This window comes from Ochlerotatus camptorhynchus, unplaced genomic scaffold, assembly GCF_037179485.1.
Source record: "Ochlerotatus camptorhynchus isolate MF236.1 unplaced genomic scaffold, CSIRO-AGI_Acam_v1.1 ptg000284l, whole genome shotgun sequence".
NCBI classification, from domain to species: domain Eukaryota; kingdom Metazoa; phylum Arthropoda; class Insecta; order Diptera; family Culicidae; genus Ochlerotatus; species Ochlerotatus camptorhynchus.
This window is the reverse complement of record NW_027040773.1, coordinates 8713331-8785419: the sequence shown is the minus strand read 5'-3', so window position 1 is coordinate 8785419 and position 72089 is coordinate 8713331. Positions and strand designations below refer to the sequence as shown.

Below are 72089 nucleotides of genomic sequence, written 5' to 3'. Positions count from 1 at the left end.
CTTGTATATAAGTCCGTCGTGCCAGACATTGTCAAACGCCTTTTCGACGTCTAACAAGGCCATGGCTGTGGACTTGGATACAGCTTTGTTACTCCGGATGTTATTCATCACCCGCACTAGCTGATGATTGGTGGAATACCCCTTACGGAACCCGAACTGTTCCGGAAGAAGAATGTCATGTTCCTCCACAAACTTGTTTAGTCGGCTGAGGATCAATTTTTCGAACAGCTTGCTCAGCGCTGAGAGCAGGCTAATCGGTCTGTAGCTTGACGGTAGTGAAGGGTCTTTCCCAGGTTTGCGGATCGGGATGATTTTTGCCACCTTCCAGATGCTTGGAAAGTAGTGCAGCTCCAAGCATCTGTTGAGGATGGCAGCCAGCAGCGAGTGCACCCTCGCGCTGAGATTTTTCAACTCTAGGTTGAATATTCCGTCAAACCCGGGAGTTTCAGCGCTGAGCAAATTTGTTCCTCTGTAATCCGTTCTTCTGGAGGGACGGCACAAGGGGAGGCATCTAACGTCTGGACGCACTGCACAACCTGGTTCTCGAGTGGACTTGGGATTGTAGAGCCAAGCAAATGCGACTGGGCAATGTGCTCCCCAATTGCATTGGCCTTCTCTTCGTTGGTGATAAGCCGTTCGTCATTGACTCTAAGTGGTGGAATGGGCTTGGGGTGAGACTTCAGCACCTTGGCAACCTTCCAGAATGGTCTCGAACGGTCGTCCAGGTTCTGAACGAGCCGCCCGAAACTCTCGTTCCGGATTGAGACCATTCTGGAAGCGATCTGCCGATTCAGATCGACCATTTCGTATTTACGCTGCAGATCCCCAGTCCGCTGAAACTGGCGTCTACGAACATTTCTGAGCCGAATCAAGAGTTTGGTGTGGGAATCAATTGCTTGAAACTTACCCCTCACAGGAACTCGTCGAACGCACTCTTCGTCAGCCACGGATATGGCTTGATGGAGACCCTCCAGGGCCCGGTCGATGTCATTCACTGTGTCGAGCGGTGGGTTGTCGTCGATGTGGCGGTCGACCACGCGTCGAAACTGGACCCAGTTGACTCGATGGTAGTCCTTCCGCTGGCACGGTGCAGGGGCCACGTTGTAGCCCAGCTCGGTCAGCACCGGTTGGTGGTCCGAACTCAGGTCGTTGACGGCAACCGGCTTGGCTAATCTGGTGTTTGCCAAGAACAGGTCCAGCGTCGATGGGTTGCCCGTCGGTGATGTGAAGGTTGGTTCGTCCGGAAACCAGACGGAATAGAGACCATGCTGGGAATGGTCGAATAGCAGGCGGCCGTTCTGGTTCTGCTGGTAGTTCCGCCAGGCCTCGTGCCGGGCGTTCAGGTCCCCTCCGATTACAAAGCGGGCATTGGTGTGGGTTATGATGGCAAGGTCGTTCTTGAACTGCTGTGCTGTACCATTGCTAACGGTACATTGCCGGGGGCAGTAGGCGGCGATGAACCGGACGTTTCCGGTCGATGTTTCCACCTCTACGCCAACGGCCTCGATGATGGAAGTGCGGTAGTGGGTGCGGTAGGGTGCAGTACTTGATGCCTTTCTTGATGATGACCGCGACACCACCCCCCCTGGAGCTGGTGCGATCAAGCCGGACAATGCTGTGGTCGGGCAGCCAGAAGCTGTCACCGGTCTTGAGGTGGGTCTCGGTGAGAAGGCCCACGTCGATGTCGTGCTTGCGGAGGAAGTCTGCAAGCTCAATGTTTTTCGCCCCTACGGAGCGAGCGTTCCAGTTGGCGATCTTTATGGGTTCACGGTCCATAATTAGCGACGAAGGAGATGATAGCTTGGAGCTGTTGTGTTCTTGTTGCGCAGGTGCGCTTGATGATGATGGCCTGGGCCAACAGTGTGACGATCTCATCCGTTGACAGCGGAGAATCGTCTGTAGCTTCACCGGTTGTACCGGCCAATCCCGGAGCAGGGGGATCCGTCGATGGCCCGGAGGCTTGACCGGGTACTGCAGCGGCAGCCAACTGGGCAGCAGCCAACTGTTGGTTGAGCGGGAGCGGCGGCAACACTGGAATTGGCCGTGATTGGACCGGTGATAACGGAGGAAAGTTCTGCGCGTTGTTTTCTGGAACCTTCTTGCGACCGGGCTGGCTGTTGGACGAGGCTTTCTTCCGGATCTCGGCGTATTCGGCCCGCTTCGGACAGGCCTTACTCGTGGCCTTGTGGGCGGCACCGCAGTTGGCGCATGTGGGAGTGGCTTCCTCGATGCTGTCGCAGTTGTCGATCTTGTGGTTTTTGCCGCATTTGATGCAGCGGCTGGCCATGCGGCAATTCCTGGTGCCGTGCCCGAACAATAGGCAGTTCGAGCACTGAGTGACGCCACGGTGGGTCGGCTTATACCGCTCCCACTTCACTACGATGTGGAACAGTGTGCGTGTCGTCTGGAGATCCTTCACGGTTGTGGAGTTCTTCTCCAAATGGACCAGGTAGAGCTGGTCACGATACTTGATGGCCTTGCTGCGGGTCATCTTGTGGACTTCGACCGGCTTGAGGCCGTTCGCCTTAATCGCGTCCATTAAGGTGGTGGTGTCCATGTCGTGGAGCCCGCGCAGCACCACTTTCAGCGGCTTGGTGGCCTCGATGTCGTGGGAGAAGTACTCCAGCTTCATCCTGTCCAAGAGGGCCTGAACTGCGTTGAAGTGTTTTTCGGCCGGGACCATCAGTTTGTAGCCTTCCGTGCACCGTTGAATGGTGCAGCGAAGGCCCTGCTTAATGTAGAAATCCAGCTGCTCCCATAGCCCGGGAGGGAAGCCCTTCACATAGAAGGGTGGCAACTTAACTTTTTTCGGCACCGTCTCAGGGTCCGACTGCGGCTGGGCTCCGTTCTGCAGGGCCGAGAACGGATTGTTGCTCAGCAGCTTTTTTGCTGCTGATGCGGTGGCGCTGCTGTCTTCAGGTCTGGGTCGTTTAGTTCCTGGAGGCCCCGGCTGCGGGTCCGCAACGCCTGTCGGGATGGGCAATGGGGTTTTCTTCTGCTTCTTCTGGGCTGGCTCGGTGGTCGCGCCGTCTCCTGGGAGAGTCTGTTTTCCCGGTAAACCGGCACTCGCGTTACCGCGCGATTTCTTACCCATGGCTGGGTCAGCGAGAGCGTCACTACACAACGCGGAGCTAATTCGACTTGCGAACGAACGAACGAAACTAGAGAGAATTCAAATCGACTGAACTGCTCAACAGTCTGGCAGCGAAATGTGTGCGCGAGTAACAACAACTTTAGTGTGACTAATAGACGGTCTAAATTATGGACAACGTACCGCATATAAAACTTCATTGTACCTTAAAAAGCGCAGAAGGTGGAGTCTCTTTGTAACTTATGTTTGTGGCATAAGGTGTTGCAAATAAGGTATATGTAACATGATATTTGAATGACACGAGTTGTAAATGAGGTTTTAACTGACTTAACTGCAATGTTTCACTGAAATATTTAAAACAGTACTGTGATGTTTTAGAATACATGTAAATGACATTCAAGTTAACCACATAAATGTATTGGACATTTTTGTGAGGTGATGTGGAAAAAGCATACTGATGATTTTATTTAGACTGCAAAATCAGAGATGACAATCGTAAATGAAATAAAAACAAATTGAAATAGCCTGTAAACCAATTGGAATTTATGACTTTAACTCGCAAAACCCCCACAGTCTATTACTGAAAAAATGCTAAAACTATCATAATTTCGTCATTTTTGAACAGAATATTTTTATCTATCCATTGCAATAAAACCGCAAACTTCTCAAGTTTTGATGAGAATTGTAGCATTTTTTTTTCCGTGTTGGGTATTTTGATCACTGCGACCAGTACTTAGATCTATTGTGATATATTCCCCGTTTTAATAATGCTTTATCAGCATGTCATAACACCACTTTATGAAGCATTTTCCCAGTCAGGTATTACATTTCGAATGAATTGCACTACTTGGCTGGGAACTGAATTCCAAATATCAAAGGGTTCTGTCATCCCCTTATCCAGAAAAATACGCCTTTATTGAAGATTGCTGTACATAGATTGCAGTATTTAAAAAATCTTTTGATCTTGAAAATATTATGAACTGAAATACTGTAAATTTTTGACATTGAAAATCAAACGAAAGTCTACCGGTTCGATTTTTTTTTCGATGCGTTTTGATTTTTCTAATAGGAAGTCACTCACAAATTATGTAAGGGATTTTGAATGATCATTCAATCCCCCTCCCGTCCTTGTAAGACTCTGTAAAATTTGCAGTTCGCAACCCTTCCCCCGAAAGTCTTTATAAGATTTTAAAATTTTCAGAAGATCGTTAGATATCGATTTGGGTAAATGTTTACATGCATTTGCGCACTTAATGTATCTGGAGGCATTGGCATTGAATTGCTTAAGATAAAATTATGTTTTTCGCCTACTTAATTTTGTGAATAAAAATGTCAACCTCCCTCTCCCCCCCATTCCGTTACTAAATTTGTGGATGATCCCAAATGTTGGAGATGATTTCATAGAAAATTAGCATGTAACAATACGCTTTCAATCTCATCGAAGAAAGTTGGACTCCCAACCAAACCGAAAGGTTGATTTTCTGCGGCTTTGGAGTCCATCTTTGTGCGTTGATGTCTGAAAAAAAAATATATTTACCCGTCAATATTCTCTATAAAAAATGAAAAAACTTGAGCGGTTACGGATTCCGAAGACGGTCGTTGGAGATCAGTTGTGGGACTCGTATGACTCCCGGAAACAAGAAACAAAAATTAAACTCTGAATAAATATACCAGTTAGCTGCTGCGTATCATCAATTTCTGGTCAATACATTTATCCTTGCTTTTTAACCCCTTTGTCGATCACAATATTACTATCCAATAACTAGTGAATGGGATTGATATTTCAACGCTTAGAGTTCATACTTCAAACCCTAAGGATTCAAACTCCCAGTTTATTGGGTGAGAATTAAAGCAATTTCACTACGTCCATTACGCAAACCGTTAGACTTCATTTCATAATGCTCTAGTCATCAATCACTGATCTTTTAAAAAATAGTTTAGATATCTATCAAAGTTTTGACAAAATACAAATCAAAGCCTTCACCTGAACAACATTACACCATAAGAAAATAGAGTCAACCAAAATGGAGAACTTAATATAGTTCTTTAATGTCCTGCACCGATAACGCATCAAAACGTCCTCTCATAAACATTAACAAGTGTAAAATTCTGAATTGAATTAATTTTTTAATGTTTGGAATATTTGTGAACATTCTCCATTATAGCAACATAATTTCGGCCGGAAGTGTACGGTTCATTCAGATATAATCCAGCTCACTGAACTGTTGCAAACATGTTAAATAGTACGTTACAATAATGTAGTTATTTTTCAAGACATCATGAAAAGTTTACAACAAGTATTTTTTACGTTGCAGATGAGTGGATATTAAAATTAATGATTCATATTGAACTGCAACAACACCGCAACAATTTGTCAACATAACTGCACCATTACGTATTATTAATGGTATTCATGTTTCAGTTATGTTGAAAATAAGTAGCAAATGCGTAGTTTGAACAATCATAGAATTTGTTGAGTATGTGCGTGCTTTAACCGTCACTTGCCAGTAGCAATGTGACATCGAGTGGTAGCGACATTGGTGCAGCTCCTCCGCCAGCAGTCATCAGGTTTCGGCATTATGAGCCACTAGTTCTGGCAATCCACCCGCTATTTGGTGCCGTTTCCAGTTCGCCAGCAGTTCCGGCAAATACGAGCTCCGTCTCTAACGGATCCTCAACAGCCACATCTCCGTTCGGCGGTATCATCATATTTGCTTACTCTTCTCCGATTTCGGCAATTCAGTGAATATTGATTTATCTATGACGCAGGAAATCCGCGGAATTCCAGAGCATCATCGTCCTATGATTGCTCCGTCATTATACGCTGCAAAGTTTGGCCATGTTGATTCTGCAAGAACGTTTTTCACAGATGGATCTCTAATAGAGGAGTCCGCTGGTTTTGGTGTATTTAATGAATTTCATAGCGCCTCTCGAAAACTTGAAGCTCCTTGTTCTGTGTATGTGGCTGAACTGGCAGCAATTCACTACACTATGGAAACTATTGCTTCACTTCTTGCACACCACTACTTTATTTTTACGGATAGTCTCAGTTCTGTCGAGGCTATCCGTTCCATTAGGCCGGTAAAGCACTTCTCGTATTTTCTCTTGAAAATACGAGAACTGCTTAGTGCTTTATCCGAGCGCTCTTTCATCATCACCTTCGCGTGGGTCCCTTCGCATTGCTCAATTTTGGGCAATGAGAAGGCGGATTCACTTGCGAAGGTGGGCGCTATGGAAGGCGACATTTATGATCGACAAATCGCCTATAGTGAATTTTTCTCTATTTATCGTCAGCAGTCGCTCGTTAGTTGGCAACATCAATGGAGTGAAGGGAGCTTGGGACGATGGTTACATTCAATTATCCCTAAGGTGTCGAAGTTTGCATGGTTCAAAGGGTTGGACTTGGGTCGAGACTTCATACGCGTGATGTCTCGTCTCATGTCCAATCACTATTGTCTAAACGCTCACTTGTTCCGTGTGGGGTTGGGAGACAGCAATCTCTGTGAATGTGGACAAGGTTACCAGGATGCTGATCACATCCTTTGGTCTTGTGCGGAGTATCGTGGAGTTAGATCACATTTTTATGATTCCCTTCGGGCTCGAGGTAGACAACCTAATGTTCCAGTTCGGGATATTTTGGCTAGACGCGATCTGGAGTTTATGCAACTCATATATGTTTACTTTAAGGATATTAACCTTAGATTGTAAGTTTGATTAACCTTGTGTTTAGTTTGTATTTTGTACGTGTGGGTTTTTTTTTTCAATGTTTGTTTTCAAGATGAATAGAAATAATTCTCAGTAAATAGTTGTACCGTAAACCACATTTCAAACCGCCTTCTTCCCTTTTCCTATCCAAAAAATTGTAAATCTCCATTAACCTCGAGACAACCGCGAGTACTCGGTCCAGTTCCTTTAACTTTAAATTTAAGACAGTAATAATGTATAACGCAAAGGATAACTCGGCTCTGTAAAGTTTATTCGATTGAGCCTGTACAAATAAAGTAATTATAAAAAAAAATTATATTTGCTGCCCCCAGCTCATGCAACAACCAATCCATCGTCACATCAGGCTTCTCCCCGTTCTATTTAGCCCTTTGGAACATTCGGTTGGCTGAGAGACTACGGCCACGCCAGCCGCTGTTGGCATCGTCTTTAGTCACTATCGTCGCCCGCCATCCGTAATCCTATCGTCCTCGTCGAGGTCTTCCATTTCCTATGCAGATGTTATCACATGCATTACGTTTTCTCCACTTTTGCTAATGTTGTCCAAAAATATTTTACAACATCAAAGTGACAAGACATAATTGAGCCATGGTAGATACTAGATGGTTACAACAAACCATTACAGTGACAACTTGATTCAGTTGGTTGCAAAACGAAGTTTGAAAACTTATAGATTCATACGCTTAATTGGAACAAGATTGCAAATAGGTTCTTCAAAATATCTTGGTTCGCCAACCTTTTAGTAACATTTCGAAACAGTTGCTCAATAGGTACAAAAAACATATAGTTCACACTCTGTTGCACTAAATGTTTTAAGAAACATAATGTTTTATGGAACTCTCATTCAACAAACATAACACAAGTTAGATTTGTTGCTCAAGTGTTTCATACAATATCACGTAGCATATAACTTCATACCAATTTGAGTGTAACATGTTTGCTCCTCCCATTTGAGGCATGATTTGACAGGTCATCCAAGCAGTACATTGAAACAGTTGAGTTTCATTATTGTGACCTAAAGTAAATGAAGCAACAAAGCTGAAACTTTGTCGTATCAAGATGTATTTCCTGTACCATTTAAGGGATTTTTGGGCAACTTAAATAAAAAATAAAAGAATTGAGATGTTTTCTGTGTTGCTTGGGCGCGCAGTTGAAGATCCTGAGGCGTTGTTAAAAGTGTTCTCTAACTTTCTTTATGAAGTATAGCTAATGAAATTAATTATTAGACCATGGTTCTTACTTATACAGCAACGGATATGCATCATTGTTGCGTTAATTTTACAGAAACCGGTTAATATGCTTCCATTTTTTTTAAGGAGGGCATATTATACCTGCTTACCCTAAACCATAACAGTAATACCGAACAGTTCTTTAACTTGCTAGTCTTCATCTCGAATACGTCCATAAACGAAAATTGTCCACAATACCTCTAACACAATACGTGTACTAATTCCATTCATTTGATTAATGTGTTTTTCTAGCCAGATTGCCTATTGAAGGCCTGTGAAAGCAGATCGAATAATTTCGTCAACAAAATCAACCGTCATCGTCGTAGCAGTTCCTGATAGGTTGATTTCTATGTTTCATAACTACATTCAGATCTCCACCGGCAATCGGAACGGAAAGGGGTTGGTTTGTGATGTTTCCTCCCACAAAGGCAAAACTCAACTGGAATCGGAAAGCAAACCTTACGGGGATAACCATTTCAAAACAGTTCTTTCAATTAGTAATCGTTCTGTTTTTTGCCACCACCTCCACCGGCTTTTGCATCTGCTGGCAATATAGGCAAGCTAGTGACAGACGATGACGATGACGGAGCGACAGAACACATGTGTACTAGGTATTGGGGCTATGAGCTAGCCAATTCGTCTCCAAAGGACCAACACGACAACGGCGACGACGACGCCGACGACAGACGGTATCGTGTTATTGATTGAGATGTGAATGCGTCGGCTTCGAGGAAAATATGTTGTTTATTTTCATCTCATCGACTGAATAAGCTTCGCTTTATGATGAGGTGGAGAAGGGGGACTTGCGGAAACGGAACGCTCCCAGCAGGTGAAGTGGTGAAATCCTCCCAAATCCGGCAAGCTTATTGGAAGTCTTTTCCCGGGAAAAGAAATCGAAGAAGGGAAGCAAAAGAAGAAGGTAGGTATTTTTTTTTTATTTCAACGGAGACAAATTTGCCTACATTCGGGGGATGAGCGAAAACGAGGATTGGCACGAAAGTGAGCGATCGGATGTTTCGGTAGCAGCCAGCAGTGCTTGTTAACGCAAGACGGAAAGTGGATAAGACGAATATAGCCAAAGCTAAGGTGACATAAGGCTTCGTCTTGTTGCGTGTCCTTTGCTGCCGTCGTCGATGGGATCGAAGCGGATGAGGGCACGGAAGAATCCTTATGCTCGACTCAATTGCTCGTAAGGATCTGTCGTGTCGTCGTCCTCGTCGCAGAGCTGCTATGACGGGTGCTATGACAGAAGATGTTTACGATTTTGCTTTCCGATAATCGGGATTATCTTTATTGAAATTTATCGTTATTTGTACACGACATAATTTAGTCAGCTGTGCATTATGCTTCCGTTCACCACGTAGGTGGACAATCGTCGGGTAGGGCAGAATGTTGGAGATTTTTTTTTTGCGTCTAGATGCGAAAGAAGGTGAAACCATAGCAATCGCCTTGAAGGGTTTCGTTGAATGTTGACGTTGTGGTGCTGAGAAAATTGGTGGAAAGTGCCATAGCCTGGGGTGGTTGGGAAATAGGCTTTTCATAATGTTGGTTCATGCAAATTGTATTTAATGGCCACGTGATATGCAGGAGAAGAATAAGTGGAATCTGTTTTTTTTTTGTTAGGATTAAGCATGGCCCAACAAACTGCCTGCGGGGTGGAAAATTTGTCTGAGAGTCAACCATTCAACGATACCTTGAACGACCTTTGCTGAAGGTAGTTACGGGTGATTTTGACCAAATGCAACGGTAAATTGATGTTACAAAGCTTGTTTATAAGTCCGTCTCAAGTATACAATAAAAAGTTTGGGCTAGTTGAGACTAGTTGTCGATTGAATCAAGAGGTTTCATCCAGTAATTTGGCTACTGTTCGTATTAATTAAAAATTAAATCTAAATAGGCTTAAACATCCAAATGTGATTTAAAGTAAGCTATGTGAATTGGATCTGTTTTGCGTCGAATTTGAGAGCTCACGAAATCCATTACCGACCCGATTACCGAAATTATCGAATTCCGAAATGATCGATCATCGTAAACTGAACGACAAAACAATTATTGAAAAGTGTCCAATATCCGATATAACAAATACATTGGACAAAGTGGGTAGTGCTTGCTACTTCTCGACAGCTGATCAGGTTTCTGGATTCCACCAGATTCAACCTGCCAGGGAGGATACTGAAAAGACCGCATGGCCTCTACTCAAGAACATCTTTGGGATGTTAACGAAGATTCTGCTATGAATATTCGATAATATCCCAAGGTCTCCAAGAACTGTATAACCTTCCTTTGCTAAATTATTGAAAGCTTTGACGGGTCTGCTAAGAAAAGGTACAGGATTTAGGATCACTCCAGAAATAGACGAATGATTTTAAAAAATGTAAGCAAATATTCGAGTATAACAACAAGACAAGTGATTACGCAATATGAGCGGTACTTTCTCAGGACACACATGTTAAAGATCCATGACAACAAATAAATTGGGAGAGATATACAGCGCCACTGAGAATGAAATATAAGCTACTGTATGGTTGGTCGAACATTAAAGTTGGGAGCTGATCATTGACCATAAACTTTTAATCTAGCCTCGTACAATCACAAATGACATAGCTTAGCTTAGCTAAGAATGACTACACATCGGGAGAACTTTGAGATTTGGGCGTAATTGCTTTTGTAACCAAACAAGTCAATCGCCGATTTCTCGTGAATAATAGAACTATTTCGCAAAAAAAAAACTATACCAAATGATAGAGGAATCATTTCTATAACTGTTTGTGTGGTTAGTTTTTTAGATTGAGCTTTAATTCGCGAGAAATTGGCAAATGACGTGTTTGTTTACAAAAGCAATCACGCCCTAATCTCGAAGTTCCCCGGACATGTCAATGATTGCTATAATGCAATAATGCATCAACAGAATGACTGACTGGGAATGGCCGTTCATTCTCACTGTTCAATTTTCAGTGATTCATATGTAGTACGTTTGGAAGGCTCAATCACGTTAGCTTTACGAAGCCGATAATTAATTGCTCATTTTTTGTAACGAAATTCACTTAATTCTAGTAGGAGTTGGGTCGTATACTCGCGCCTTACCCGAGGTTAGAGAGGTACATTGTCGAAGGATAGGATAAGGGGCCTCCCTTAGCTCAACCGGTAAAAGCGCCCCAACAAACATTGAAGGCAGAATAAGAGTTTATTCAGACAAAATTATGCTTCTTCAGCTAAAAAATAGCTTATTCACACTTTAACCAGCACAAATTGTTTGTTGGGGCAGCTGCAAAGCAAGACCATGCTCGAGGTGGCTGGGTTCAATTCCCGGTCCGGTCTTGGAATTTTTCGTGTTGGAAAATTTCTCGACTTCCCTGGGCATAGAAGTATGATTGGACTTGCCACACAATTATACCAATGCAAAATGGTACAGGCATCGAAAGCTCTCAATTAATAACTGTGGAAGTGCATCTAGAACACTAAGTTGAGAGCACGCAATAAGCTAATATGCGATATGCAATAAGCTTGAAATGCGAAGAAGAAGAAGAAGGGGCGAAACTTGTCGAACACATGCCTCGTCAGCCTGTTGGAGTCCTTCCAACGCCCGATTGATGTCATCTACGGTGTCAATCGGCGGATCTTCGTCGATGCCTCTGTCAACCACACGTCGAAACTGCACCCAGTTGACGTGGTGGTAGTCTTTGCGCAGGCTATTAGCAGGAGCCACGTTGATGCCGACTTCAGCCACCACCGGTTGGTGGTCGGAACTGAGATCTTTGTGCACCTCTGGCTTGGATAGACCGATGTTCGACAGGAAAAAGTTCAGGGTGGAGCGATTCCCCGCCGGAGAGATGAATGTTGGTTCGAATAGAAGACATCCGTTCCGGTTCCACTGGTTGTTCCACCAAGCTTCATAGCTTCATTCATCAGTACCACAAAAGTTCAAATAATGGACTTAGTGGTTCAACACCCACCAAAAAAAAAAAAAAAAAAAGCTTCATAGCAGGCATTCAGGTCGCTCCCAACGATGAATCGGGAGCTAGTACGAGTTATTACGGTCAGGTCGTTCTTGAATTTGCTTGCTAATCCGTTTTTTTTTTCCTTTGGTTTGTTTTTTCCGTCGATCTTGTTTTCCGTGCTAAGCACCAATGCTACCGACGTGCCAGGAAGGCAGCTCCCACACCTGGACCCTACCTATCGACCCATCAACTCATGAACCGGGGACCAACGGCTTTACTTTCCATCCGAAGGAAGGCGTGATCAGAGATGTTATGCATCAGAACATCCCGGCGGCGCCGACTGGGATTGTACCCAGGCCTGCTGGGGTGAGAGGTAATTACGCTTACCACTACACCACCGGCGCCGTTTCTTGCTAATCCGTTGTCGGCGACACATTGCCGAGGGCAGTAAACAACGATGAACCGGACATTTCTACTTGACGATTTCACCTCCACCCTAAGATGCTCGATGATAAAAGTGTGGATGTGAGGCAGGGTGTAGAACTTGATTCCTTTCTTGACGACAACCGCAACACCACCATCCCAGGAGCTGGTGCAATCATGCCGGATAATGTTATGGTCAGGCAACCAGAAGCTGTCGCCGGACTTTAGGTGGGTCTCGGTTTGAAGGCCCACGTCGATGCTGTGCTTGCGGAGGAAGTCGGCAAGCTCAATCTTTTTTGCTCTTACAGAGCAAGCGCTCCAGGTGACGATAGTTAGCGGCTTAGACCCCATCCTGGATTATTAACTTACCGAGCACTTGGATCTGTTCGGACTTGTTATGGCACTTATGACGAGCACCGGTCATGTTGACGGATGTTGGGGGCGAACTACGACACTCTCGTCCGGCTTCATCCATCCTGCGCATCGGAACAGCGTCATTTCTTGTCAGACCCTTTGACAACCATTGACAGTGCGCTGTCACTATAATTTCAATGTGTCACTCCTCTCAAACACATTCCTTGCTAACCCCAAAAGAGGAATAATTCAGACGCTAGAGCTAATTAAATTATTTTTTGTGAAATATTGTCATCCTGTTATGCTTTGCTGAACTACTGAACTAGGAGACCAAATGTAAGCATTATATACTGTCATAAATCTATAAACTAATAATTTCTCCCTTAATAAATCTAGCTTTGAGCTCGTTTTACAAATAAAACCTTGCGTGCTACAAAGAGTTTCCGAAATCGTCCCAACACAAAGATTTGTCGATTATTTGGTCGGAATCAGTATAGCAGGATGCCGGAAACGAATGAATTCGATTGCCCATTGTGCGACAAGGCCAACAACGCGGATGACATGGTTGAGTGTGGCGGATGCAGTAAGTGGTTCCACTACGGATGCGTGCAATTCGACGAAACGAAGAAGGATGATAGCTGGCAATGCTGCGTGTGTGCGTCCAACGGTGATGGCAAAAGGTCACCTGAGGCGAATACCAGCGAAAATCATGAAAACACAGCTGGTGGAAGTAACCCGATCAGCGAACGCACTCGACTTAACCTCAGACTTATCGAGAAGCAGAAGGAATGCCTGTTGAGGGGTATCGAATTGGAGCACTCGGCACAGTTGGAAAAGAGGAAACTATTATTGGAGAAGGAAGCATGGAAGGCTCAATACGACATCCTGAACGCGTCTTGTGAAGGTGTCAATACATCCAGCGGTGAAGTTGAAAGCATTGAACGTATTGGGGAGTGGACAAGATTCTTGAATCCGGTCCCTGAGTGCACGAAGCGGAATGTTCCTGTTGCATCCAGCACAACGACGGTTTCTACGACCAGCTCCGAAACGGTCCCACAGTTCCCTACCGCCGGAAGTTCAACGAATGTTCTGACTACACCGTCATTTCCAACTGCTTCATTCGCTCCCGGACCAAGTGTTTCCAACCATCCTCCGATGCCATACAGTATCAGTACGACGCAAGTGTACCACAACCATCCAGTACCAGCAGTTCCAACCTCAAGCTACGTCCTCCCGTCCGGAGGAATAGTTCGATTGGATTCATCGACACCTGTAACGACAGCCAACTGGATCAATCCAATATCAGGCTACACCAATCCAACGCAGTGCTTGCCGGCAACAATCAGCTCAGCGGGTCAGCCTGGAGGATACCCGATCCAAAGAGGAAACGTAAGCCAACCGTATCAGGTAACAAGTAGCGCCGGAAATTTAGTATCATTAGGTCAAACTCCCTACCCACAATATACAAACAGTAGTGTAGGTCCGTTCAATCTGCTACGGAACCCAATGAATGTAGATCAATCCTATGTACCCCTACTACTCTCTAAAAATCTTCCCCAACAATACCCGCAAGTGTACGCTGGTAGTCATTCGGTACCAATGATGAATTCAAGCGTCGGGCAAGTGCCTTTCCCGAATCAGCAAGGGCCTCTTCCGAATCAGCAGCAAGTGCCCCTTCTAAATCAGCAAGTGCCTTTTCTGAATCAGCAGCAAATGCCTTTTATGAATCAGCAAGTGCTCTTCCCGAATCAGCAGCAAGTTCCGGTAGCAAACTGTGAAGCATATCCTCCCACATCTCGTCAATTGGCGGCAAGACATGTTATGCCTAAGGAGCTAAAGGGTGTCCACGATGAAATTGCCACACACAAAATTGATTCGCAAAATTCGAGTTTTCATCCGATTGCCATCAAATTTTCAGGGATTGAGAAATAACTATTAAACTTCATTTTACCATTTTACTCGTATTTTATTTACAGTCCATACGCAAATGCCCGCACCTTGGCCTTAACCCCGGCCATAAGATTCTGCACAACCTGTGAATCAACCGTTTTTTGCATGTAAACCCATACTTTCTTCAGTTCCTCGACTGTCTTCACTACCTTAGGTCGTTTAAGAAGGTGCTGCTTCATAATCGCCCAGTACTTCTCGATGGGGCGGAGCTCCGGAGTGTTGGGAGGGTTGAACATTTTCGGCACGAAATTGACCTTATTGTCCGCATACCACTTCAGCACGTCCTTGGAGTAGTGGCATGAGGTCAAATCCGGCCAGAAGATTGTTGGGACGTTGTGGGCCTTCAGGAGAGGAAGCAGCCGCTTCTGGAGGCACTCTTTTATGTACACCTGTCCGTTCATCGTGTCCTGGGTCACGAAAGGTGCACTCCGCTTCCCGCACGTGCAGATGGCTTGCCAAACCAGGAATTTCTTCGCAAATTTGGACATCTTCTGAGTGCGGACATGCTCCGGAACGCTGAATTTATCCTTGGCCGTGAAAAACAGGTTGCCGGAGATCTGTTTGAAGTCGGCCTTCACATATGTTTCGTCGTCCATGATGCAGCATTCAACTTTCGTCAGCATGTTGAGGTACAACTTCCTGGCACGGGTTTTGGCGGACAATCTCGTCGCGATTAGGTGCCTTTTGTACCTTGAACGTTCGAAGCCCAGCCTTAGTTTTGGCCTTCTGGACAAAACTTCGGCTTAGGTGCAGCTTCTTAGCCACATCCCTAACGGAGGCGTTCGGATTTCGGTTGAAGGCCCCAACTACGCGGTTGTGATTTTTGGTGTTGTACGGAATACTTTTTCCTTCACTTCTGGGCTTCCGATCGGTGGTCAACCGTTCCTCGAACCGCTTAATCACTCGCGACACCGTGGAATTCGCGATTCCCAACGTTTTAGCGATGGAACGATGCGAGAGATCCTTGTTCTCGTGATGAATGCGCAAGATTTTATCACGCACGAGCTGTTCTTTCGACTCCATTTCCGCGAGTTTTGATCACAGGACTTTAAAACTTGCAGGATGTAAATAATGCACTATGAACTAAATCCACCCAAATTTTCATTAAATTCTACCCAACGGTTAGAAAGTTAGAGCAATTTCATAGTGTGGCAATTTCATCGTGGACGCCCTTTACCAGTATTCAGCGGCATCCCGGAGGAGTGGCCAATGTTTTTTAGTGCCTTCAATACATCCACAGAAGCCTGTGGGTATAGTAATGTGGAGAATCTTGGTCGTCTTCAACGGTGCCTGAAGGGTGGCGCTTTGGAAGCGGTTCGCAGTCGACTCTTACTTCCTGCATCGGTTCCGCAGGTGATGCAGACGTTGCAGCTTCTGTACGGGCGACCAGAGCAGATAATCTACGCGCTGCTCTCGAAGGTTCGGGATGTTCCTGCACCGAAGGCGGAAAACCTGCAAACGCTTATAGCCTTTGGAACGACAGTGCAAAATTTCTGCGATCATTTGGAAGCAGCAGGTCAAGTTGCACATCTGTCAAACCCAGTACTGCTGCAAGAGCTAGTAGACAAGTTACCGGCTCATCTAAAACTGGAGTGGGTTACATTCAAACGCCAGTTCCAGGTGGTTGACTTACGCGTGTTTGGCAGATACATGTCGAATCTGGTGTCAGCAGCGGCGGAGGTAACCCTGGATATCAAGGGTACGAAGCTTAAGAAAGAGGAGAAGGTGAAAAGTTTCGTCAATGCTCACCTTGCATCGTCAAGCGCGACGGAGTCACTGGAAGCAAAATCGGAATCATCAAAAGTTATCGTGCCTACCCAACTAACATTTTCAGCTTTGTAAGCCAACTTTTCCAGCGTTGTGCTGTAAAGTAGCTGAAAAGAAGCTGCAGATACAGCTACAAGCAAAAGCTAGCAAAATAGTTTTGGAGAGCGTTTACTCAAGTTTCTCACAACCATTATTCAATTTGTCAGTCGCACTGAATAACATCAGCCAATAAACGCTAATGTCGCTTCTATACACACACTAATCAACTTTCAACTTGTAGCTGCAAAACAAAGCTAACAAAGTGAATATATTACTCATTTGATGGCTTCTAAACAACCAACCACTCTTGCTGAATAACATAAACATCAAAAGTGCTTTTTCAACAACTAAACAACCTGTACTCAGCTTATAAACTGTGTTAGAGCAACTTCGGAAGCATTTTCACAGTCAACTAGGTTTATTTTTAGACGTGTGCAGTTTTACAGCTTTTACTCTGCTCTTTTATAACTAGTCGAGAAAAGTGATTCGTGTGCTCTATTATAAAGCCTCTACTCAGCAATTTTGTTGTAGAAGGGAATGTTGATTTGTTTACATAAGTTCAAAGTGTTGGCGTAGCGCAGTTGGTAGTGTCAAGGTTTGCCAATGAGGTCGTCTCGAGTTCGATTCCAGGTTCCGGTGCAGGGTAAATAATTTGGTGATGATTTGTAACTAATTTCGATTAATTTTGATTCACAGCAAAATAAACTCAATAAATTCCTTCATAAAAAAGCGTAAACAGTATTTAACCCGGCTTCAAGAGAAAGCTAAGTAAGTGATTATTGGATAACCGGGAAAAGATTGAATAAGCGCCTTTCAAGTTCACACACAACTAAACAGCAGGATAACAGCTGTATAGAAGCGTTAATGGATATGCAATAAGAGCTTCTCCCGACCGTTCCAACAGCCATAAGTAGCTGACTAAGTTCGCCAGATTTGCTTGTATAGAGGTTGAGTAAAGGTTTCCTCATATCGTACAACGTTTGAATACAGCTTGAGGCTGTATAAATGAAATGAGTAAAGCGTTTACATTGTAAAAATTGTTAGTTGGGTATTACCTGCTGGATCTGCGGGAATCCGGATCATAGAGTGAAGGAGTGTGAAGACTTTAAAAATATGAATCGGGAAGAACGCTGGAAATCTGTGCACACCCATTACCTTTGCCGGACGTGTCTTGGGAAGCACGGAAGGAAACCCTGTCGGTCCCAAGTTCGTTGCAATGTGCAAGGGTGTCAAATGCGTCATCACCCGCTCTTGCACGGTAGTCCCGCCAACCTTACGTCCGTAACAAGTCAACCACAACAACGAGCCGGTGCATCGCAGCCAGAAAACCAAAATGAAGGTGTAAATGCTCATCGTACTCCGAGCTCCACTCTATTTCGCATCCTACCGGTTAAGCTTTTCAACAAGGGGCAAACTATCAACACGCTGGCATTCATCGATGAGGGATCGTCCGTTACGCTAATGGAGAAGAGTCTCGCTGATTTGCTAAAAGTTACAGGAGCGAAGAAACGTCTATGCCTGACCTGGACGGGCAACATCACTCGCGATGAAGAAGACTCCATGCAAGTTGAAATCGAGATTGCTGGAACTGGAGGGAAGAAGCGATATGTACTTGATGACGTCAGGACTGTTGAATCACTGGCATTACCAAAGCAGACACTGCGATACAAAGAGCTCGCGGAACGCTATGAGCATCTGAGGAAGCTGCCAATAAAGGATTTCGGATCCGAAGCACCAGGTATCCTGATCGGTGCGAAGCATACTCACCTCACCGCTACCCAGCAAATAAGAGAGGGACAACAGGGTGAACCAATTGCTGCCAAAACTCGCCTCGGCTGGGCAATCTACGGGGCGGTGCCAAAGGGAGCCGTCTATCCCAGCTACAACCTTCACATTTGTGGCTGCGACAAGGAGAGTGACCTGCACGATCTTGTAAAGCAGTATTTCACGGTTGAGAATACGGGTGTATCAGTGGACCGAAGCCCCGAGTCCGAGGACGACAAGCGGGCTAGAGCTATACTCGACAAGACAACAAAACGGATCGAAATCGGGTTTGAAACCGGACTGTTATGGCGCTACGATTATGTAGAGTTTCCTGAGAGCTACGCGATGGCGGTTCGACGGTTGCAGTGCTTGGAACGACGATTGAAGGGAAGTCCAGAAGTGATGAAAACGTAAAACAACAGATAGTGGAATACCAGGAGAAAGGCTACATTCACGAAGCGACGGAGGATGAACTAAGATCAGCTGATCCACGCCGGATGTGGTACCTTCCGGTAGGCGTCGTACGAAACCCGAAGAAACCAGGCAAGATTCGCATAGTGTGGGATGCAGCAGCTTCTGTGGATGGAGTCTCGCTTAACAGTATGCTGCTTAAAGGACCGGATCTAGTAGTACCCTTACCAGAAGTTCTATGCGGCTTTCGGGAACGGAGAGTTGCAGTTGTGGGTGACATAAAGGAAATGTTCCACCAACTTAAGATGCGACGAGAGGATCGTTATAGTCAGCTGTTTGTTTGGTTTGGAGAATCGGGGCAGCAGATTAAGACTTTCGTGGTCGACGTGGCAACCTTCGGATCGACGTGTTCACCCTGCTCTGCACAATTTGTAAAAAATATTAATGCTGCTGAGCATGCGGAGCAGTACCCGAGAGCAGCAGAAGTGATTCAGCGTCGCCACTACGTAGACGATTACCTGCAAAGCTTCGACAGTGAAGACGAGGCGTGCCAGGTCGTAGATGAGGTCAAACTTGTCCATAGACAAGGCGGTTTCATCATTCGAAACTGGTTGTCCAACTCATCCATGGTTCTCAAACGGGTCGGGGCAGCTGATTTATCTCCAGCGAAGATCGTCGGAGCGACCGGAAATCAAATAGAGCGAGTGCTGGGAATGCAGTGGAATGCCGAAGGGGACATTTTCGTGTTTTCCAGCGATGTCGACGTGGAAGCAGTCACTCCAACGAAGCGGAGCATCTTGCGCTGCGTAATGAGCCAGTTCAACCCATTAGGTCTCCTCTCTCACTTCCTGATCCATGGACGGATAATTATTCAGGACATATGGCGTACGAAGGCTGGATGGGACGATGCAGTGGAGGGCGCAATTCTGGAACGATGGCGTGTTTGGGCTGGCATGTTCAAAGAGCAAGGAGTTATTCAAGTACCACGCGTCTATTTCCCGGGCATATCGTCAGTAAACATCGAAGATCTGCAGCTACACATCTTTGTGGATGGCAGTGAAACAGCATATGCCTGCGTCGCTTACTTTCGAGCAGTAGTCTATGGTGAATACCACTGTGCCCTAGTAGCCGCAAAAGCCAAGATGGCACCGTTGAAAGCGCTCTCCATCCCGAGGCTAGAGCTTCAAGCAGCACTGATCGGGTGCCGGCTCATGAAAACGTTATGCAGCAGTCACAGTCTTCCAATCAGGCGAAGAGTATTCTGGACAGATTCTAAGACCGTCTTATCATGGATACATTCTGATCATCGACGTTACCGACAGTTCGTAGCTTGTAGAATTGGAGAGATACTGTCGAAGTCTAATCCCGAGGAGTGGAGATACGTACCATCGGGGCTCAACACTGCAGATGACGGTACAAAATGGCAAAATAAACCAAACTTGAAGCCAGACGGTCGTTGGTTCAGAGGACCGGAGTTCTTAAGATGTTCGGAGGAACTGTGGCCTCAACAAGCAGATCCAGAACTTACCGAAGAGGAACTTAGACCATGCCTCATCCACTTGAATGATCTGCAAGAGGAGATCATAGATTTGAGCCGATTTTCCAAGTTCGAGAGACTCTGGCAGACAGTTGCTTACCTTTTTCGCTTTGTGGATAACTGTCGTCGAAAGCGACTGAAACAACAGCTGCTGACCTCCCATTTTAGCAGCGAAGAACTTACTCGGGCCGAGAATGCTCTTTGGCGACTGGCTCAACAATCCGCGTTTCCTGAAGAGGTGGTAGTACTGAAGAAAGCGAAGAAAGGACATCAGTCAAGGCTTGACCATACCAGCCGAATCTACAAGCTATCACCATTCATCGACGAATGCGGAGTGATCCGAATGGATACGCGAATCATCGGGGCAATCTTCGTGCCATACGATACCAAATTTCCCATAGTTCTTCCAAAGCGACACCGCTTAACCAACCTGATTGTCGACTGGTACCATTGACGTTACCTTCATGCAAACCGTGAAACGGTCATCAATGAAGTCCGGCAGCGGTTCTATGTGCCCTGTCTTCGTGCACACGTGCAGAATATCGCAAAACTTTGTATTTGGTGCAGAGTGTCAAATGCCAAACCATCATGTCCACGCGAAGCACCGCTCCCGCAGGCAAGACTCAGTCCCTTCATCCGACCGTTTACGTTCGTCGGCCTTGACTATTTCGGCCCTATCATGGTCAAAGTTGGACGATCGCTAGTCAAACGATGGGTGGCACTGTTTACGTGCCTTACCATTCGAGCAGTCCATCTGGAGGTAGTGCACTCCTTGTCCGCAGAAGCATGCAAGATGGCTATTCGTCGATTCCTGGTACGGCGTGGATCACCTTTGGAGATAAGGAGCGATAACGGTACTAACTTCGTCGGAGCTAGCCGTGAGCTGCAGCAACAGATAGCGGAAATGAACCATCAGCTATCATCGATTTTTACCAACGCCATCACCAAGTGGATCTTCAATCCGCCATCCGCTCCGCACATGGGAGGATCGTGGGAGCGGCTAGTTAGATCGGTTAAGGTCGCCTTCGCCTCATTAAACACAAGCAGGAACCCCGACGATGAAACTCTTGTCACACTGATGATCGAGGCAGAAGGTATCGTCAATTCGCGTCCTTTGACGTTTGTTCCGGTTGAGTCAGAAGCCCAAGAAGCCCTGACGCCAAATCATTTTCTGCTTCTGAGCTCTCAGGGGGCTGCTCAGCCTCCACAACCCATGCTAAAATATCCAGAGTGCCTTAGAACCAACTGGAAGCTAACAAGAAGCCTGGTTGATCAGTTTTGGCATCGTTGGGTACGGGAATACCTCCCGACGATCTGCAAGCGCACCAAATGGTTCGAGGAAGCAAAGGAACCGAAGGACGGAGACCCAGTCATTATCGTTGACGAATCGATCCGGAACGGGTGGCTACGAGGACGGATCGTCTCAGTTGTGAAAGGACGCGATGGACGGGCCAGGCAAGTCCTGGTGAAGACGACAGGAGGAGTTCTACGCCGACCGGTGACGAAGGTCGCCGTTCTAGATATCCAGACACCAGTCAATGACGGAGCTGAGGAGTAACGCCGGATCACCGGAAGCGCTGCACCAGCATTACGGGTCGGGGGATGTTGGGGGCGAACTACGACACTCTCGTCCGGCTTCATCCATCCTGCGCATCGGAACAGCGTCATTTCTTGTCAGACCCTTTGACAACCATTGACAGTGCGCTGTCACTATAATTTCAATGTGTCACTCCTCTCAAACACATTCCTTGCTAACCCCAAAAGAGGAATAATTCGCTAGGTGCGCTAGTGTTCGCAAATGACAAGTGGAGCCACTTTCTGATCCAAAGTTCCACTCCTGTGATGCTATGATAGTGTGAGTGCACATTGAAAGCCCTGTGGAACGCTACCACAACACATCGCTTGTTGAGCAGAAAAACGAACACTTTTTGATTCACCGATTTGTTTGCACTTCTCCTTCTGTTCTGTGATAGCATGCTGCCTATCTTAACTGCAGGCAGAAGATGCCTTCTACCGCTAGGTGCGCTAGTGTTCGCAAATGACAAGTGGAGCCACTTTCTGATCCAAAGTTCCACTCCTGTGGTGCTATGGAAGGCGATATTTTCGATCGACAAATCGCTTACAACGATTTTTTCTTCATTTATCGTCAACAGTCAACAAATTGTAGCTAAACAGGATGGTAGACATGAGCCGAAATGTAAATGGTATTGAAACATTCATTTATGAGAAATTGGACAATATGAAAAACTAATTTGTTTTTTCAAATTACTTCGGAAAAAATTAGCTGTAACGAATGACCAGCGCAGTGTATCTAGGACGATTCAGTCGGAATCAGACCAAAATACCGGACGCAAAAAACGTAAATTAGTAATTAGTAATAGTGATAATGATGATAATGTTTTTCAAGAAAGTGCGTGTTTTGCGGATGTTAAAAAAGACATAGTCGTGCAAGTAAAAGTAAAAATATCAATAACAGTAACAGTAACAGTAACAATAACAGAAACAGTAACAAACAGAGTAATCGTAAGACTCGTCCGGTCATTGTGATTAAACCATAAGAGTCCAAACAAGCTTGCGAAGATACTCGCAAACTCAGTTGGATCCAAAACATACAAAATCAGTAATTTTACGAATGGAAAAGATGGCTCTATTATTGTTGAGTGTGCAACAGGAGCAAATGTAATTGAGGTGAAAGATGGTATTGAAAGCAATCTGGGTGAAAACTATAGTGCTGTTGTTCCCACTTCGGTGCCAAGATTGAAAATAGTGGGCATGAGTGATCACTATTCTTCCGATGTCTTCATTGACTACTTAAAAAGTCAAAATGAAGATATCGCTATATATGCTGTAAAGTTAATTAACATGTTTGAATATCCACGCTGATTTAAGTCGATATCGATACGTATATATGTTTGTCATTTGCGAAAAAAGTAAATGTAGGGTTTGATCGGTGCTCGATAGATTAATGTGTTGAGATGCTTCAAATGTGGGGAATTTGGGCACAAGAGCATGGATTGCAAAAAATGTGAGAGATGCTCTAGGCTCTAGGTGCAGCCAACAACAAAATACGTCGGAGTGTACGTTAACTGTGTATTGAAATGTATTAACTGTTTGAACATAAATAAAGAACGTAAATGAGCTTGGACGTCAACCATGCCGCATTTAGCTCGGAATGTTTGCTGTATAAAAGACTTTTTGTTCAGAAGAAAAGCGGCTTGTGTTTCAATAAATAGCAGCCAAGTTCCAGGAATGTGAATCAATTCGATTTTTTTTAGTATTTGAATAGCATTAGTTTAGCATCTGAAACTCATATTGTAGAAACTGAAGCTTTTCATCAGTATAGTATTCCGGGATATATTTTTGCTGCTTGTTTATCACATTCTAGACTCACTGGCGGTGTTGCTATTTATGTCAAATAATCAGTTCAATTCGACCTTCGTATCAGTGAATTTATCGATGGTAACTGGTTCTTGGGAATTACAGTTGTGCGTGGCATGAAGATGGGCAATAATGGTGTTTAGTATCATTCTCCCAGTTCTAGTGACCACCCAAGCAGAACAAATGTCACTGAAAAATTGTCACTGAACAATTGTGGTTACTTGTATGCTACTTATTTCAGTCACAATAAAGTTGCAGCGACTTATTCTGATGGAAGTTTTCTACTTGGGCAGGGGTTTGTTGAAATTTTAGAAAACTGGCTCGAGATATTCTTTGATTCTGGTAAATTAAATATATTAGCTGGTGGATTTAATATTAATTGGTGTGACAACATTTTTTTTTCTTTATAAGAGTGACTTTCAGCCACTGACTGGTTCATCACTTGGTGTGACAAACATAATTCGAATCATTTGAAGCGTTAGCTGATTTTTTTTTTCAATTTATAACAAATGGTAAATGATTATACGCGTATTTCCAGGCACAGTAGAACTTTAATTGACCACGTTTATTCTAAGTTTGATTCCATTTGTTCAGTTGCGGATACTGATTTGAAAATAACCGATCATGAGACCTTAGTGATTAATGTCTTAGACCATGTTAACGATAACGATAATTTCGTAAAATTGAAGTGCTGGAGGAAATATTCGAAGCAAGCTGTTTCGAATCTTGTTGAGAGGAGCGTGGATTTTCCATTCGCGGCCGGTAACTTAGATGAATCTACAGCTGTTTTTAATAACGCTTTGAAAACGTGTACCAATCAACTAGTTGAGCAAAAGTTTGTGTCTTTGAAAAATTCGAACAGCTGGTACAATTTGGATCTTTTGCGTCTTAAACGGAAAAGGTAAAAATGGTTCAAACAGTTTTGTAGATCAAATAATGAAAATTATTGGATTAGGTACGCGCGATTGTAATAAGTATTCCATAAAGAAAACTCGTTGTGAATATGTTCAAAGGAAGATTGATCAGCATCAAAACAACAGCAAATAGTTATGGAAAATTTTGAAATCTTTATTAAAACCTAGTAATTGCATACCACGGTCCATCACTTTTAATGGCACATTAGAACAGCCAGAACAAGAAATTGCATCTAAGTTTAATGCTTATTTTGCCGAAAATGTTTCATTGATAAATCAATCCATTAAATTTGAAGTTTTTCACTCAATAACATTAGAGGAACGTAGAGTTATTTGCTTTTCATTAGGAAAATCAGCTGAAGTAGATAATTTTAATGCTAGAGTCATTCAAGATTGCTTTCATGTCATTGACCACATCTTTCTGGACATTATTAATAATTTATTGCAGACTGGACATTAGAGTGATGCAAAATTTGAAATTTTCGCTCCACAATACTTAAACGATTCCAAATCGGATCCTGACTAACCTCTCAAAATTTGAACCTATTTGGTGAGAAACTGAGATGGCACAAACCATTTGAAGTTTGTATGGGAATTACTATGGTAAAACCAAGATTTTTCTTCATGTCTATCTAATAATTCACCATATCGGTCTGCTTCAAAAGCTTTCAACTGTACTTGTAGGAAATTTTTCCAGCTATAACTTTGCTCAAGACCAATTTTTGATAAATGCAAGGATCGAAAGTTATCAATGGTTCAATGCGCTGATGTTTTATGATCATGCTCAACCAACTGCTCAGCAGGCAACATTGGTGTTTCCGGGGCGTTGAATAGGACACAAAAATCATGGCTACTATGTAACACTGCTGTTGGGGGATTTAGGTTCGTTGGTTGAGCTGAATACTCCGTTTGCCTTTCCGTGCTCCAAATATACACCTTGTAAGCCACCTCATGTACCTTAGATCCTACGTTGTTTGTTTTTCCAGAATCGTACTATTTGTCCTTCCAATTCCGATCCTTTTCCGAATATCCTAGGTATCCTTTTGCTCCTCTTGTTTCCTTTCCTTCCACAATTGCAATAGAACTGAACCAATCTGACTGTGCTCTGGGTGTTGATCAGACCAAATCAAAACAAACTTTCGATTCGTAGATCAGTTTGATGTTGTTCTTCGATTAATCCACACGTATCGACGTTCAATGTCCCGACTGTTTGAATACCCCACAGTGCGTTTAGTTTCAAAGACTAATCGATGTTTGTCATTCACTAATCGTCCTGACTCCAGTGTAGAATGTAGCATTGAATTGTCGAAGTGTTGCTACGTCGCGTTGTATATCGCCAATCGCACGACCACAAGAGTAGCAGTTAGCCCCACAATATTGTGTAAGATGATCCTTTGGGTGGTATAAGTAAAGGGAGCTGATTAACTTGCCGTTGAAATATTTCACCGCAATTGTCTCCGCAAACTGCCAGCAAACATGGCCTTGGCGCCATCCAAGTCCTCGTAACAATACGACAATGATCCAATTGTCCTCAGCACCGACGCTTCCCTACTCAACCGTTGATCCTGGTCACGGCACCAATGTTGGGGGATTTAGGTTCGTTGGTTGAGCTGAATACTCCGTTTGCCTTTCCGTGCTCCAAATATACACCTTGTAAGCCACCTCATGTACCTTAGATCCTACGTTGTGTGTTTTTCCAGAATCGTACTATTTGTCCTTCCAATTCCGATCCTTTTCCGAATATCCTAGGTATCCTTTTGCTCCTCTTGTTTCCTTTCCTTCCACAATTGCAATAGAACTGAACCAATTCCACTTCCAAACACTTTATTTCAGGACCAAAGTTTAATACACTTTATTTGTACGGGTTTGTAAAGCGCGCGCGTATGTAGTTTTTGCCTTTATTCGTTCGCTATCGGTTGGCTAACTAAACTCACTGTTTCGTTATCTGTCTATCATACCTAGGAATTCATGTACTGTCTCTTCGTGTTCTATTCGTATTGAGTGTTCATTTAGGTACTAATAGTGTAAGTATTTAGTGAGTGTCTTCTATATGTGGTGAATGTATAACAGTTCTGTATCAACCAGTGTTGTAAATTCAATTTTAAATAATTCAATTATTGCTTAATACTAAAACATCCAACAACTGCAAAATACAGTGTTGCCTACAGAGCAGCTGCTTGATCATGTCATAAGTTTACCAATCTCTTAAATAATTAATAACTTTTTCCTGTCTCGTTTTACATAGCAACGATCTTTAGCAAAGTTGTAGCTGAGAAAATTTTCTATTAGAATGGCTATCGAACTGTTTCGCAGCTCAATATGGAAAAAGACTAGAAGGCAATGAACAAAAAGTTGAGATTTCCAATAGTAATTTACATGTAAACTTCAAATGGCTTGTGCGTAGTCTGTTTCGAACCAAATGAGTTGTAACTTTGGGAGGCTAATCAGGACCCGATTTGAAACCATTTAAGCACTGTGGAGCGAAAAAATCAAATTTTGCGTCAGTCTACTGGACATGTGCCACAAATTCGGAAGGAATCCTTAGTGGTTCCTATTCAAAAATTTGCTGGAACCATTAAAGCCGAAGAGTTTGGTCCCATCAACATGTTGCATACATTAGAGAAAATCTTGAAACTTGTTGTTAAAGGCCAGCTGTTGGAGTATTTGAATAGCAACTCTTTGTTGATACCAGCACAATCAGAATATCGGGAAGGTCATTTTTGTTAAACTGCGTTGAATTTGGTGTTAGCAAAGTGGAAAAATAACTTGGAGTGTAAAGATACGAAAAACGCGCTTTTGAAACAATTTCTAGGCCCTTACTGTTAAGTACAGTCAAGCGCTTTGGAATTACGAGTACTGCATATAAATGGTTTGAAAGCTATTTGTCTGACAGAACTCAACGGACTATTTTTAATGATTCTGTTTCCAGTCCCGTGGGGAATAACCATGGAGTGACCCAGGGAAGTGTATTAGGGCCCTGTTATTTATTATGTATATTAATGACTTGCGACGTGTTTTACGATTTTGCGACATTAATATTTTTGCAGATGATACTGTGTTATTCATTGCAGCTAAGGATTTAGATGATGCCGTTTTACACTTGAATGAAGATTTGCGTTCTCCAAGTAGATGGTTGAAGTATAAGCAGTTGAAATTGAATACAAGTGAAACTAACTTTATGGTCATTTCGTGGAATCGAGTAAATGAGAACGTCTCTGTTGTAATTGATGATGAGACTATTGATCGCGTTCGGGAGATTAAATATCTTGGCGTGATTATTGATGACAAACTTAAGTTCAACTCTCACATTGACAATGTCATCAAAAAAAATTGCCAAGAAGTATGGAATTCTATGCAGTGCTGTGGTTGTGGGTAGTCGAGGGTAGTCGACGACTACTTAGCTCCAAACCGAAAAAAGTTTACAAAATAGGTTTAATAGAGCAATCCATCCAATATACATGTTCAGGAGGAAATTGAATAATCGGTAAATTTGAAATGGCTTGCGCCCCTGGTAGGCAAGTTCAGGGAAAAAATTTCAAAATCGTAAAATTTGAAATGGCTGCGCCCCTGACATACACATCCCCAAAAAAAATAAAAACTTTATATTGGAAATGGTTTGCGCCCCTCGTAAGTTTAAAATGATTAAAATTGTTCAATTTAATATAAATATAAAATTTGAAATGGTTAGCGGGAAAAATTGAAAAAAAAAATTAATTTAAAATATGTAGACATGTTCAGGAGAAAAAATGCTTAATTTCAAGTGACTTACGCCCCTGGTAGACAAATTTAGTAAACATGTTCAGGTTTTTTTTTTTTTTTTTTCCTTTGGTTTGTTTTTTCCGTCGATCTTGTTTTCCGTGCTGAGCACCAATGCTACCGACGTGCCAGGAAGGCAGCTCCCACACCTGGACCCTACCTATCGACCCATCAACTCATGAACCGGGGACCAACGGCTTTACTTCCCATCCGAAGGAAGGCGTGATCAGAGATGTTATGCCTCAGAACATCCCGGCGGCGCCGACTGGGATTGAACCCAGGCCTGCTGGGGTGAGATGTAATCACGCTTACTACTACACCACCGGCGCAGTTAAAGTGGACAAAAATCTTAAATAAGAAAAAAAATTAAAAAATTAAAAATTTGAAAAAGTCTGCGCCCCTGATATACCTACGTGATCAGATCTGAAAAATCGTTGAATTTTGAAATGACTTATGCCTTTGAAAGACAACGTCTGGAAAAAATAAAAAAATATGTAAAATTTGAAATGGCAGGCGGAAACATTTAAAAAAAATATATAAATTTGAAATGGCTATATCCCTGGTAGACAAGTTTACCGAAACAATTAACAACAAATTAAACTTAAAATGTCTTGCGCTCCTGATAAATATGATGGAGGAAAAATGTATAAATAATGTTAAATTCTAAATATTTATGCCCCTGGTAAATATGATCAAGGAAAAATTAAAAATGCTAGCGCCCCTGGTAAACCATTTCGGGTTAAAATTGAAATAAATCTTTAAATTTGAAGGGGCTGATGTATACGGTCAGGGAAAGATATTTTTATTTTAAATGGCTACCGCTCCTGGTAAAAAAGTTCAGGGAAAAAATAAAAAAAATATCCTCTAAATTTGCCGAACCTCTTAACCACTATGTTGAGTACTTGGCACTGATGAAGTCTGCAAGTAGTAGATGAAATACGCGTATCTGGAAATAAACCAACCCACTCAAAGCACTTTATAAAAAAATATATGTTACTTTTAAAATGGCTAGCGCGCCTGATAAACACTTTAAGGGAAACATTGGTCACTTGCTACTCTCTATATACAATTTTCACAATGCCGTACTCTAACGGAACTATCATTTCTATACATTCATCTCCTCATCTATCGTATAAAACGACATCTTTAAGACTGATATTTGACGTTCAGCATCTATCACTATAAAAAAAATTAAATAGTACCACTGAACTGTTAAAAAAGTTCATCGGGTTGAGTTTAACGATTAACGGGGCAAATCCTTAATGGCGGTAAGATATAAATTTATATATGATGATGCTTTCAAAATTCATTCACGGTGAGGTATGGGAGAGAAATTTGGAATCATATCAAAAAAGCTCATAATCACTTCAGAAAGTACTGAATCACTTGAGAATCATTCAGAATCACGTTGAAAAGTAGTTAATCAGTTCATAAAAGATCGGAATCACTTCGGAAAGTACTGAATCACATCAGGAATATTTGGAATCACTCCGAAAAGTACTGAATTAATCCAGATAGTTTGTAATTACTTCCGAAAATACTAAATCACTTTGGAAAGAACAGAATCACTTTTGAACAGTTTGTAATCGTTTTTGAAAGTACTGAATCACTTCAAAAAGCCTCGAAAATTCTTTGGATAGTATTGAATGACTTAATAAAATTTATGAATCTCCTTGGAAAATACTTAACCTTTCTAGAAAATTTGTAATCGCTTCCGTGAGAACTGAATATTTCCGGAATAGACTGAATCAGTTCACAAAACTTCGGAATGTACTGTATTAATTCTCTCAAGTTTGCAATAACTTGCTCAAGAACTGAATCACTTCAGAAAAGTTTTAAATCCCTTCAGAAATATTTAATCACTTCACAAAAATCCGAATTCCTTTGGACAGCACATAACCATTTCAAAAAAGGTCGAAATCTCTTCTGAATGTACTGAAACACTTTAGATAATCTCGGAATCAGTTTGAAAAGTATTGAACTACTGCACAAAAGCTTTTGAAAGAACTGGATCACTTCAGATAGTAAAGGGTGATACGGTCAAAATTTGGTCAAGGGAAAACGCGTGTAAATCGGTGAAATCGTTTATTTAAAAAAATCAAATTAAATTTCTTTTTCAAGTTCAATTAGTATAAAATTCAGGAAAAATATTCAGTTAGGCTTCCGCTTTTCCAAATCCGAATTGCCGGGCCTTACGCTTGACCCCTGCCATCAGATTTTGTACAGCCACCTTATGCACCTTCTTCGCCGCAGAAAGCCAGTTTGCCTTGAACTGCTGCTCGCCCTTAGCAGTTTTTTTGGTCTTCTTTAGGTTCCGCTTGACAATAGCCCAGTATTTCTCAATTGGGCGGAGCTCTGGCGTGTTGGGAGGGTTCTTGTCCTTGGGAACCACCTGCACGTTGTTGGCGGCGTACCACTCCATGGCCTTTTTACCGTAATGGCAAGATGCCAAATCCGGCCAAAACAGTACGGAACAACCGTGTTTCTTCAGGAAAGGCAGCAGACGTTTATTCAAACACTCTTTCACGTAAATTTCTTGGTTGACAGTCCCGGAAGCTATGAAAATGCTGCTTTTCAAGCCACAGGTACAGATGGCTTGCCAAACCAGATATTTCTTTGCGAACTTTGACAGTTTCATGTGCTTGAAAACATCTGCTACCTTTCCCCTTCCTTTTGCCGTATAAAACTCCTGTCCCGGAAGCTGCTTGTAGTCGGCTTTGACGTAGGTTTCGTCGTCCATTACCACGCAGTCAAACTTCGTCAGCATCGTCGTGTACAGCCTCCGGGATCGCGCTTTGGCCGTCGTATTTTGTTTATCATCGCGATTTGGAGCCACTACCTTCTTGTAAGTCGATAGTCCGGCTCGTTTTTTGGCTCGATGCACAATTGTAGACGATACACCCAGCTTATTTGCGGCATCTCGGAGAGAGAGGTTAGGGTTTCGCTTGAAACTACCGGCAACTCTCTTTGTCGTCTCAGCGGCTTCCGGTTTTCGATTTCCCCCCGATCCAGACTTCCTGGCTGTCGACAAACGTTCCCCAAACACTTTAATTACATTTGTAACGGTTGATTTGGCAACTTTTAGCGATTTTGCCAACTTTGCGTGCGAGTAGCTCGGATTTTCGCGATGCGCGAGCAAAATTTTGATACGCTGCTCTTCTTGCTTGGACGGCATTTTGACAACTGAAGAGTGAATTCCAAAATCAAAATAGGAACAACATTCTACACACACACACCTTCAAAATGAGGGGTGTTCAGGTTTTTTATTGAAAGAAATACGTCAAGTTTTTTTTTTTTTTTTTTTTGTAATTACTTTATTTGTACAGGCTCAATCGAATAAACTTTACAGAGCCGAGTTATCCTTTGCGTTATACATTGTTACTGTCTTATATTTAAAGTTAAAGGAACTGGACCGAGTACTCGCGGTCGTCTCGAGGTTAGTGGAGATTTACAATTTTTTGGATGGGAAAAGGGAAGAAGGAGGTTTTAAATGTGGTTTACGATATAACTATTTAATTAATCCTAAAGCATGAAATTATTTCTATTCATCTTGAAAACAAACATTGAAAAAAAAAAAACCCCAGACGTACAAAACACAAACTAAACACAAGGTTAATCAAACTTACAATCTAAGGTTAATATCCTTAAAGTAAACATATATGAGTTTCATAAACTCCAGATCGCGTCTAGCCAAAATATCCCGAACTGGAACATTAGGTTGTCTACCTCGAGCCCGAAGGGAATCATAAAAATGTGATCTGACTCCACGATACTCCGCACAAGACCAAAGGATGTGATCAGCGTCCTGGTAACCTTGTCCACATTCACAGAGATTGCTGTCTCCCAACCCCACACGGAACAAGTGAGCGTTTAGACAATAGTGATTGGACATGAGACGAGACATCACGCGTATGAAGTCTCGACTCAAGTCCAACCCTTTGAACCATGCAAACTTCGACACCTTAGGGATAATTGAATGTAGCCATCGTCCCAAGCTCCCTTCACTCCATTGATGTTGCCAGCTAACGAGCGACTGCTGACGATAAATAGAGAAAAATTCACTATAGGCGATCTGTCGATCATAAATGTCGCCTTCCATAGCGCCCACCTTCGCAAGTGAATCCGCCTTCTCATTGCCCAAAATTGAGCAATGCGAAGGGACCCACGCGAAGGTGATGATGAAAGAGCGCACGGATAAAGCACTAAGCAGTTCTCGTATTTTCAAGAGAAAATACGAGAAGTGCTTTACCGGCGTAATGGAACGGATAGCCTCGACAGAACTGAGACTATCCGTAAAAATAAAGTAATGGTCTGGAAGAAGTGAAGCAATAGTTTCCAAAGTGTAGTGAATTGCTGCCAGTTCAGCCACATACACAGAACAAGGAGCTTCAAGTTTTCGAGAGGCGCTATGAAATTCATTAAATACACCAAAACCAGCGGACTCCTCTATTAGAGATCCATCTGTGAAAAACGTTCTTGCAGAATCAACATGGCCAAACTTTGCAGCGTATAATGACGGAGCAATCATAGGACGATGATGCTCTGGAATTCCGCGGATTTCCTGCGTCATAGATAAATCAAAATTCACTGAATTGCCGAAATCGGAGAAGACTACACGATTGGGAATATTTCTTGAAGGGCTGACATCCTGTGTTAAATATAGGTAGTACAAAGTCATAAAACATGTTTGAGGATTTAGCTCCAGAAGCTTCTCAAAATTTGCAATCACCAGTGGGTTCATTACTTCGCAACGGGTGAGGAGCCTCAGAGATAACTCTGAAAAACGGACGGATAGTGGCAACATGCCCGCCAGCACTTCGAGACTCATAGTATGAGTCGAGTGCATGCATCCTAACGCGATACGAAGACAACGATACTGGATCCGTTCCAGCTTGATGATGTGCGTTTTAGCTGCCGACTGGAAGCAAAAACTGCCGTACTCTAAAACCGATAAAATCGTTGTCCGGTACAACGTCAGAAGATCTTGTGGATGGGCTCCCCACCACGTTCCGGTAATTGATCGAAGGAAATTGATCCTTAGTTGGCATTTTCTTCTCAGATACTCAATGTGGGATCTCCAGGTGCATTTGGAATCGAACCAGACCCCGAGATATTTAAAAGACATGGAATGAGTGATCGGTTTACCCAAAAGTTGAAGCTTTGGTTGTGCTGGGCTATGCTTCCTAGAAAAAACGACCAACTCAGTTTTCTCCGTGGAGAATTCGATACCTAGCTGAATAGCCCAAGTAGACAAATTGTCCAAGGTATCCTGTAAGGGTCCTTGCAGGTCAACCTCTTTTGGCCCTGTGATAGACACTACGCCATCATCTGCAAGTTGTCTCAACGTGCAATTGTCACTAAGACAATTGTCAATTTCTCTAACGTAGAAATTGTACAAAAGGGGGCTTAAACATGAGCCTTGGGGGAGACCCATGTAGCTAAATCGAAAAGCTGTAGAGTTTCCATGAGAAAAGCTCATATGTTTTTCTGACAGCAAATTGTACAAAAAATTATTCATTAATGGAGACAATCCACAAGCGTGGAGTTTCTCTGAAAGAACTTCAACAGATACTGAATCAAAAGCCCCCTTGATATCCAAGAACACAGAAGCCATTTGCTCTTTCTTAGCAAAAGCTAACTGAATTTCCGAGGAAAGCAACGCGAGACAGTCGTTCGTTCCCTTACCCCTACGGAAACCAAATTGAGTATCTGAAAGAAGGTGGTTCGTCTCAACCCATTTGCCGAGGCGAAAAAGGATCATTTTCTCCATCAATTTCCGAATACACGACAGCATCGCGATGGGCCGATACGAATTGTGATCCGACGCGGGTTTATCAGGCTTTTTAATGGCTATCACCCTCACTCGTCTCCAATCGTCGGGAACAATATTGAGCTCTAAGAACTGATTGTACAAGTTCAACATGCGCCTCTTAGCGACGTCTGGGAGGTTTTTCAGCAAGTTGAACTTGATTCTATCAGATCCCGGGGCAGAATTGCCACACGAAAGGAGAGCGAGTGAAAGTTCGACCATTGAAAAAGGCTGACTGATTTCGTCTACCGAATTCGCGGTTTCGTGAGGAATCAACTGCGACGGCACGGAATCTGGACACACTTTTCGCGCGAATTTAAGAATCCATTGATCAGAGCATTCCTCGCTTTCGTTGTTAGTAGACCGGTTACGCATTCTTCGCGCCGTACTCCAAAGCGTATTCATAGACGTTTCGCGCGACAATCCGTCTACAAACTGCCGCCAGTAACCCCGTTTTTTGGCCTTGATGAGGCTCTTGAGTTCGCGTTCAAGAGATGTGTATGCGTCGAAATGCTCGCGTGTTCCGCGTTTCCGAAAAAGTTTAAACGCGTCGGACTTTTTACGGTAAACCTCCGTGCATTGTTGATCCCACCAGAGCGATGGTGTTTTCTTACGAATAGACGATCGCGGCACCGGTCGTGTTTGAGCTTGAAGTGCGCTGTCGACGATGAGATTAGAGAGGAAATTATATTCCTCCAACGGCGGAAGCTCTTCCACTGACGATACTGTATCGTCTATCGCGGATTGGAACTTAGTCCAATCGATGTTACGGGTTAGATCATACGCGACGTTAACGGATTCTGACGAGTTGAACCCACTGGCAATCGAAATTTTGATCGGCAAATGATCACTACCGTGCGGATCCTGGATTACATGCCAAGTGCAATCCAACGATAGTGAATTGGAGCAAAAGGTGAGGTCTAATCTGCTACCATTCGAGGATGGACCAGCCAAACGTGTTACTTCTCCATTGTTAAGGATTGTCATGTTGAAGTTGTCGCAGAGATCATAAATCAAAGTAGAACGGTTATCATCGTACAGTTCCCCCCAGCCTGTACCGTGGGAGTTAAAATCTCCCATGATCAACCATGGAGCGGGAAGTACCGCACATATGTCGAAAAGTTGTTTGCGATTAACAGAGACTCTAGGAGCAATATATACAGAAGCAATACAAAGGCTCTTACCTTTAATGGTAGCCTGACATGCGACAACTTCAATACCGGGGAATTCGGGAAGATTCACTCTATAGAAGGAATGGCACTTTTTGATCCCCAAAAGTACCCCTCCTCCACGTGAATCCTCACGATCCAATCGAATAATGTTAAAATCGTAAAAAGGGAGATCAATTTCTGAAGAGAGCCATGTTTCACAGAGGGCAAATGCATCGCAATTATTGTTATGGACTAAATACTTGAACAAATCTAATTTCGGAATAAGACTTCGACAATTCCACTGTAGAACAGTGATCAAATCCCCGACCTCGTTTGGAAAATTATCCATCGAAGGAGATGATAGCTGCAAGAAGGGGCCATTTTGAAGTCAATTGCTTCAAGAAGGATTTCACAGTGGGAAGCAATGTGAGGACAATGCTTTTCAGAGGATCAGAAATGTTGAGGTATTTGAGAATACCGTCCACAATGTCATCAAATGAGAACAACCCAGATGAAGAAGGGGTTTCTGTTCTTAAAATTGGGGCATCAGGGGTTTTGGATGTCCCCGGAAGTGGTGGAAAATCCTGGGTATAGTCAGTTCTGCGGAATCCAGGAGGAGTAGAAGTCTCCTTTTTTCCACCACTCCTTGATTTAGGCAAGCTGATTTGGGGTTCTTTATTTGCAACAATCCGCGAACGGATGCGCTTTCGTTTCCGTGCAGAACCTTCCGGAAAACTGAAAGAAGTTCCCTCCTCAGCCAAGTCAGAGTCAGTCTCGTCATCTGACAAAAGAGAAAAGGGATTTTTGTCATTGGTCGATGGCGTGGCTGTCTTAAGCATTTCTGCAAAAGACCGCCTGGAACGTTCCTTAAGGGAGCGTTTCATTTTGTCCCCGAGCTGTTTGTACGCCGGGCACGACGAGAGAGCATGAGGAGGAGTTCCGTTGCAGTACACGCATTTTGGTGCAGTAGCTGCGCAGGCGCCATCCTCATGCTTCTCCCCGCATTTGGAGCAGCGTGCCTTGTTGCCGCAGTGGGAGGCCGTATGTCCCAACCGCTTACAATGCTGGCAGTTCATGACCCGAGGTACAAACAACCGCACAGGAAGACGAAGTTTTCCCAGCTCGATGTATTGAGGAAGGGCAGATCCAGAAAAGGTCACCCGAAACGAGTCTGTGGGGGTAAAACTCTTTTTACCCTCGCTGAGCGATACTGACTTCATTCTATGAACGGCCAGTATCTTTACCGGAGGAAGCAAGGGGTTCTTGAATCGGCCAACCGCTTGCTTCTCCAGTATCTCGGGGTTCAGGCTCGCCTCAGTGACCACGCCTTCGATCTCCACATCAGAGGCTGGAATGTACACCCTATATTCCAGTGTGAAAAACTGGGAAACAGCAATTTCATTAGCCTGTTTCAAGTTAGCGACGGTCACACGAAGTTTGTTGTGCCTAACCTTCGTTATTTCGGTCACGGCAGAGAATCGCTTTGTCAGATCATCAGATATCTGAACAACATTCAAGGGTTTGTTTTTGGGCTGAAAATAGACAACCCATGGGCCAGTCGAGTCATTCGGGTAGGCCCGCAATCTGGAGCTTTTCTCAGCCTGCCCATTGTCAGACTGAGACGACGAACCAGGGATGACATCATCATTTTTCTGAGATGAGTGGTCATCCATGTCGTCTTCTGACAAAACATCCATTTTGTTCAACTAGTGGGAGCGCAAAACGCTCTCCCACTGAACGCACAGACACAATACACAGAAAACACTACAAACACAGAAATACAAAATGAAAATTTAACTAATGGGGGAGTAAAAGAAACAAGAAAAAAACAAAAACTTATCTGATAATCCTATACTACTACCACCGAGCGTTATATGTGTAGGCGTTTACACAGATGGCTGGGAAGCGACGCGCAGCGTGGATGACCTTCGCTGTGGTGCACTTGATCGAGGCGCGGCACTCAGCGCACACAGGCGCACGATGAATGATGAACGATATAGATGTAGAAACGGGTGCTCACACTCGATGATAATGATACGTGAGCGGGTATGCGTACACGCGTATGCGTGACCACGCAACGATGATGCCCAAATTTGTTTGCGAATTTTCAATAGCACAAATTAATCTTTCCGAAAATGGCACTTTCTACTAAAAAAAACTCACTTTTCGATCAATTTACCGGGAACTATGCAAGGAGTCACTTAGTGAGAAAAAAACTGATAAATTATATTAAGCGAATACCGAAAAAACTTCCAAAACAACGGAGCGCGAAACAAGTCGACCGTACTTCTTGCTAGGACGCAGTGGGATGAAATACGTCAAGTTGATATTGACCAAATTTTGACCGTATAACCCTTTACCGGCCTAATTTGTATTACGCAGGGCCGGACGTGGTCTCTGGATTTCAGCAAAGGCATCATTTAAGTGCATTATGAATTTAAGCCCCGCATAAAAGAGAAAGAAACAAAATGCAGCTTAAAACATGATCATCAAAAATAGTTAAAGCCATTAAAAAAGCACGAGTCGAATGGTTGGGCAGGCCTGAACTAGATAATACACAGATAATTTGAAACAACGTCATCGGGCGGACGCGTCGTTATTTTAGGCAGATTTATATTTTAAGGGCGCAAGTCAATGTTGGGTGCCAATACTTAGCTCAAATTTTAGGAACACAGCACTGATTCTGCGTCGATTGAAAAACGATTTAACTATTGCCAGTGAAATACAGCTATACAAATCAATCATCTCTCCTCATCTAGACTTTTGCCCTTCCATTTTATTTCTGGCAAATGCAACACAAATATCGAGATTATAGCGCTTGCAGAATAAAATAATGCGTTTGATTTTGAGATGTAATAGATTCATTTCCTCAACTTTGATGCTAGACGCCTTACAATGGTTGTCGGTGAAGCAAAGAATTGTATATTTGACTATGGTTGAACACGGTTTTCAGCCTCGATATTTGTCTGATCGAATTGAAAAAGGAAGTGACATTCATAGATATAATACTAGAAACGTGGTTGAAATAAGAACACCACATTTCTTGACGTGTGCTTCACAAAATTTATTATATTTTAAATGAATAAATGTTTCCAATTCGGAACATGGAACTGCAAATCGCTCGGCTTCCCGGGTTGCGATAGGTTAATCTATGACGAACTTCAACCACGCAACTTTGAAGTCGTAGCACTGCAGGAACTTTGCTGGACGGGACAAAAGGTATGGAAAAGCGGGCATCGAGCGGCTACTTTCTACCAGAGCTGTGGCACCACCAACGAGCTGGGAACCGGCTTTGTAGTGCTGGGTAAGATGCGCCAACGCGTGATTGGTTGGCAGCCGATCAACGCGAGGATGTACAATAGACTGATGCAAATTTTGACATTTTCGCTCCACAATGCTCAAACGGTTCCAAATCGGGTCCTGATTAGTCTCCCAAAATTTGAACTAATTTGAAAAGAAACTGACTTGGCACAAACCATTTGAAGTTTATATGGAAATTACTATAGGAAAACCAAATATGTTGTTCATATCTATCTAACAATTTACCATATCGCTGTGTTTTAAAAAATGATAACTGAGCTCGTAGAAAATTTTCTCAGCTACAACTTTGTCCTGAACCACTTTTCAGTATAATGTAAGCATCAAAAGTTATTAATAATTCAAGCCACTAATGTCTTACGATTATGCTCAATCAACTGTTCAGCAGGCAACATTGGTGTTTCTGGCGCTTGGAATAGAGCACAAAAATCATGGCTACTATGTCACACTGCAAGATACAGTGTTGCTCACAAAACAGCTACTTGATCATGCCATAAGATTATCAATCTCTTAAACAATTAATAACTATTTTATTTCACGTTTTTCTCAACAACTATATTCTGCTAAGTTGAAGCTGAGAAAATTTTCCATAATTATAGCTTTTGAATTTTTGAACAGTGCCATATGGAAAAAGGTAAGAAGACAATGAACAAAAAGTTTGGATTTCACATAGTAATTTCCATATAAACTTCAAATGGTTTGTGCCAAGTCAGTTTCTTTTCAAATGATTTCAAATTTTGGGAGACTAATCAGGACCCGATTTGGAACCGTTTGAGCACTGTGGAGCGAAAATGTAAAAATGTGCATCAGTCTAATGTACAAGTTGAGGATTAAGGGCCGTTTCTTCAACTACAGCATCATCAACATGCACTGCCCACACGAAGGGAGACCCGACGACGAGAAAGAAGCATTCTATGCGCAGCTGGAGCAGGTGTACGACGGCTGTTCGCAACGGGACGTCAAAATCGTCATCGGCGACATGAACGCTCAGGTAGGACGGGAGGCAATGTATACACCGGCAATCGGGCCAAACAGCCTGCATGCCGTATCGAACAAAAACGACCAACGATGCGTGAACTTTGCAGCCTCCCGGGGTATGGTAGTTCGAAGTACCTTTTTCCCCCGCAAGGATATCCACAAAGCCACCTGGAGATCACCTGACCAACACACAGAAAACCAAATCGATCACGTTCTAATCGACGGGAAATTCTTCTCCGACATTATCAACGTCCGCACGTACCGCAGTGCGAACATAGATTCGGACCACTACCTAGTTGCAGTATGCATGCGCTCAAAACTCTCGACGGTGCATAACACACGTCGAAGTCGAACGCCACGACCCAACATTGAGCAACTACGGGACACCGGAGTTGCCCAGGACTACGCGCAGCAGCTGGAAGTTGCACTACCCACGGAAGAGCAGCTTGGCGCAGCTTCTCTTGAAGATGGCTGGAGGGACATCCGTTCAGCCATAGGTAGTACTGCTGCAGCGGCACTAGGTACTGCAATCCCGGACCGAAGAAATGACTGGTTTGACGGCGAATGCAAACTGTTAGTAGAGGAGAAGAATGCAGCACGGGCGAGAATGCTGCAACACCGCACGAGATTGAATGTGGAGCGATACAGACAAGCGCGGAACAGACAAAACTCGGTTTTCCGAAGGAAGAAGCGTCAGCAGGAAGACCGAGATCGCGAGGCGATGGAAAATCTGTACCGCGTAAACGACACACGGAAGTTCTACGAGAAGCTAAATAGTTCGCGCAAAGAACAACAAAGCAACTGGTGTAGATCAACTACCAAGTGAGCTATTGAAATACGGTGGTGAAGCACTGGCTAGAGCGCTGCACTGGGTAATTGCCAAGATTTGGGAGGAGGAGATATTACCGGAGGAGTGGATGGAAGGTGTCTATGCCGCCGTCTGTCACCATATGCAAGAGAGTTCGTGGGGCAATACCAGGCGGGATTCATGGGTGCCCGCGCTACCACGGACCAAATTTTCGCGATTCGGCAGGTTCTGCAGAAATGCCGCGAATACAACGTACCCACACATCATTTGTTCATCGATTTCAAATCCGCATACGACACAATCGATCGAGATCAGCTATGGCAGATTATGCACGAGTACGGATTTCGGGATACACTGACGCGATTGGTCAAGGCGACGATGGATCGAGTGATGTGCGTTGTTCGAGTATCGGGGACACTCTCGAGTCCCTTTGAATCTCGAAGGGGGTTACGGCAGGGTGATGGACTTTCGTGTCTGCTGTTCAACATCGCGTTAGAAGGTGTGATCAGAAGAGCTGGGATAGACACGAGTGGCACGATATTCAGGAAGTCCATCCAGCTCCTTGGTTTCGCCGATGACATTGACATTATGGCACGGAACTTTGAGATGATGGCGGAAACGTACATCAGACTGAAGGCTGAAGCTAGACGGATTGGACTTGCCATCAACGCATCAAAGACAAAATACATGAAAGCAAGAGGTTCTAGGGAAGACAATGTTAGCCTCCCACCCCGAGTTCAGATTGACGGTGACGAAATCGAGGTGGTCGATGAGTTCGTGTATTTAGGCTCACTGGTGACCGCCGAAAATGATACCAGCAGAGAAATTCAAAGACGCATTATGGCAGGGAATCGTGCCTACTTTGGACTCCGGAGGACGCTCCGGTCGAATAAAATTCGCCGCCGCACGAAGTTGACTGTCTACAAGACGCTGATTAGACCGGTGGTCCTTTACGGCCACGAGACCTGGACTATGCTCGTGGAGGACCAACGCGCCCTTGGTGTTTTCGAACGGAAGGTGTTGCGTACCATCTACGGTGGAGTGCAGATGGATGACGGAACGTGGAGGAGGCGAATGAACCACGAATTGCACCAGCTGCTGGGAGAACCATCCATCGTCCACATTGCAAAAAATGGGCGACTACGGTGGGCTGGGCACGTCGTAAGAATGCCGCACGACGACCCAGTGAAAATGGTTCTAGAAAGCGACCCAACAGGAACAAGAAGAAGAGGCGCGCAGCGGGCAAGGTGGATCGACCAAGTAGAAGGTGACCTGCGGACCCTTCGCAGACTACGAGGCTGGCGAACTGTGGCCATGGATCGAGTAGAGTGGAGACGACTTCTTCGGACAGCAGAGGACAACAAGGCCTTAGCCTGATTGGTAAGGTAAGTATTAGACCTGTTCATTTTAAACGAAATGTTCGGAATGTAACGGGTCAACCATGATTACTATTCGTCATGTTAATTTGAACTTCTGTGCAAATTTTCAGCAAAATCGGTGATGATTTAGAGGTGCTTCAAGTTAATTTTATGTTTTTAAGGTAATTTACGGCTTACAATATTTGTATCTCGAGACTGAAACAACGAAAGCTGATGTAACAACTTTCATAGCAAAGTTTAATGTGTTATGTATCAACTTTGTAACGAAAGGTTGACTATTCGAAGTGATTTTATTAAAGTTTGACTTAGTTTCATGCTCGAAGATATCCTAAAATGTGAAGAATTTTAAAGTATTTGTTCTACGAATTTTCCACCCATATGATATAAAAATGTGTAGTGTACGGCATAATGTTCCTCATATTGTTCTAGAAGTTTCGTTGCAACATAGTTTTCGTGTATATTTCATAGATTGAGAGATAAAAATCAGAAAAGAGGCCGTTTTAGCTAAAATTCACAAGACAACAGAACCAATAAAAGTCAATTAGATTGACAGAACATAGTTGCATTGCTTTTCAATGACGACCGATGACTGTTTCATTGATATATGATTTTTTCATAAATATGAATCCTCAGTAGACGTGTTTTTTATCAAAGGCAAGTGTCACTCGAACCATAACAGCAATTTATAAAATAACGAACATTTGAATGGCTCGAGTGACACTTGCCTTTGATAAAAAAAACACGTCTACTGAGGATTCATATTTATGAAAAAATCATATATCAATGAAACAGTCATCGGTCGTCATTGAAAAGCAATGCAACTATGTTCCGTCAATCTAATTGACTTTTATTGGTTCTGTTGTCTTGTGAATTTTAGCTAAAACGGCCTCTTTTCTGATTTTTATCTCTCAATCTATGAAATATACACGAAAACTATGTTGGAACGAAACTTCTAGAACAATATGAGGAACATTATGCCGTACACTACACATTTTTACATCATATGGGTTGAAAATTCGTAGAACAAATACTTTAAAATTCTTCACATTTTAAGATATCTTCGAGCATGAAACTAAGTCAAACTTCAATAAAATCACTTCGAATAGTCAACCTTTGGTTACAAAGTTGATACATAACACATTAAACTTTGCTATGAAAGTTGTTACATCAGCTTTCGTTGTTTCAGTCTCGAGATACAAATATTGTAAGCCGTAAATTACCTTAAAAACATAAAATTAACTTAAAGCACCTCTAAATCATCACCGATTTTGCTGAAAATTTGCACAGAAGTTCAAATTAACATGACGAATAGTAATCATGGTTGACCCGTTACATTCCGAACATTTCGTTTAAAATGAACAGGTCTAGTAAGTATGTTTCCAATTCGATGCCTAGACATATCAAACGATCAGCAACACGTACAGAATTTAAAAGACACTGAATTTCAAACGTTAAATCTGTCATTTGAACAGTTATCCAGTGATTTTTTTTTATGAATTGAAATTATGTATCTTGACGACAAAATAAAAAAGGAATGGCCAAATTATGTATCTCTAACGCATTATTTTGTAGAATAGCTGTCATAATGACTTTTTAATAATTATTTTAGTACTGCAAAAACTATTTTTGTTCGCTACGATGGTGATGATGGATTTTTAGTATTAGATTTAAAAGTAGATTAATTAAAAAAAAAGGTCTACAAAGGTTTGAGCCTCGCGTGCGTATTACGGATAAAGAGGACTGAATTTTACATTTGATAAAAAAATATGCAATTTTGAAGCTTATTTGGAAGATAACTTGAGTTAGTAGTAGTTTTCTGGCAAATGTTGGGGGTTCGTGAGCATTCCTGACATTGCTGAAAATTATGATAGCATCAGATTGCGGGGTTGCTAGTGTAGTGTAGCTTGATAGTTCAATTACTATTGATTGCTTGTAATACTTATGCATATTTTAGGTGGACAAAAAGGCGAACTAAGAGGTGGACGCCTGAGCTTTTCCACATGTATATCGCTGTGAAGCAACTGTAAACTCTAGAGGGAATTTATATCTGTAACTGAAACCAGTTCGATTTTGTTTGCCAACCTGGTTAAAATGTCATGTATAATTATCTTACAGATAAATCGTCCAGCTCAAACCTTTTTAGGGGTAGATCATCATAAATAAGTTCGATGAAAAGATTTTATTTTCACTTAAATGTCACTGCAGCCATCCAGTATGCATTTACATACATACTTATCATGCGGTTTTTCAACAATATCATACTCGCTCTGTTGTTATTATCGAACATTGATTAACGTGTTGAATTCTAATAATTTGAAATAATTGTTGCCGATTAGAGCCGATCTAATTCATATATTTCTTCTAAAAAAAGTAGCGCTACCCTTGAGCGTTGGAGATGTTCCTCAATTTTGTATCAATCCTTTCTGTATTATATTTAATGCATTATCCGCTAGCTCTATTCCTTAAAGATCGTTTTAGTATTGCAATAAATTAAGTTCGCGTAGATAATTTATTGACTCATTAGCGAGGTTCATCATTTTTAATATAACCTAAAACCAATCTTCAATTACACATGTCAGCTCTGATTCCCAACCAGTCCAGGCAGTCATCTTTCCCGCAACATCAATAATCCCATATATCACCACATCTTATAGCGCTCAAACAGTATATAAATTAAAAGATAACAAGACTAATGCCGCTGCTAATAAGCCAAGGGCTCTTGGTGTCTGAATTAGACGACAAAACAACCGGAATTAAAATCCCATAAATCAACATTGTTTAAAGGCTCAGCATGTCCTTCGTTGCTGGGTCGTCTGCCACCAAAATGCTGCGCACAGTCTTTCCCAAGGGTTTCTGCTCACCCGCACACCCACGGATCCATGGAGTTTTGTAAGCTTTGCCAAATTGTCCCCGACCACAGCGTGCCATCGTGTATGCCATAAACCAAATAATTTATTTTATTCACGAAAGATAAATATAATTTTGTCTTTTTATCGTTGCCACCACCTCCACCAGCGTGCTCACCGCTAGCATTTCGAACTGATTTTGCCTGCTCCCCCGTTCCTCATCCATGAAATCATCGTGATTTGCCCATGTGACCATGGATTGTCGATTCTTGATATTTCTGTCATTTTCCCGTTGCTTTCAAGGACGGTTTGCTGGGTCCGCTTATTCTCTCCGACGATGTCATATCCTTCCCACCGCAAACTCATCGTAGATTTTGAGGTTTTCATCCAATTTAACCGATCCCAGCTCCAAGCATGTGAACATCGAGCCAGCCAAACATGGAATAGAGAAACCGAGAAAGAGCGCATAATGCAGAACCGCATCTCGACTGCAGCCACCCACCCTCGGTAGGAGTAGGTGTATGATGAGTATTGTGCATTGAGTCTATTTTCGGTTTCTCCGGACCATTGCACGGTTTAGCGTTCCGATTGATGGCTTGGGATGGTCAGCTTTCCATGGTTTAATAATTAATGAGTACTATATTTTCAAACGTGGTGCAACTTCAGATGTCAAAGGTCAAAGTTACTTTCATTTTACTTAACAGTCATGCAATGCAATTGATCGTGGAATTGAGCATCTCCACATTTTGAGGTCTATTTCGAGAACATATGAACATCGAGGGAGCACACAGCGCAAGGAATCGTCCGGTTCACCATAGCAGCCACCAGCGAGCGTTGCATTGATGGAACAGTTTTTTGGCGTGGTGCCCAGCTTTTCACAGATTCCCCATCGCCACATGGTTTCTGGCTTCCGCTTTGGCTTACTGTCTATCGAATGTTCCGGAGCACCTACATTACATATTGCGATCGATCACTAATATCATTCAACACCAGCTTTTGCAGTCAATTGTATGATTGTGTGCTCGTTGAAGAGAATGGGCGATTGACGACATTATGGGGAGTAATGGAAATTGCTTTGAAAACCGATTTTGCAATGTTTTCAAATGTAAATGAGCACATCTTATTACTGCCTCTACTGGATTGCTACAATACCATAATTTCAACTTTTAATAATTAAACCTTAGCAATTTCCTTACCAACACTGATTGTAAGACAGGGCAACAGAATGTAAAAAAGAAAATGATCATCCAGCCCCGCATCGAAATTGAAGCAAAAATTATGAAATAATATAACAGTAAATAACACTGGTTCAGCCCAATCTATTACAATCCATGAAAGAGAATTTATATTACAAGGTGCAAAGTCAGAAACCTCGCCGGGGCAGAAGCCAAAGCTTACTGACAACGACTCTTCCAATACCCACTTATTGCTTGGAACGAAAAAAAAAAAAAAAATCAGTGTGAAAAATGAGGCTACTTTCAGCTTCACCTTTCCACCGATGGAACCGATTGGATTGACTGTTTGAAGAAGGCAGGCAGCCCAAGAAAAGCAATAATGACTTGCTCCAGGCCAAAGCGTCTGGCAGCTTATGAGAATGAAAACGGGAAAAAAATTGCACCATAAAATGAACTCTCCTTCTCTAGATAGTCTTCGGACCAGCAGCAGCAACGGGATCAGAAAATATGGAATGCAATTTTCACTCTTTCGAGTGCACCCGAGCGATGTTCGCCGACATGCGTTGCAATAGATATGTCCTCCCCGTCTCCAGGCTGACCAGATGTGTATATGATGTTAGATGCTAATATAAGTGCTGGATTATATTGACCGAAAATGAGCCATGAATTGAAAAGGATTGTGCAGCAGCAAAAGTGCCTCTAGGGACGAGACTCGATATGGTTATTATGACACGGAGAGAACGACGCTCTGGGGTTCTCGATGGACATGTCTTTAGATACGCGGTTCTATGGCAACATTATTCTGAAGGTGCCGGATTCGATTCCTGGTTCGGACGATCGTATTTTCGGGATGACATCTGACTATCAAATACTGTGCAAGTGCTCGGAGTCAACTATGCTCTGTGTAACATTTCAGAAGGGACATAATAGCTGTAGAAGAAGGAGAATAAAAGGAGATCAACTCTTTCCTCATGTTCCCGAGTAGTAGAAGTAGTAGATGTGCTGGTCATGAGCCAAAGTCGAAGCTCAGGCTAACAAACGTTGTTAGAGCGAGGATGTGATTTTTGAACTGAGAACATCTGAAGCTAGTGGAATAATTGCACCTGAGAACAGATATAAAAAACAGCATTTGGGAATAAAGTCACTCCATGATCAAAAGGAAATCGGTTGTTTATTGATTTATTTGATAAGGCTCAAAATAATTAACTTTACAGAGCCGTTAAATTCTTGGTCACTATACATCTTAAAACTATAGTCAAAAGGTACAACCAGTCTTGTAAGCGGTCACCGTAGTCGACACATTTTCTGTGATAATCGACTGCCTTTGCTTCCGACACTTGCAAAACAAGTTATCAAATTACAGTACCAAACTAAAATGTCATATGAAAGGCTCTGTCATACGACATTGTCGCCGAAGACCGTCACGAATGTATGTATTTTATTTTATTTTTTTCCATATAAGAGCTACTGATGCTGTGCTTGTGTGAATTCTGAAAATAGCAAGCAACGATGTTCTGGTAATAGCATTTCTGATCAGAAAAGGTTTTATTTACACCAAATTGAGGAATTAGAACGGAATCACACATGTCATATGATAGTTATTTGATAATTTTCTTTTTGCTCGAATGTTGTTCTACCGTTTGCGTTGTGTAAGAGAGACGACGGTAGAGTATGAGAGTACGAGGGTACAACACAATAAACACTTTATATTCCGCTATCGAAAAAGCCTCCTCCATCAGAACTGGAGCCGCTTCCAGTGGTTTAATTGTATGACAGTTACGCCAACGAGGGTCAGAGCGCTTCCATTGCAGCAATGGACGCAAAACGTGGTCAGCACTCACACACTCTTCACTAAACGGTTGCTTTCCAAAGTCTTTTTTTATCTAGTTCGTTTATTTGTAAGGCTCAATCACGTTAGCTTCACGGAGCCGATAGTTCATTATTCTTTGTTTGTAACAAAATTCACTTAGTTCTATGTCTAGTAGGAGTTGGGCCGAATACTCGCGACTTACTCGAGGTTAGAGGGGTACATTGTCGAAGGATAGGAAAAGGGGAGGAGCTTGGGAGTGGGGTTTCGTTGTCTCATCAGAGCCTTGTCGCCTGTATGAACGGTAGTGTGGTTCTAGATTCGTCTGGAGTTCGACCGGCTATACCTTCCAAAGTCGAAGACGCATCGACCAAAAGAACTGCTGATGAAGAACAATGAGGAAGACCACACAATGGTTGCTGCCGAGAAAACAGACGATCGCGTGGCACACATCGAGAGTGGCCTGCTTTTGTCGACAGCCGAGTAAACACTGGGCGTCTCAGTGGAAGGCCTGTATAAAGAGAGGGAGAGAGAGAGAGAAGAATTAGTAATTTCCATATAATTCCACTACCTAATCCTTGACAGATACGCGTATTTCGTCTACAATGTGGTACAGGTACATTTTCACTTAGAAGCTAGGTAAATTTAAATTTAATTTCCTGTAGGACCGGGTACTTCGCTGCTTACTCGTAGATGTGTCGTAGGTAGTAACTTGAAAAGCCATGTGTGTCCGTTTCCTTGATCCCTGTTGAGTAAAGTTGAATTTCGTTGTTTGTTGATCTCGAGGCTCTCTGCAACATCCAGTTTCCATGGTGTAGATACGGTTCGTAAAATCGTGATGTCCTCCGTCGACAGTTGGTGTTCCTCTGTAAGATGTGTTCTGCAACCTTTGATTTGAACTCATATGTTAGGCATTTTTTCGCTTGCTTTTTGGCCTTATTAACCTCCGCTATATGTTCTTTAAATCTAGTTGCTAAAGTTCGCAGCTCTCTTACAGCTTATTTTATATACACCTGCTTTACCTTAAACATCAACTGGAGCTTTAGTGCTTCCATCTATTAACGTCCTTTTAATCAAACCACCTTGAAGAGGTGGATATAGTTCATTCAGGACGGCCAAATCGCAACCAGCACCAAGCCGATTAGCATCCCCAGGTAGCGATAATCACGGGCTACTTAGAGTTGGCTAAAACCTATCTATTTGCTCTGTCATCATCATCACTGACACTAGCGACTTATAAACAATAGTGCATTGGTGACGACGATGATCCCCCGTTCTTGTTCTCATTACTGACGGCAAATATCACCGCCAGCAACCCCACCGGGCACCGCTTGGAGGTTAGAATCGGAGTTCAGGTGCACAGAGGTCGCAAATCGACTGATTAGCTGGCAGATCCCGACAACCATTGATAAGCGTTCTTATGCACCTGATTTACCCGGCGGGGTGTTTAGTGGATCCTAACAATGATGTCAACTGGTTATGTTTACTGGTGAAAACTAAAACTAATCCGAATTGATTTAACTGTGGTCTTAGCTTACAAGTAATATCTTAATCAAATGGAACGGACACACATTTCAAGGTTTCAGGTGCTGCGGTGAGGGTTGTAAATAATCTCCTTTGTCGAATTCTCGCTTTTTTATCGATGATTGCCTGGATTGTGGTCTCCTTGTATCCGTTGAGTCTTGGTGTTTCGAAGATGAACTGTAATTCTTTAACCTTTCCTGTATCGCTGAGTGGAAGAGTCTGCATCCGAATGAATTTATGTGGTGGAAGGCGGCCATTTTCTGCTGGAACGAATGTTTGGAAGTATACGGGATAACTCTTTTGGTGCTTGTTGGTTTCCTGTAAATTTCGTATTCAAGCGAAGATGATGATGACGATTCCCTGATGACAAGAATGTCGAGTAATGCGAGTTGCCCGTCCTTTTCTACCTCGTCAGTGAATTTGATATCCTTGTGAATTCTGTTGATCTCATCTAAAATTTGTGGAAGAGCTTCCCGTCAAGGGGGTGGTCACTCTACACAGTGTGCCAAAAACAGTTTTGGCACAGCTCTGGCACCAGTATTTGGATTGTTGGGCACTCTATTCAGAAATGCATGTAATATTAAAAAAACTGGCAACACCAAACTGTTTCTGAGTACGCCTCAAATCATTGTTTACATCCTTATGTTTCGTGAAAAAATATCCATGGCAACGGAAACCGACAGACATGGACTCCGGTATCGATCAGGTAAAATTTCATAAATTTTATGATTTATCATAAATTAATTCAACCAATAACTGCAGAATACCTCTTTTTAATATGGATATATCTGAAGGGTTGGTGTTGATTTTTTTTTCCGTTCTAACTAATGAAGGATTTTATTTCAACTAATTGATTTTTAATTCTACTGTATAATTGTTCTAGTATAAAGTGCATTGTTTTGTGAAATGTTTTTTTTCTTCTACAGGATATTGTCATAGAACTGCTGATAGATTGATCACTGAATTTGCAGTCCCAGTGCTCCTTGATGTTCGCAGAGTAATTTGATATGCTAATGAACTCATCACCGCAGACGTTTCAGATAGAGTATCCTGCAGTTGTTTTTCAAATCGATCCACCGTCCAGCTGGCAATCTACTCCCAGTCGTTTGCATAGGGCATCAAAATCTTCCGGCACTCGTTGTTTTACGCCTTGATGTCTTTTAGATTTCATACTCAGCCGGCAACCCCTTGACAGTTCCAATAAATCTGGCGCTCCACATATCCACGTACTCCTGCTGGTGGGCATATCGGGTTAAAACATCCTTCGTCGTGGTTGCAAACGGTGGACCATCGTAAAATGTGTATCTGGACCGATGAAAGAAATGGTTTACAAATCAATGGCTCACAAGCAACGATGCAAAGCAACAGAAAATTGCATAAGACAATAAGATCCGGGACTATTGAATTTTCGAACTATGTAAAACAAAAATACAAATAACTTACCTTGGCATCCTTTTATAGATTCCATCAAACAAGTTTCGAAAACCTTTTCCTTTTTCCAACGATCCTAAACGGTTTTCCTCCTTGTTCGGAAGCTGATAATCTCCAGCAACCAACACAAATCTTGCACCATAATGCTGTTCATCTCCAATCGATAGTTGGTGTTTCATTTCCGCGCTAAGTAACACTTATTTCCAATTTGTGGATGTTATGCCTTTCGATCATTTTTGCCTTCATTTCTAGAAAATTAATAATGATCTTTGTATGTATGAAAATTTACACCATAACGTTTCGACAGAAAACTGATACCTTTCTACTTTTTTATACCTTTTAATCTATGGGCTGCGTATAGAATTTATTTTCGATTTACTAATATTTTTGAGTGATTCGATCAAACCAAAACATTCAATCTATCTGAATAACTTGGTGGCCAAATATGCCTGAATATTCACAAACAAGTGCAGCCTGTTTGATGACTGACACTGTTGGCACTGCCTGCAAAGCTGCGGCACACTTGAGGTACACTGAGAAAAAATTGGCGCAAAATGAGTGTGTAGAGTGACCACCTCTTGCTTCCCGTTTAACTACGCTGAAGATATCGTCATAAACCTCCACCAACGGTTTGGTAATAGTTCTTTCTCCTTCAGGATTGCCTCCAAGTTGGTTATCAAAAGTTCACACAAGAAGGGGGATAGGGGGTTTCCCATTGGGGCTCCTTTCGTCTGCTTGTAGGAGTTACCTCGGAAAGAGAAGTAGTTCTCTTCCATACAAAGGCTGGTCAGCTTAAGGTACGTCCGAACCTTGTTTCTCCATGCTGCATCCTCTCGTTGTATTAATAGCCAGTCCTCCAAATGGTTGATTGCTTCCTTGACCGGTACGCTGGGAAAAAGAGCTGTGACGTAGAAAGATACCATAATCTGCATGATCCATAGGACGTCCATGAACCATGGACCATAAACTAATGAAATTGATCCGTAGAAAATCAAAGTTGCGCATTAAAAATATAGGAATGATCAATAAAATGAGATTGAATCCACAATATTATGCTCAGTAAGCAGCATCGGCTGCTGCTAAGCCACCGAGCTCCTTTTATCACAACAAACCATTACGACTAACGATCGCCAAAGCCTGGCATCATCATTGATGTAGCTAGAAACGGTATCTTGAGGGGGCCCAGAGGGGGGGGGGGGGGCTGTTTCATTTTTTACGTAGGATGACGTCTTTCGTCAACATATTGGGGGTGCAATTTCGAAAAAAACCAAATTGACCGCATTACGAAAAGTGGTTAGGTTTTGACCACATATAACTATGTCAATAGAGGATGGATTTTAATTGTTAATAAACCAATCGTTCATAAATTTTGCTACAAATCTGTTAAATTAAAAACTTTATTAATTTTCAATTGGTCAGTACTGAAAATTACACAAATGTGCAACTGTTGCAATAGTGATCAAAATTATCACCGATTGCCTGCAAAAAGCGCATTCCCTAACACAGATTTCAAAAACGAATTCAATCCTGAACGGTGCTTATTCAATCACCGTGTGTGGTTGTGTCCAGTCGGCCGTCAGCAGCAGCAGTGCTTTCAGTGGGTAGCACTGAACATTATACACACCGAAAGGCTGCCCGTAAGCAGCGTGCTGCAGCCCACATGAGCGTCCATTCACCGAAGAATGAGGAAGAAGCCTCACCGCTACTGATCGGGATAAATCTTCGTGAGTAGCTGTGGGCCATCTATGCCAAGATCTGTGTCACCCTCGTCTATACCAGCTGTAAAATAAGACAGGAGGTCAAGGGGGTAGTCAATTCTTTTAAAATATTTAAAGCGTGGTTTATAATTATCTGTCTTCTTAGCACTTTTGAACTTATGGCTTTGTTTTTCCTCAACTATTTACGTCCTTTATTTATAACTATATAGCTAGCTCCTTACCTTGCATCACACAGCAAAAAAATATATTAACGTTTGCAATCAGAAAATTATAAATTTTTCGCCGATTTTGTATGCAATGACCTGCGATCAGTACGAAACCCACCGATTAATCTTTAAATGTCATTGTAAGCCATACGTACACACTTAATTCAGATCACCGAAGTCGGTACGAATTTACCGGGTTTTTGAACAGCAAAACAACTCGGTAAAATTTTCAAATGACCGTTACACGTGAGAAATCAAGAAAATTTGTAAATTTTATTTTTCATCAATAAATAGGGTGAACTGAACAACTTCTGTACAAGTTCGGGATAATTTTTTTAATAATTGGATTTTTCACTGATTTTTAAACTTTTACCGAATAGTTCTGTAGTTCAAAATTTACCGAACGACGGAGGCCTGGATTAGTTTGTTTTGTTTTTCTGTAGTTATGGCAAAGAAAGTGGGGAAACTCCACTCCAATACTTGTGCAATTCTTCTAATCTTAAATCTTTTTGTAAACCTCGAAGAAATTTTTTTTTTGTATGTATGTATGTATTGTATTTACCATTTTTTTTTCGTTAAAATTTTCTAAATGTTTGGAATCAATTGCATCAATATTTGATTTCATTTTGGATTCGTATAAGGAAAAATACGACCGCACAAATCAGGAGTTAACTGCATACATTTTGGAGTCCAGAGAGAAGCAGCATCATTTTGCAACAAGTGTGCCGGTTTATGCGGAAATTATGCAGTGTTTTGAAATGACCATCGTTCCATTGGCAAGAATTTCGCAAGCAGGACTATAAATCAAATCAAGCGCTTATCGATACCTGTAACCAGGGCTGGCAAATGTCATTTTCAATGAAAAATCTCATGCGATATGTACAGAGATACCCAAGTAACCAGTAAGCATTAGAACAATGCTCTAATTTAGCACTATATTCACATATAAAACAGTGATTAAATGCTTATCATGCAGTATATACTTATAAAGGGCTGATATAAAGCTAAAAAGGCGAAATAGCGGGCTAATAAAATGCTACGATGGCAGCCTCAAATAAGCATTACTAATGCTGATCTAGGGTATCTTATAAAACGTCAAATTTTTTTACCGCGCTCTATTTTTAGAAATTTTTATATAAATTTAATTTATTTTCATCGACCCAAACTGAATGAAAACAAAAAAGAAATCTTTCTACAGGTCCCATAACTCATAGGTTTTTCTCAACTTATTTGAAACCTTTGTTCAATTTCATCAGGTTTGTTATTTTCCAGCGAAACATGTTTAGGGATGAGAAGTCAAATGCTATTTAATGAAAATTACCTTTGTCACGGCTCGAACCGGGGTCCTGCAACATCATTCATTATTCCAGGCGCCTGTGCATTCTCGACCACGGGTGATACCAAAGATCAATTTGAAAATAGTCATATTTGAATCATCTTTTAGGCGTTCGCAGTAAATTGATGTCATATAACAGCAGGCATGGTAATGCGAAAAAAAATCCTCTCACATTCCTGTTATTATCAATGCAACCATTCCGATGACGTCACAAACGCATTCACTTTTCCAGACCTTTTCTAAATGACATTGATCGCAGCACCCACTGGACTAGGTGTTTGACGTTTCTGCCAATTCATAATAACAGCGGCAAGCGGCGCACAGTTTTTGGAGGTTTTTTTGTCGTTCTGTTTTTAATTTGTTGCTTTTTTAAGTGTTCGTTGATTTTAATCATTCACAGGTGAGTTGTGTCTAATCAATTTTATCAGAATAGCAATCAAATATCTCTATAAATTCTTTGCAGGAATAATGCCGGACAACAATTATTGTATTGTTCAGACATTCGAAAATAAGGACGTGTTTCTGTCGGTTTTGCCCTCGCGTTGGGTCATAAAGAACGGCTGGAAGTCATTTGGAACGGATTCAGCTACCCGTTATTACGGCAATGATTTGTGCTATTGGCCTAAAGGCGCATCAGGCTATCGCTTGCTCGAAAAAGCGAAGAAGGACCCCAAAATCAAACCAGACACAAAAGTCCTGGATGGTTGCTGCTGTAAGATAAAGCGGACCAAATTTGCAAGTTATTCTGAGGTAAGATAAAAATAATACTATTGTTATAAATTGTGACAACAGATACGTTTTAATTTTAGGCGTTTCGTGAGCAGAAGATTATGGAGAAGGATTCTGACACGGAAGAATATGGAACCAAGAAAAAGGTGAGAAAAGTCACGACTGCTGCTGACCTTTTCAAGCAGATCCAAGCAGCTAAGTTCCTTAAACGTTGCTTGAGAAACGCCAAACAACGTTTCGGGGAAATCAAGGGAATAAGAGCTCCGGTGGCGAGAAAGAGGCGTAAGCGAAGTGACAATCAGTCTACTCTCTGTGGCATGGATGACGATGAAGAGAAGCAGGATGAAGAGGAAGAATCTTTGGTGGAGTACGATGGACCGGATGAAATGGACATTTCTGACAACAAAGGTTTTCTTGTCGAAGAATATCTTTTGGAGTGATTTTGTTTCTTTTTTTCATGTTGCTACTAAATTCCTGGATGAATTACAATGCTATATTCTGTGTGATTTTTAATATCAATGTTTTTGGTTTAAATAAAATCGTATATCAAAGATAAAGGTTGCTTTACACAAAGATTTATTTCATTCTACAATTCCTCGTTGGCTGGCAAAGTATGTAACAATGGTATAAATGCTGTCTCCTCATACACAACTACTGCTACCAACTTACATAAAACTTGGTCTAATTTGTATTGCTTGATACCATGGAACTTAAAATCATTCGCTACTTTGAACACATTGATGCAAGGGGAAATTAGTGGATATTCAAAAAGATTAGTAAATGCAACTATTTCTGATCCGTAAATTCCATTTTTATCCGCATATTCCATGGCGACAATTCTCCTACTCCTTGTAAGAAACCATCTATCAGAGAATTGTTTGGTTAATGACGGATTTCACGCCAACTCGTCTTCGGAGTTGGCAGCACCCTCTCAGAACCTTATGAAACTTTGTGGGTGTGGAGACTTAGCAATTTTAAGCAACTTTGAGTACTTATTTTTTTCAAAATTTATCTCGCCTAACATTTGATAAGGGTCAAAGTTTTTTGTCGATTTTTTTTTCAAATCGATATAGCTTAAAAATGACAAGCCCTACAAAATAGTGATGTATGGCGAACTTTTAGCAAATAAACTGAAATTTTATAAAAAAATTTAAATAAATTAAAAAATTGGTTTCTACACTCTAAAAAAATATATTTAAAAATTAAAAGTCATTTTCCCAAAAATGCTACCTCTCAGATTTGCTTGATATTTTTTCTCATGAAAGGCAATATAATTACCTAACTTTTCTTCATACATCGCAAAGTGGGCGCTTTTAAGAAAAAAAAGTTGTTCGAACAACAACTTTTTCATGTTAATTTTTTTTTAGCGTGTTTCACTCAAAGTCGAATAGTAATACGCGCACAACCTTATTAAAATCCGTTGAAACTTAATGAGCATAAAGATTTTGACCTTTTGATAATCTGGGCGTGCTTAAAACAAAAATCTAGCCTAACATTTGAAAGGGCCTAATACAGAGGATTTTCCTGCATTTCGAATGGTGTTTTAATAAATGAAAACTCTAGTGTTTTTGTTTAGTGCATAATTTATTTTCCTTTAATTCTCCATACATAATTTGAGTTTTTCATTGATTATTAGTCTATCGGAAACAGAGTGAAATTTTTCGGAGTTTCCTTTGAATGTGAAAATCGCTTAGTAGAAATTATGTTTTGAGAAATAGGTACAAAACAATGAAATTTTTGTGTACCAGGTATAGTTTTTACATGACTGAACAGCTAAAAAAATGTTGAAAATGAAGTTGTATCTTCGATGTACAATCCTTAAACCACACAGTTGAAACAGTTAAAGTTATTATTATTTACCTAGTGTATCATCAAATTCCTGATGTTCTGATTGCTGATGATTTGTTGATGGTTGCGGCTCTTCAAACTTCCGAGCATGGCTTGATTCTTTTCCATCCGATCGCCTCTTTTTCGGGAGAGGTGTCCTATTGTGCACTAAAATTCCACGACACGATTCACAAATACGCATTGTTACATCCAATTGATGATCAAAGCCCCATGAATGTATTTTCTCTATGAGACTTGATGATAAATTACGTAAATTATTGCGGCTGCAATTGGGATTGTTTATCTTCATTTCATCTTCATTCCTTTATTTAACGTCGGTCTCTGTTCCGCAATCTAGTGCCAATCACCGACGGACATCGATTGCCATCCATTGACGGCAACCGAATGTGCAGGAAGGCAGCTTCCACACCTGCGTAAGATATCGCACCCATTCAACACACATGGGCCGGGACCAACGGTTTTACTTCCCTTCCGAAGGAAGACGTGACCAGAGATTTTTATGCCTCAGAAAAATCCCACCGACCTCGGCTGGGATTGAACCCAGACCCATTGGGGTGTTAGAAAGCAGTCACGCTTACCACTACACCACCGGCGCCGGCTTGGGATTGTTTATGTTGGCACTACATTGCACCCTTTTAATAATCAATTCAGCAGATTTTTCCATTGTTGTATATATAAACACTTTTTCGTTTCAACAACTATGCAGCACTACACTTTCAACAACTATGCACTACAGCAACTATGAGCATTGTTGTGATATCACCAAACTTAAATATTAGATTATGTCGGTAGAAACAGACTGCGGTGCTTTAAGTTTATACCTTATATCTCTCATGTGACTACCTGCGTTGTTATATAACTGCTATATAGCAGGTAACTTAACGATTATTTTAGGCATGCCTTAAATAATCGTTAAGTTACCTGCGCTATTATATGTATTCACTTGAGAGATGAGGTATAAACATATATGCATATTGCTTACTAATGGACACACCTAATACATAAAAATAAATGAATGATTATTTTTCTAATTAAATTAATCACAAATACATGAATTGAAATCTTTTCATGAATAAAACATACTAAGTGATTTTTACTTAGTTTACCTGTTGATTTGGAACAATTTGAGGGTGGTTTTATAGAAGTTGGATAGAGTGTATGCATATATTATAATACAATCCATCACAGGAAAGTGCAAACCATGCTGAGATGGCTGTTCCTCATTAGAACGTTTTGTTCTGAACTCTTATTGGACGATTTGCAGGTAACTTCTCTGTACCCTTTTCAAATGTTAGGCTAGATTTCGCCCAGATTATCGAAAAGTATACCCATAAAGTTTAATCGAATTTTAATAAGGTTGTGCGCGTATTACTATTCGACTTTGAGTGAAACACGCTAAAAAAAAATTAACATGAAAAAGTTGTTGTTCGAACAACTTTTTTTCCTTAAAAGCGCCCACTTTGCGATGTATGAAGAAAAGTTAGGTAATTATATTGCCTTTCATGAGAAAAAATATCAAGCAAATCTGAGAGGTAGCATTTTTGGGAAAATGACTTTTAATTTTTAAATATATTTTTTTAGAGTGTAGAAACCAATTTTTTAATTTATTTAAATTTTTTTATAAAATTTCAGTTTATTTGCTAAAAGTTCGCCATACATCACTATTTTGTAGGGCTTGTCATTTTTAAGCTATATCGATTTGAAAAAAAATCGACAAAAAACTTTGACCCTTATCAAATGTTAGGCGAGATAAATTTTGAAAAAAATAAGTACGCAAAGTTGCTTAAAATTGCTAAGTCTCCACACCCACAAAGTTCCATAAGGTTCTGAGAGGGTGCTGCCAACCACTGGATGAGTTGGCGTGAAATCCGTCTAATGTAAACTCTTTGGATATACTTATACTAGAAAATTTAGACTGGTCGGATTTGAGTGCGTATTTCATCAATGGAAATATTTCAGCGGTCTTACTGGTAACTGGCTTAAAGGTATACTTCTCAGTAACACGGTTTATAATTTGATGCAATGGGAGTTTTCCTGATCTTAGTAATTTCTTGATCTGAAATAGATGATTTTCAAAAGGATATGAAGCAATACTAGGTAGTGGACCAAATCGGGTCACTTCTTCAACTACATGAACCAGATTATGAACGTTGCTCGTAATGGAGTTGAAGAAAACATAATAGTTCGAAATGAATTCTTCAAACAATTTTTGAGCAACAGGTAAAAAACGTCTGTAGTAACTACTTGAACAAATAGTGACAGCACAGAATAGATTTGCAAAATTTTGAAAATGATCATCACTGATAAAATGTTTTAGTAAAATAATTCCAATGTAGTGTAAAAAAGAAGCACACTCAGATGCTTTCCAATGATTAACACAATCTATACCACGCACTTGTCGATGAATTTCTATAGGCATTTTGATAGTTTTCTGAATATTACAGATTGACTCTATGACACTGTTTGGCCATCTACTTTCGTCACTTCCATTATGACCATCTTTGTACGCCAGGATTAATCTTTTCGTTATCCCTAAGTGAAGGAGATGTAATGAATCGGCTACAATCACATCTTCAACTATATCGATTGGTAATTGAAGTAGCGGTGAAACAACCGGTGTTCTCTTCAATTTTCCATTTTCTCGTGTTTTGTAAATTTGGTAATGTTCATCGTACATCCCACTTCGAAATGCAGCATCGGTTCTCTTGGGGGCAAATGTTCGTGGAAAAATATTGGTCCGTAGAAGAGTTGAGTGCTGTCCAATAGTGCAACATTTCATGCAGCCATGATGTGAATTGAAATTTACTACACCTAAATAGCTAAAATGTCTTTGAGTCGCAAATTTAGTTGAATATTTTTTTTAAAATACCTTTTACAAACGCTCTGGCAGGGGAATCACAGGTTATAGCCCGAAGTTTAACCGCTAATTTTACACCATTCACATCAATTCCCAATTTTATCAAAGGTTTGAGTTCATTCACAAATGGGGCCAAAAACTCCTCAACTTTCTTTGGCTTACTTTTTCCGTAGAAAATGCCAACTATCATTGGTTTTAAGGAAGCGAATTCGTGTAGGTTGAATAATATTGGCCAAATCTGATTGGTACCGTTCTTAAACAACGGTAGTCCATCAATGTTGATATTGATGTTTACTTTTAAGGGCTCTTTTAATTCCGGAAAGCACATACGAAGACAATGTTCTGCAAAAGAATTCAATGATATATTACGGTTTACATAGTTTTAATTATAAAGTTTACCTAAACCTTGATGCCAATATTGACCGCCTTCAATATCAATAATGGTTGGGTTTATCCTAGGAGTGCGTAGAAGCCTTCTTGGACTTTCCGGAAGCGTTCGATCATAGTTGTTCAATTTTTGTAACAGTGGTTTCAAAGCTTGCTGAGATATATTGAATTGCGTACTCCAGTTCCGCAAAAATGATGTTAAGTTTTCCGCTTGGCTGCTGTGTTCAGCTTGTTCCTCTTGGCTAGCTTCTACGTATGATGCATCAGACAAGTGGTTCCACTCTTCTTCGGAATCTTCATCGGGACTATAATCTGTCAGGGAATTATCCAGGGAAGCTGTCTGAGAATTGCCTTCATCAGTCTCCTCGTCTGCAGAATTTGTTGGACGTTCCGGAACCGCACAAACAAATAATGCTGATTCTGATCTTAGTTCATTCGGTTGCTCAATTTCCGTAGCATTGGGAACATCAGAAACGTTTATATTACGATACACATGTACTTTTCGTCTGAAATGTCCACTTTTTAACGTTTTTTTCCACTTCTGAGGACCGTCCATGTTATTTTGATTTTATAAAGTATTTTTGATGATCAACACATAACTTTTTAGCCCTTCTAAACTTTAATCAAGCCCTTTATAAGCACTCAAGAAAGTTTTAATGCTAGGCTTTCTAAATGCATGTAAGCACTAAATCATTGCACTATATGCGCATACTAAGCTTTCTGTAATGCTTATTTTTATTAATGCTTCTGTGCACTAGCAATGCTAATATGAGGCTCATATGCATTAAAAATGCTAATATACGGCTTTTTGGCATTAGGAATGCTGAATTAGTGCCAATATAGAGCTATGGCTTAATGCTTATGGTTACTTGGGTACTTTTGTCACTATCATTGGATGAGAAAACGATGATCTCATCGAATTTTTTGTCATGACAGAACGTGACAGTGTTGTGATCATCGTAATTACTAGTTCATTTAATGCTATTAAAGTTATATGTACCGAGGAAATCTTAATAATATATTCTCTCTACGGTTGTTTGCTGAAATTCATCTAAATCAGTAAGAAATGTTGATGTCAAAACTGCATAAGACTTAGAACGAATGAGAAGCTAATGATAGGTAGTTTCGTCTCGTGATAGTTAGAGGGCCTGTCGCCACATGATGGCCGTGATATTTACCAGCTCTGCCTGTAATACCCAAGGATTCAATCCTCCATATGCTTTTCAGCTGCGGCCAGTTGAAAATATTTTGAGCAAACACAACACAAAGACCTACTCCAATTACTTTGCACTAAAAACGTGGAAAGATTGATCGAAAAAGCAAAGGAAAGGCGATCATAGCAAACTTTTTTCGATCACTATGACTAAGGTCCCAGTCTGGAGCTCCCAGCTAGCTGTCTCAAAGAAACCAGGAACGGGTATTTTTTCTAGCAACAATATTATTTTTTAACAAACGAAAGTAATCGCTTGAATCTATTTAACATAGAATAAGTGCACCAGTTTTGGCACTAGAGGGCCATAGTCAAATTTTGAAATAAATTTTAATGGCTTTATTTGCGTAGACTTTTGACAAAACATATGTTCTAACCTTGTATCGAAACAAATTTAGAAAGAATGTTAAAATGCAAAAATTTAAGATAGGGCCAATTTGACGACCACTAGGACCCAAAACTTGTACACCAATGTCAACAGAATATTTGATGATGTATTATGACACTCATAAGTGAACTTACTAATAGAACAGTGAACAATATTATTCATACAAAATGTTAGTTTTATTACACCTATTCAAACGCTAACATAAAATCTTCGAATGGTTTGCGTTCAATTACATTAAATGATCGAAATTTACACAATGAATAGAATGAAATTCAACCAATAGACTAAGAAATATTACATCTGTAAATATGCAATATTACTGGTTAATAACGCTCTTGATTGACTTCTGACCGGCTTGAAAATACTAGTTTAAAAAAACATTCGGTAAGCCCCCTGAAAGCTAGTCGAAAAAAAGGCCGCATCACCCGATGTCAATCATACAAGTTCTGCAACAAAAGGTAGCTTGCTGGTTTTAGAGGCAGAAATGTTGTAAACATTGCTGTGCAAGCGAATGACGACGTCACGTCAGCACAACATTCCATACTGTTAACAGTAGATGTGACATCACATCACATATCCAACTATGTAATACCAATAAGCAGTGATGGAATTCTCACCAAAATATCATTTTCGCTTGCGATACGTTTTCTCTTGGGAACTTTCCCTCACTAGTTTCACACTCCAATATTTCCTGAGCGAACTTTCTGGGATGAGAGAATGAGATATCGCGAACTTTTTTAACTCGAATCACCAACGCGAGGATACGAAAAATATCAGATCATTTTTTCTCTCTATCCCTTTACACCACATTCGTTCTTGAAAATTGCACTGCACATTTCACAAGGGAAAGATTATAGACAGAAAGCTATCCCGAGTAAATCAATACAATCTCTAAAGCCTGATAAGTCTGGTAGCTGGCTGTCTACTGGCGCCTGTTGTTTAAAGTAACCGTTATCAGGATGATGTGAACAGTTTTGTGCTGCTGATTGATTGGTGCATTGGTTTCTGGCCAAAAAATATGAATGAATCAGCACAAGTGTCAACGCGGCATTAACGAGGAACGGGGAGGGTAGTGCAAGATTTTGTGACTAGCAATTTTTATTTTAAAACTGTTCCTCAGGATGGGGGGGTGCGGAAGGAGGAGCGCCTAATGTATCCTCAGTTTCGCGAAATACAGTTAATGCATGGCTCCTCTCATCACTAGTGTTGCGTGTTGTCGTTCCTGTAAGCTCTTATGCAATAATTATATGCAGGGGGGGATGGTTGGGAATATAGGTGGTGGTGAAGTTTTTCACTGTGGTATTACTGTCCTCTCCCATGACTGGGAATCCCTGTAAAACAATGTAAAACTAGAAAGGGTCTAGACCCTCCCTATGTAAAACTATAAGGTATGCGGGACTGCTGCACTGCTGAACTTCAAAACGCTTTATTTGCTGACCAAGGATCTGACAAAAACATCTTTTTAGTGTGCATTTTAGGATGATAAAAAATTTAAACAGGTTATTCAATGTCCATTAGAACTGTAAAAAATATAGACAGAAAAAAAAAGAAAACGAAAAATTGTTACCAGTTGGCTGGAAATGAACACAAAATTAATCAAAGTAACCATGTACCTTGAGCTTTTGATATAGTGACAGATTGAGAACGATCTAAATTTTTCATCCACAAGTATTGCAAGACTTGAAATTAACAGACAATCTCAAAATACTTTCACTTGCGAAGTGATGGATTCCCAAGTGAATACACCTGCTGAATAAAAATTATCAAGTAAACTATTTTTTTAGAATCGATGTTTAATAGATGTTTTTTTGCAGTTTGAGATCCATGAAAAAAGGTACAGTAGCTTTATGGCACCAGTGACCAGCAAATTTAATATTTTCATTCAAGGTTGTGTGGAAATTCAAGCTACCGGGCGAGCTACTGGGTTATATTGCTGCCCTCTACCTAATGCAGTCGAGTGATCAAATCAGAAAGTTAGCAGATTAGAAATCAATTAATAACTAATTTCCTCAACGTTCAATTAAAAAGTGGTATTTAGAAAAAAATGTAGCTGAGAAAATTTCCTATGAGTACACAAGGCTAACTTATTGGTAGATCATTATGGCGAAATTTAAAGACGAGGTGAACAAAATAATCGCTTTTAGCATAGTAATACCTTTATAAATTTTAGATGGCCAGTGCAGAATGAGATCACAACCCGATAAGCTCAAATTTTGGGAGAATTATCTGGACCTGATTAAAAATCGATTGAGCTTAGTGAAACAAAGCCGATATTTTGAACCACCCTAATAAGCATGTTCTCAATGCAGTAAGACTAATCAACAGAATGCTTGCTAGCTTACACTAAACATGTCTAAGCGCCAATCTCAGTGGTCTAACTGTACTTCGCACTAATAGCATAGTTCTTCTTGTCGAAGAGTACAGCCACAAATGATGATTTGGTCAGCAAAGATTAGACTCTTGGTGAATAGTTACAAGTATCTACTATTAGCTGGTTGCATTGAGAACTAAAACTATAAATAAATCCGGAAAACTTTGAGATTAGGGCGTAATTTCTTTTGTAAACACACACTTAATTCGCCGATTTCTCGTGAATTAAAGTTCAATCTAAAAAACTAACAACACAGACAGGTAGAGGAATGATTCATTTGGTATAGTATAGTTCGCTAGATTGTGCTTTGGTTCGTGAGAAATCGTTGAATGACGTGTTTGTTTACAAAAGCAATTACGCCCAAATCTCAAAGTTCTCTGGAAATGGTATTTAGTGTGAAGGATGCGAAAAATATCGGAGAATGAGAAGAAAACAAACAGACACTCTCGCGTGATCATCGCCTACCTTTACTCGCTGGAAAAAAAGAACAAAGCTGAGGGGATATTTGGTTGGTTCGAATCACGAGTACGTGTGAAATGATGTGAGATGGAGAGACGAAAGATCTTTCGCGATGCGAAATGAAAATTTCTCTCGCTCTACGCTTTCATGAACTTTTGATCATCTCTCGTTCGTGAACTTTTTGTGAGAAGTTCCTTTGGGATTTATCTCTGCAATGAGCTGTGATAGAACTTTTTTTGAAAATGATTTTTCCAACACTGCCAATAAGTCAGTTGGGTCAGACCTTGTATGATTGATATCGCGTGTTACCCTGACAATTTGCAATTCGCCTTCCCTCTATATCTCTTTTCTTTTATGGTAAAATCCCATCAACAATCCCGGATAAAAATAACCATAAAATTACAAGAAAATATCAATAAAATACAATGGATTCTATTGTTGACCGTTAATCTTATTGTTATTCTATTGTATTGGTCACATAATCAAATAGTCACCACAATAGGCTTACAACAAATTCTATGAAATCAAAATTTTGTTCAATAAAAAAACAATAAAATTTATTGTAATGTGATCAAATTTGTTTGAGAAAAAATTGATTTTTTGATTTAAACACATTGTTTTAATAACCCTCCTTTTCTGTTGTCTGATTAACAATAGATTTTATTGTACATAACAAAAAGTTCTATTGTATTTTTATTGATTTTGACAATAACATATAATGTTGCTAAAATAGTTTTTATTTCATTGTAACAATAGGTTCTATTGTTTTTGTATGGTAAATTTTTATTCGGGATCGTCAGTCTGTGCGTGAAACCTTGTGGACATTTCCTTATCTTTTCACTCCCATGAAAATCGCATAAGATACTGTCAAGCATTGTGTGAAGAGATGGCCGCTCGCTGGTACTATGATGGAGTGAGGAGATAAGATTCCCGAATTTCTCGGGAATGAAAAACCACTCAAGTCAACTACACGTAAACTGTGCAGAGGGAGAGTCCCCCTATCCGGTGGAATTGGTGGCTTATATGGATTGACTTTGAACTACAAGAAATATACGAAAGAAGCCATTGTTTACGTTTTCGACATTGATCTTTATAAACGCACAGTGTCGATATCATGACAATTTTGTTTTGACAGATCGATGGCCAACTAGACCAGTTATACCACTGAGGCAACACAAAAAAGGAGCCAACTTTTAGAAAGTTATTTTGCATGCAGTTCCACATATGTTATGGGCAGATATGGGAATTGTCGCGTTTGTCATTGACGCACGACAAGATACATTAAAAATGGTCATCCTGGAAAATTCTCGTCAAACAACAATTTCTTGTCGCACGACAAGATCATCACGACAAAATCAAGAATCCATCCAGTCGCGACTATCTATTCTAGTCATATGTCACTCATTCTGTTCCCTGAGACAAAAGTCTATAGGTTGTTTAAAAAGGAGAATCACGACAAGAAACCATCCATTATAAAACGAAGGTTAGATTTAAAAAAAAGGCCGGAAATAATGTTAATTTCCTTCAATATTGGTATTTCCAATTTCAGAAAGTGGGAAATACTGCCAAATACACTTCAATATGTATATTTTTGGAATCGGGATGACGTCTCAAGACCGAAAATCGATATCCAACGCCATATTGAAATTCAAGATGGCGGCTTCCAATTTCAGAAAAAGTAGGATATACTGCCAAATACCCTTCAATAAGTATATTTTCGGAATCGGGATGACGTCTAGAAACCAAAAATCGATATCCAGCACCATATTGAAATCCAATATGGCAGCTTCCGATTTCAGAAAAAGTGGGAAATACTGCCAAATACACTTGAATATGTATATTTTCGGAATCGGGATGACGTCTAGAGATCAAAAATCGATATCCAGCGCCATCTTGAAATCCAATATGGCGGCTGCCGATTTCAGAAAAAGTGGGAAATACTGCCAAATACACTTCAATATGTATATTTTCGGAATCGGGATGACGTCTCGAGACCAAAAATCGATATCCAGCGCCATGTTGAAATCCGAAAATACCCATATTGAAGGGTATTTAGCAGTATTTCCCACTTTTTCTGAAATTGGCAGCCGCCATATTTCAGAAAAGTGGGAAATACTGCTAAATACCCTTCAATATGGGTATTTTCGGAATCGGGATGACGTCTTGAGACCGAAAATCCATGTCCGACGCCATTGTTTAATCCAACATGGTGGCTCTCAGATTCTGAAAAACTGTCATATACTCCACATTATGTATGGGTATTTACGGAACGGGTTCGACGCAAATATATGTCTGACACTATTTTGTAATCCAATATGGCGGCTCTCAGATTCAGAAAAAACTATCAAATTTGGGTATTTTCGGACACCAGTTTTGAATCCAAGATGGTGGCAAGTGACTTCAGAAAAAACTGTCAAATACCCTATAGTATGGATATTTTCGGAACTGGGTCGACGTGTTCATCCCAAAAATTGATGTCTAACGCCATTTTGGAATCCAAGATGGCGGCCGTTGTTTTCTGAAAAGCTGTCAAATTCTACGATATGGATATTTTTGGTACAGGACGCGTGTATGATGCCGAAAATCGATTTCCGATACCATTTTTGAAATCCAAGATGGTGGCTCTCAGATTCGGAAAAACTGCCAAATACCCTACATCATGGGTATTTTCGGAAGAAAACTATAATTTATGTCCAACACAATTTTGTAATGCAAGATGGCGGCCATTGACTTTAGAAAAACTGTCAAATACCCAATAATATAGATTTTTGAGATGACATGTAGATGCCGAATATCAATGTCCGATACTATTTTTAAATCCCGGATGGCGGCTTCCGGTTTCAGAAAAAGATATAAAAACAGTCAAATAACTTTCAATATTAGTATCTTTGGAAAAGGAATGATGTCTAGATAATTACATCTAGAAATAGAAAATGAGTGACCTGAAATCCAAAATGGCAGCTACACAGCAAAAAAAAAATGTAATATCGATCAATGTAATTCAAGCTGATGTATGAAATAATGATGTAATAGCAAAAAGCAGATACAATATTACACCAATGGATGTAATTTTGTTCGCAAAATCGATGTACATCATACAACGTTATATTACACAACCGATGGATTGACCTGGTTGCAGATGTAATATTCAACAACTTTTTTTTTCTGTGTACAGGATACAGGAAAAGTTGGAAATACGGTAAAATACACATGAATATGGGTATTTTGGGATTCGCGGTGGTAACTACGGATTAGCAACTACTGTCCGATGCCATATTGAATTCCAAGATGGCAGCTTCTGGTTGCAGATAAACTGGATAGTAACGTTAAATACCCCCACAATATGGGTATATTTTGAATGGGGACGATATGAAGAGGCTCAAAATCGATGTCCGACTGTAAAATACCCTTCACTAGACGGAAAATTGATGGCTGACGCCATTTGGGCATTCCAATTTTCGGCATCTGTACGTCGTCTTTGAGCCGAAAATATACATATTGTAAAGTATTTGGCAGTATTTCCCACTTTTTCTGAAATTGGAAGCCGCCATCTTGGATTTCAAGATGGCGCTGGATATCGATATTTGGTCTCTAGAGGTCATCCCGATTCCAAAAATATACATATTGAAGTGTATTTGGCAGTATTTCCCACTTTTTCTGAAATTGGAAGCCGCCATCTTTGATTTCCAGATGGCGCTGGACATCGATTTTCGGTCTCTAGACGTCATCCCGATTCCGAAAATATACATATTGAAGTGCATTTGGTAGTATTTCCCACTTTTTTTAAAACCGGACGCCGCCATCTTGGATTCCAAACATCGATTTTCGGCAGCTTCCAGTTGTATCCGTTCCAAAAATACCCATCACTGCAAACACGAAGTTCAGCGCCAAGATTCAAGCTACTTCGAGTCAGAGGTGAAATCATGTCAAAACAACACAATTCCAGTTATTTCTATCTTGTTATGTCTCGCATCCAAAGCGACATCCATTTATTAGAAAACGACCAGCGGCAGTTTTGTCGCGACAGAATGGAAGAATGACATGACAGACTTTTTTCGTCAATAACCATGTCGACAGTTTCCGTCAATCTTGTCGTCCGACGTACGTGAAACAACTAAGTCATTCTGGAAAACGTCACGCAACAGATGTTTCGTTACCAAATGAGAGAAAGACAAGAATAGAAAATGTTTCGTCGAGAGACAGCCCAGTAGATCAGTCTTTCAAGCAGAATTTTGTTGCATCGTGCTTGTCAGATGAGCGTTGACTTTTTGTTGTTGTCGTTGTTACATAGTTTATCGTCATGAGGTTGACAATTCCCAAGCCTGGTTATGTGATACCTGTGAACATTCTTGAAATGCCATGAGAGACCGTTAGTTTTTTAGTGCATTTGAAACGGTAATGTCACGATCAAGTAAGTTTATTGCTGGCATGATGAAGAGAAATTGAAATTTATTGTCGAAAACATCATTGCTTTCCATAATAGAAAATCTAAGGGTTTTCGATAAATTAGTAGATAAGTTAAAGATCTGACGTTAATGTCTGAGTGCTTTCGTATTATTGAATGAGCGATTTTCTGGGAAACAACGGAATTGGGCATTTTCTGGGAAATAACGAAAAACCAATTGGATTAAATTTTGTTTTAATTAGTATTTTTTTTATGTAAATCTACATTATTTTGGAGGCGCATTGATTTAAGGCTCCTATAAGCAACAGGATCGAGCTGATAACGTTTCTTAATTCCAAAATCTGAAAACTGTTTTGAATAATATGTTTAGGTAATGGGCAGCAACAACGGACAGATAAATTACTTACAGCTTCTATTTATTAAATGCTTGATATAACGATTGCCAGCAACGCCGGCTGGGCGTATCCTATGGCTTACCCTCCCTACTAACAAAATCCACCCTTCCCGTGCCACTTATGAGGGGTCGTAGAGTTTTCTGCATCTCTCTTAAGTAAGTGTCGGACTAACATTCCTCCCCTTTCCCCACCAGATGCAAGGACGTAGCCAGGACAGCTCTGGTCTGTTGGAGGGTGACACGTCCTTTATCTAAGAGGTAGTAATTAATCACAAATTACTATCTAACAGCAACGGATGAAGGTAGGTTTCCTTCTTAACAACAGTTTGGAGCTCGTACCACCTACGACATTGTGCAATCTGGTTTTTGCTATGCTATGCTATGCTATGCATTGATTTTATACCCCGGACAGACTATGGCTTATATCATGTAATATAGGCTGGCTTGCAATGAGCACTCATATATAGGATTTCCAGTGAAAACTAGATGTATGAGTGCTCATTGCAAGCCAGCCTATATTACATGATATAAGCCATAGTCTGTCCGGGGTATTAGGCTCCTTTAATCTTAATATGAACGGTGATATTAAATGCGCATATATGTACATTAGAAATAAAAAGCTGCCAAAAGTAACAATTTATTTTCGATTTTTTACAAACGCCAGGGCTATAGATAAACAAACATGTTTCCTTAAAAATAGAACGGCAAAAATAAGCAAATTTATGCCGGATACTGTCAAGCAGCTTATTTTCAGCAGAGCCTGATAAAACTGAATGAAACTCTTTAAAAGGCCTTGAGAATCTTTTGTATAGTATGGAGATTGTTTCTACATTGTTATTCTCAAGCATACATTAAAAATCTTATCAAGAGAGGTCGACTTGGCTGGAAGACAATCTTATTGCAGTTATCAGGAAGTTGTGGAAGTTTTATTAACAGTTTTATAAAATTGATCTTAAAAACTACAATAAAATTAAAAATGTTACTTCTTTTTGTCTGGCCTACACTGGGAACAGGATATTTTGTAAACTCTTGCTTTTCCTAAGTCGTTAATTGGGTCTTTAGTGTTTCGTAATATCGTATATAAAGTATAATACCTTGTTCAGACTACAGAGTTATAACATGTTATAGCGCTATCTTGATGGTGGTTTCTGTGTAGGAATTATTTGACAACCGTTATAACATGTTATAACTCTCCAGTCTGGACAGCGATTATGTCCTTAACCTAGGTCTAATATGACACCGGGGGAGAGGTAGCTCATCGATTCTTCCGGTTCGCCTCCTAGCATCGTGCTAAATATAAGGTACCAGGCGATAACCAGGGTAGTTGATCGATAGCTCGATGACGTCATTTCGTTGGCGTCTGCAATGGAAAATTCTCATAGCAGGCGTTGACGATGGGACGTTGTCGAGTTGTTGAATAGCAACTATCGTGGTAACTCACCGATTACCTGGCGATCTGCCAAATTTGGAAAGACGTCTGCATTGAATTGTCTCATATAATAATATTCCGCCCACTATATCACAAGAAATTGCGAGTAGCTGAGTGGAATGGAGATAAGTTGAGCATTGGGTACAGGACCAAGTCTCCCCTGGGTGGTGCCAAAAGATGAGCGCAATAGAATCATCAAGCTGCCATAAGGCACGGAATGAGACTATTGCATGGCTGGGTAGTCAAAGTCTTCCATTCGTTAGTCATTTCAGGTGGATTAGAACAGGTTTAGGTTTAGGGTGGGCGTTGGCCAGATTTGGATTTTTCAGATGTAATCCTGGATAGGACCCTGTCATTGAACGTCGCGTGAAAGTGGAACTTAATGAAGGCCTAAGTAGTTTTTCGTAGTTTTTAGTTTTCGGATTTGAAAGATCGTCGGTTACAGTGGCCTGCTTACTGAGCAGAAAAACGCAGTCCCAGGTCCTTACATATCAAAGAGATTTATGGTAAAATCGCTTGTGTATCGTGTATTTTGCGAAACTCGTTGTTGTCGTTGGTTCCAGGTTTCAATGGATATACAAATTTGAGCAACGGTATTATGTGATATGAGGGGCTCGGTGGCCTTAGAGCAACCGTTTTTGCTTACTGAGCAGAACATCATGAGTCTAATCTCAGGCCCATCCACATTCAAGATTCGTCAATCGTTTTATTTGTTAATATGACTACATGGTAATAACAGCAACTCGGTGATTAAAAAGGTGCTCGTCTGCCTAGTGGCAAACGTTTTTGCTTACTGAGCAGAAGACCGTGGGTTTAGTCCCAAGCTCCTTCGCGTTATATGATCGTTAGGACATCAATTCAGCTTATCGTTTACCAAAACGAACCCTGCTGCAAACCCAACCCTCTTATCCAACATCCCAGTGATTCCTCGTGGTAGTGCAGAGGTGTTCTCGGCTTCCCTCAAAGCGAGTGTCATGTCAACACAATCCTTCCCATTCCTTTCTTGACCTGTGTTCGGGCGCGGCCGGCGCTGGTATTGCCTAATTTAAGATCACAAGTTTTTACACATTGAGGATGATTGCTAGTCTCAAGCATCGTCTATTGGTTCTCTGTATAATTACAGCTGATCTGGCAGTAACAGAGTAGCAACCGTGGGCGGTCAATCAAGCTCAAGCTCAACCTTGGTCTAATATGACACCTTCAATAACATTTTATACCGTATCTTATGTAATAATTGAGCTGTATGCGATATTTCACTGCCAACATGTAAGCTTAGATATTCTTATTATTTGGATATTGATTAAGAGCAACTGAACATTGTTAAACCTCACTATTTTAACATGAAAACATTCCAGGTTCGCGGATGTAATGTCGGTCTACTGTACTCAAATTGGGTCTATAAATGGATGCAACTTCGTCCTATCGAAGATGAACTTCGATTTACAAAGGTTCGGCATCTGAAATCGCAATTCTTTCTCACTCCTTATAATTCATACGTAAACACATTGTTAACGTCACTTTCACTTCTCGTGTAAGAACCGATGAGGAAGAAGGATACAGTGTATGTTTTTCAGTTGATCCAGTTAAAATAAATCACAATGCTTTAAGAATTAAAATACTACGAACACACATACAACGAACTGTCAAGTTAAGTATTAGCAAGCTAAACAATGCATTAGGTCCAAAGTAACATTGACAGATTTTCTTTGTAGATTTTGCTCTTTGCTTGTACAGGCATTTCCAGCTATTTTCAATACATATTTAGTTCGATATATCATCTAGCATCTATTACGGCAAATACGACTAGAAACGGTTTTGTAGCCAAGTTATTAACGAAAGAGAAAGTCGAAGA

At 41.2% G+C, this 72089-nt stretch overlaps 1 protein-coding gene across 1 annotated transcript; it reads right to left on the bottom strand.

Moving 5' to 3' along the window:
* Positions 1-28683: 28683 nt before the first annotated feature.
* On the bottom strand, positions 28684-60447 carry LOC135706632 (uncharacterized). Its single transcript, XM_065228278.1, has 4 exons — positions 59594-60447; positions 59207-59536; positions 58813-59148; positions 28684-28697 (listed from the first exon to the last, which is right to left on the bottom strand). The coding sequence occupies exons 1-4, from the start codon at positions 60135-60137 to the stop codon at positions 28684-28686; spliced, it is 1224 nt and encodes a 407-aa protein (XP_065084350.1). The 5' UTR covers positions 60138-60447.
* Between the last annotated feature and the right edge of the window lie 11642 nt (positions 60448-72089).

Excerpts from the sequence above, each read along its gene's own strand:
- LOC135706632 (XM_065228278.1), bottom strand. The coding sequence starts at position 60,137 with ATGGACGGTCCTCAGAAGTGGAAAAAAACGTTAAAAAGTGGACATTTC. Across the intron at positions 59,537-59,593 it reads ATATTGGCATCAAGGTTTAG|AACATTGTCTTCGTATGTGC; the intron begins GTAAACTTTATA and ends ATTCTTTTGCAG. Across the intron at positions 59,149-59,206 it reads TGCCAGAGCGTTTGTAAAAG|GTGTAGTAAATTTCAATTCA; the intron begins GTATTTTAAAAA and ends TTAGCTATTTAG.